Source organism: Mobula hypostoma, chromosome 1, assembly GCF_963921235.1.
Source record: "Mobula hypostoma chromosome 1, sMobHyp1.1, whole genome shotgun sequence".
NCBI classification, from domain to species: domain Eukaryota; kingdom Metazoa; phylum Chordata; class Chondrichthyes; order Myliobatiformes; family Myliobatidae; genus Mobula; species Mobula hypostoma.
The window spans coordinates 153,579,032-153,651,120 of NC_086097.1; positions in this window are offsets into that span (position 1 = coordinate 153,579,032).

A 72,089-nucleotide genomic window follows, 5' to 3' on the forward strand; every position below is an offset into this window, starting at 1 on the left:
ATTAACATCCCCCTACACTTTCCTCCAATCATCTTAAAATTAAGTCCCCTGGTATTAGCCATTTCCACCCTGGGAAAAAGTCTCTGGCTGTCCACTCAATTGATGCCTTTTATCATCATCTATACCTGTGGGTAAACCATATATATATATGTTGTAACCAGGTTACCTGTCTGGACATGCCTGGGCACGCCCCTCTGCTGACTGCCCCTGTGGCTCCTCCCACAGACCCCTGAATAAAGGCGATTGTGTCACTGCTCCTCCCTCAGTCCAGGACAGATACTCAGCATGGACGTTGGTCCAATTACTGTTAATAAAAGCCTTTCAGTAATTACTCTACTTCCAGTCTTTTGGAGTAATTGATAGTGCATCAATACCTCTATCGTTACCACTTTATCCTCCTTTACTCCAGAGACAAAAGTCCGAGCTCACTCAAATTATCCTCATAAGACGTGATCTCTAGTACAGGCAGCATCCTGATAAATCTCTTCCTCACATTCTCTAAAGCTTCCACATCTTTCCTATAATGCGGTAACCAGAACTCAACACAATATTCCAAAGTAATGGAAAGCAGCCCTTTGATCTGCAGCAGTCCTTGAGGTATACCCAATCAGCTGTTAGGGAGAGATTGACCAATATTCAGCGAAAGAATAGTCGCATGTAAGGATGATATGTGTCCTGGAGGACAACTTCAAGGTGGTAATATTCCCAAGCTTTTTCTGTTCTTGTCCTTCTAAAGGAAAGGAACTGTGGTCTGAATGTTACTGTTTAATGTGTCTTGGTGAGTTGCCACAGTGCATCCTGTAGATGGTACAGGTTGATGCTACTTAGGATGGAGGTGGAGTGAGTGAATGGCTGTAGATGGGGTGACATTTAGTGTGTTGCTATGTCCTGTACGGTGTCAAATCTCTTGAATGTTGTTGAAGCTGCACACTAACAAGAGTCTAAAGTGGAGGGGCATAGCTTTAAGAGAGAAGGAAGAAGTTTAAAGGAGATCTGAGGGGTAGATACTTGACTTATAGAATGATTGGTATTTAGAGTAAGCTGTCACAGGAAACAGTGGAGGCAGGAACAATTACAACACTTAAGAGGCATCTGGATGGTTATTTCAATGAGCAGGGCACAAAAGGATATGGAATTAGTGGTATTGGTAATGGTCACAAACAAGAGGAAATCTGCAGATGCTGGAAATCCAAACAGCCCACACAAACTGCTGAAGGAACTCAGTAGGCCAGGCAGCATCTATGGAAAAAAAGTACAGTCAATATTTCGGCCGAGGCCCTTTGACAGGACTGGAGAAACAAAGATGGGGAGTAGATTTGAAGGTGGCGGGAGGGGAGAGAGAAGCACAAAGTGGTAGGTGAAGCAGGGAGCGGGAGGGATGAAGTAAAGAGCTGAGAAGTTGATTGGTGAAAGAGAAGGGGGTCTAAAGGAGAGGACAGAAGGCCATGGAAGAAAGAAGAGGGGAGAGGAGCACCAGAGGAGGTGAAGGGCAGACAAGGAGATAAGGTGGGAGAGGAAGGGGCCGGGGAATGGTGGTGGGGTTGGGGCATTACCAGAGGTTTGAAAAATCGATGTTCATGCCTTTAGGTTGGAGGCTACCCAGACAGAATATACCTGAGTGTGGCCTCATTCCAACAGTAAAGGAGACCATGGATTGACATATCGGAATGGGAATGGGAAGTGGAATTAAAAAGGGTGGCTACTGGGAGATCCCAGTTTTTCAGGCGGACGGAGCGTAGGTGCTCAGCGAAGCGGTCTCCCAATCTACATTGAGTCCCAGCGACATACCGGAGGCTACACCGGGAGCACTGGACACAGTATGTGACCCCAACAGACTCACAGGTGAAGTGTCACCTCATCTGGAAGGACTGTTTGGGACCCTGAATGGTAGTGAGGGAGGAGGAGGTGTAGGGGCATGTTCAGCTTGCTAAGAGGGAGATCAGTGGGAGGGATGAACGGACAAGAGAGTCAGGTAGGGAGTGATCCCAATGGAAACAGAAAGTGAGGGGGAGGAAAGATGTGCTTGGTGGTGGGATCCAATTGAAGATGGCAAAAATTATGGAGAATTATGTGCTGGATGTGGAGGCTGGAGGGGTGGTAGATGAGGACGAGGAACCCTATCCTAGTAGGGTGGCAGGAGGGTGGAGTGAGAGCAGACATGTGTGAAATGGAAGAGATTCAGTTGAGGGCAGCGTTGATGGTGGAGCAAGGGAAGCCACTTCCTTTGATAAAGGAAGACATCTCCTTCAATCTGGAATGAAAAGCCTTATCCTGAGAGCAGTTGTGGAGGAGATGGAGGGACTAAGTGAAGGGGATGGCATTTTTACACAGGGTGGGAAGAGGTTATAGTCAAGGTAGCTGTGAGAGTCCGTGCGTTTATAATAGACATCTGTGGATAAGCTATCTCCAGAGCTAGAGATTGAGAAAAGGGAGTGAGATGTTGGAAATGGACCAGGTAAATTTGAGGGCAGGGTGGAAGTTGGAGGGAAAGTGGATGAAGTCAACGAGTTCAGCATGGGTGCAGGAAGCAGCACCAATTCAGTCATCGATGCAGCGTAGGAAAATTGCGGGATGTATACCAGTGTAGGTTTGAAGCATAGATCGTTCCACGTAGCCAACTAAAAGGCAGGCATAGCTGGGACCCATGCAAGTACCCATGGCTATGCATTTTGTTTGAAGGAACTGGGAGGAGCCAATAGAAAAATCATTGAGAGTGAGGACAAGTTCCACTAGATGGAGGAGAGTGGTGGTGGAGTGGAACTGGTTGGGTCTGGTGTCCAAATAGAAATGGAGATCTTTGAGGCCTTCCTGGTGGGGGATAGAGGTGTATAGGGATTGAGCATCCATAGTGAAAATAAGATAATGGGGGCCAGGAAACTTGAAATTATTGAAAAAATCCAGAGCGTGTGAAGTGTCACAGATGTAGGTAGGAAGGGATTGAACCAGTGGGGGATAAAACAGAGTTGAGGTATGCAGATATGAGTTCAGTGGGGCAGGAACAAGCTGAAACAACTGGTCTACCTGGACAAGCAGTTTTGTAGATCTTGAATAAGAGGTAGAAATGGGAGGTCCGGGGCATGGGAACTATAAGGTTGCTGGCAGTAGAAAGGAGATCCCAAGAGCTAATAAAGTCGGTGGCAACATTTAAGAGCCATCTGGATGGTTCCTTCAATGAGTAAGGCACAAAAGTAAATGGAAATAGTGGTATTCATCTTGGTATTGGTTTAGTGTTGTTGCACATACAAGTGAAAAGCCTGTCTTACATGCTGTTCATACTGATCACTGAGGCAGAACAATAATAAATGCAGAATAAAATGTAAAAGCTGCTGAAAGAATGTAATGTGGGTAAACGATAAAGTGCAAAATGGTAACAAGGTAGATTGTGAGGCCAGAGTCCATCTTAAAGTACCAGAGGTCTGATAACAGTGGGATAGAAACTGTCGTTGAGCCTGCTGGTATGTACTTTCATGCTTTTGTATCTTCTCTCCAATAAGGAAATGGAGAAGAGAGAATGTCAGGGTTGGATGAGGCCATTGATTTATTCTGGCCGTTTTACTGAGGTAGTGGATGCAGGTGTGGGATTAATATAAATAGGCAGAATGCTTGGCTTTGACTTAGTGAGCCAAAGGGCCTGTTTCTCTATAGAACTCTATGATTTTTGTCAGTGACTTAGTTCAGAGTGATTGAAATTTTTTTAGTGTAATTTGCACATATAACAATGTCAGCAGATGTATATGATGCTTATTTTTAGTTTACTAATAAAATTGAAATAATAATATACAACCTGTCCTCTTTCATTTTAGCTGTCTGGAAAACAGGCAGCAAATTCTATAGTAAATTTCTTAAATGTGAATTAAATAGTTCCCAATGGGACATCAATATCTAGCTGTCTGCATCTATCTATCTGACTTTAATGTTCTATATACAGTTCCGGTTATCTGGGCCATCGGTTAACTAGAGAAACTATAAAAGAACAAAAACTCATGGAGAAAATAACTAGGGTTCTCTTAGTTTACTTGGGAAGCTATGGTGTTTAATTGGGATAGGAGACTGTGCCTAACAGTTTCGAACTAGCGTCATTTGCGTGCATGAATGCGGCTGTAAGACACTACACCGTGCTCAGAGTGAGCAGTTTTTAAATAGGCCAGGCAGCATCTAGGAAAAGAAGTAAAGAGCTGGGAAGAGCTTCCATGGCCTTCTGTCTCTTTTACCAATTCAGTTCCTAGATTTTTTACTTCAACCCCTCTCCTGTCAGTTTTCACCTATCACCTTATGTTTCTCTCCACCCACCTTTTTAATCTACTCCTCAGCAAATTTTCTCTAGTCCTGCCAAAGGGTTTCAGCCCAAAACGTTGTCTGTACCCTTTTCCTAGATGCTGCCTGGCCTGCCAAGTTGCTCTAGCATTTTGTGTGTGTTGCTCACATTTGCAGCATTTGCAGATTTTCTCTTGTTTGAGTTTTTAAATAGCATCAATTGTGAGTGTTTGTGTTCAAAAAACAGCTTTTTTTTGTCACTTTTAGTTGGCGAGAATTAAACAGTAAGACAATTCAGAACTGTTTTGCACACTGCGGTTTCAAGCATTTGGGTTTGGAGATGCCAGAAAATAAGACACTTCCACTCCTTCAACAAGTTAGAATCTATGACGAATTTAAAGACATCAACAATCATCTTGAATGTTATAATGAAAATGAAGATTTAGAATTTGCAGTCGTCAAAAGGCTCATCAGAAGCCAGTCCATTATCTACACTAATTTTGTTAATTTATAGTCAATCAAAAGAACTCGGCAGCATACACCACATTAGTTCCTCCATTGATGACTATTAGGAACTAATACACAGTTTTATGGTACTGTAGTAGTATTGAAAGTGTTTTGATTTGTTTTGTTTTTCATTTAAATAGATAATTTGTCACTCATTCAAACGGTAGCCTAATGTTTTTATACCTTATTCTTTGTTTATGCCTATCTATTTCCGTGAAACTTTGGCTAATTGACACAGCCGCTTAATTTGGCCAAAACGTACTGGCCTCAATGTGTCCTAATTAACTGGAATATATCATTATAGGGTCTCATATTACAACTGCACATTGTCAAGGCAACCTTTTTACAGCAGTGAGCCCAATCCTCCGAGTGTCTTAGGCATAGGTATTAAACACAGAGATATGGTAATTGTCTTTACACACTGAAGCTGCATTTTCCTCCTCATTTTCCTCACTTCCATAGCAGCCTTTTGTAAGGATCAACACAAATCAAAGTTGCTGGTGAACGCAGCAGGCCAGGCAGCATCTCTAGGAAGAGGTACAGTCGACGTTTTGGGCCAAGATCTCTTACTAGCTCTTCCTTCAGTTAGTCCTGACGAAGGGTCTCGGCCCAAAACGTTGACTGTACCTCTTCCTAGAGATGCTGCCTGACCTGCTGCGTTCACCAGCAACTTTGATGTGTGTCGCTTGAATTTCCAGCATCTGCAGAATTCCTAGTGTTTACATTTTGTAAGGATCATCTCTGCTTCCCAATTATTTCTCTGCAGGCCACAGTTATAAGCATTAAAGACAGCAAGAGTAAGTTTTCTCTCCCATCTTTTTCCACAATTTCTCTTAATAGAGAAAGAGGATATTCAAGCCATCAAAACTACAGTATAGCTGCCTGTCACCCCAAAAGGATATCCACACTAGAACCTGACAAGAAATGAACACACATCAAAATGGTGAATCTCGATTTCTGGGCAGCAAAGCAGTTTTGCAGTCAAGGGGGGGAGACTTGATAGAAGTTTATACAATTATAAGAGACATGGAGTAGACGGCTGCTATCTTTCTCTCAGGCTCAAAATGTCTGGTTCTAGAGGACATACACTTAAGGTATGAGTAGGAAAATTCAAAGGAGATGTGTGGGGCAAATTTTTACACGGAGAGTGATGAATGCCCAGAGTGGACAGCCAGGAATGGCAGTGAAGGGAAACACGATAGATGCATATAAAAGACTCTTAGAGAGGTACGTAAATATTGAGAGAATGGAGGGATATGGACTACATGCAGTCAGAACAGATTAGAATTCATTAGCTTAATTAATTCTGCACATCATGGGCTGAAGGGCTTGTTCCTAATGCTATGTTGTGCTGTTCTATGTTCTATGCTCTGATTGTTGTGGAAAAAAGACTTACTGGTGAAATGTAGAAAGCTGATTAGGGTAATAAAATATTTTTAATTAGTTTGGCTGTTGGTTGATGAATAAATGTTTGCAGAACATTGGGGATATCTTCTGTGTTCTGTGCTGGAACCATGTCAGGTGACCACCGTCATTCACCTGAGAGAGTAAATGGAACGTTGGTTTAACCTGTCTGCTGAGAGATGGCAATTTCAGCATGTCATTCTCCTGTATTGCACTGGAGAACTAACCTAGAATTTTTATGCTCAAGTCTCCAGGAATAGATAACTTGAATAATTTTAAGTGTCAAGTTTTAGCACTTTTATCCACTCACTGAGACTCCACTGATTTTACAGTTTTAACGAAAGCCTTGTTTTATGGTGAATTTAAGCACAATCAAAACTGTTGTTGCTAACACACCCAAGCTCATTTTAAACTATGGTGCAATGATCAACCAATAAGATGATCCATTAACTGCCACAACTATACCCCCTTATCAAGAAGGGTTTATCTTTAAATATTTCACGGTGACATCTGTCAGCTCAGCTGTAGGGAAACATGCTTCTCTTGGGTTTTATTGTTATTGATTGTTACTGCTGGAGATCAAAAGGATACAATATCTATTAGCTTGTACAAATAACCAGAGCAAACCTCCCCTTGTTAGAGGGGAAGGTAAAAAGTGCTTTGGAGTATAAATAAAGAGACTTGATAGTTTGGCAAAGGTATCATTGAAATTCAGGATGCTTTTCATCTAAACAGTATAGTTTTGAAGAATTGTGATAGAGGGCACAGTGAAAAATGACCTAGATCTTTAACCCTTGAAAACAACATAGAATACCAAACTGTGCCTGACAGAGACAGAAAGATCCATTTACAAATTGTAGAGTTCCACCGCATTATTAGTTTTAGTTGTTTTTATTAAATTTGTAGCTACAAAGAAACAAAATTAGTTGATATAAAATTGATATTCTAAGCAAGATTTAGGTCAACATACTTGTGTTTCTTCTGTAACTTGGTGTCAAACTTTGCCTAATTATCTTCCTAAGAAACAGCTTGGATTGCCTTGCTGTGTTATAAATCTTACTTATTGCATTTGGTTTTGATTGTCCCCTGTAGCAGGTCTCCCAACAGACGAGTGCTGACCTATGAGATCACAAACTAATTGTAATGAAGGAGGCCATTTATCTTAACAGTTCATCCATTATAGATGCTCAAATGTAGTTTTGTAACTGATCCCAGTATTTTCAATTTCATTGCACAATCTGGAAATCCAGATAAATGAGCATGCATCTTGCTCTAGGACAGCTGCACAACTCTGAAGATCAGTTCATAACATCCACTAGTCCATTCAAAACCAAATGATAGATACTCTGTGACGCTCTGGGGGGAATGTGGTCGACAGCCCGCCCCTGCATTTCTAATGACCAGTACTGTTTATTGTCCTTGTGTTAAAATGCATTTGTGTAATTATGGTGAGAAGTTCCAGTTCATTTATTGTCACATTTTAGCTTGGGTTATGCAGTTATTTGCTTGTGTATTTGTGGGTCACCCTAACTGTAACTGTGGTGTTGATGGTCACTTCCCCATCTGTTTGAGACTGGTTGGGTTCACTCTCTGGATCATGGTGCCCAGTCTGTTTTGTGTTTATCACAATAAAACGGTTATTGAATTCAACGAGCTTCTTTGTCTGTCATTATGGACCAAATGCTTGCCACAAAATTGAATATAGGAGTGGGAGTAGGTCACTCGCACTCCTATGAGAAAGTTATACAATGTTCTGCAGTAATGACTGATCATCTAAATTCAGTTCTCTCTGCTAACTTTTTTGCTATATTGTTATCAGAATCAGTAATATCACTAGCATATGTCATAAAATTTGTTGTTTTGCAGTAGCATTACATTGCAATGCATAATAAAAAAAGAGTATACATTGCAATAAAAAGTATAAATAAAAAAGGAAAATTACATTTTAAAAAGTAATGCAAAAAGGGTGGAAAAATACTGAGGTAGTTTTTATGGGTTCATTGTCCATTCAGAAATCTGATTGCAGAGGGGAAGAAGCTGTTCTGAAATGTTAAGTGTGTGTCTTCAGGCTCTTGTACCTCCTCCTAAATAGTAGCAAGGAGAAGAGGGCATGTGTTGGGGGTCCATAATGGTAGATATCATCTTTTTGAGGCATCACATTTTGAAGGTATCCTGGACGCTACGGAGGATAGTGCACATGATGGAGCTGGCAGAGTTTGCAACTTCCTGTGGCTATTTCTGACGCCCAGTTAGAATGCTCTCCACAGTACATCTGTAGAAATTTGTGAGTCTATTTGGTGACACACCAATTCTCATCAAACTCCTAATGAAATATAGCTGTTATTGTGCCTTCTTTGTAATTGCATCAATATGTTGTTCCCAAGATAGATCCTCAGAAATGTTCACTCCCAAAACAAAAACTGCTCACCCTCTCTATATCTGATCCCTTGACATGGTCTGGAGTTCTCCCTCAACCTCTTCTTCCTGAAGTTCACAATCAATTCCTTGGTCTTACTGACATTGTGTGCAAGGTCATTGTTTCATCGCCACTCAACGGAACTACTTTATCTTGCTCCTGTAAGTCTTCTCATGACCGTATGAAATTCTACCAACAACAGTGTCAATAGCAAATTTACAGATGGCCTCGCCACACAATTGTTGGTGTAGAGGAAGCAGATCAGCAGGCTAAGCATGCATCCATGAGGTGCACCAGTGTGGATTGTCAATGAGGAGGTAATGTTATTTCAATCCACACAAACTGTGGTCTCCCAGTGAGGAAGTCAAGGATCCAGTTGCGGAAGGAGGTACAGAGACCCAGATTTTGGAGCTTGTTAATTGGAACTGAAGGTATAATTGTGTTGAAAGTTGAACTATAGCCAGTAACAGCAGGCTAGTGTAGGTATTGCTATTGTCCGGGTAACTCGAGGCCGGGTGGAGAATCGATGAGATGGCATTCACTGTAGACCTATTGTGGCACTAGGCAAATTTCAGCAGGTTCAGGTCCTTGTTAAGATTGAAGTTGATTCTAACCATAGCCAACCTATCAAATCATTTCATCACAGTAGATGTGAGTGCTACTGGGCGAAAGTAGTTGATGCAGCTCACCCTGCTCTTCTTGAGTTCTAGTATGATTGTCATCCTTTTGAAGCAGTTTGGAACCTCCAACTGCAGCAGTGAGAGACTCATGATGTGCTTGAACACTCAGTTAGCACAGGTTTTCAGAGATCCACCACGTGCATCAACAAGGCCTGACACCTTGCCTCTCGAAAGAGGTTCTGACATTGGCTTCTGAGACAGCGACTGAAGGATCACCAGATGCTGCAGGAATTTCCATGGGCATTGCTTTATCCTCCCTCTCAAAATGTGTGTAAAAGGCACTAAGTTTATCTGGGAGTGAAGCATCACAGCCATTTTCGGTTTCACTTTGCAGGAATTAATGGCCTGTTAAACCCTGCCAGAGCTGATGTGCATCCTATTCCATCTCTAACATCAATTGGAGTTAAAGTAGCCTTCTGTAGGTTGTTCCTTGACTTGTATATTTCTGGATCACTGGTCTTGAATGCCACACATCTAGCCAACAGTAGACTATGAATCTTCTGGTTCGGCTACGGCTTTTGGGTTGCCCTTCTCTCTAGTCCTAAGAATACATAGAATGTAGAAATCTACAGCACATTACAGGCCTTTTGGTCCACAATGTTGTGCCGGCCATGTAACCCACTCTAGAAACTCCCTAGAATTTCCCTAGCGCATAGCCCTCTATTTTTCTAAGTTCTGTGTACCTAGCTAAGAGGCTCTTAAAAGACCAATTCCACCACCACTGCCGGCAGTGCATTCAACACACTCACCACTCTCTGTGTGGGAAAAACTTACCCCTGACATCCCCTCAGTACCTATTTCTGAGCACCTTAAAACTATGCCCCCTCGTATTAGCCATTTCAGCCCTTGGAAAAAGCCACTGTCTATCCACACATTCAATGGCCCTCATCATCTTATACACCTCTATCAGGTTACCTCCCATCCTCTGTTGCTTCAAGGAGAAAAGGTCAAGATCACTCAACCTATTCTCATAAGGTACGCCCTCCAACCCAGGCAACATCCTTGTAAATCCTGCACGCTCTCTACAGTATACTCTCTCTCTAGTATGATATTCAAATCCTTGTTGAACGTACATCATAAGACATACAGGGGAGCGTTTGGTCCATCAATTCTGCACCGCCATTCCATCATGGCTAAAAATTTCAGTGATATATTAATTTAATCATGGAAGCAGATGGAACAGTGACATTCATGGAAGAATTGAATATATAAATCAAAAATGAAAAGGTGAAGACAATGGAGATATGACTGGAGAGTGTGCTTGCACATATGGCTATTTTAACAAATTAACAAGGAATGATGAGCCAAGTTGACTCCTCTGTGTCATGATTCTGGTTTTCTTGTATTATTATGACCAATGATGGTTTGAAATATTGCTGGGGAACACTCTGGATTTATGCGAGAGTCACAGTACTTTATCAAAATTATTAAATCCAATGTATAGCTGAACTTAAGTCTATCTGACATTATTCCAGCAATTCATATGCATGCACCTGATATTAATGGCCATATGAACAATAAATGAAGACATAGCCAGTATAAACCATTGGTCTAAAGAAGTGTTTCCTTTTCCAGGCTTCTGGTTCTCAGAGAAGGCTCTGTCGATTCTTATAATCTGGTCATGTAGAAACACGAGGCAATGAGCACCCTTATGCAATAAGGGGCAAAACTTGACTAAATGCAAAATTGTTAACCTGGTATTATCAAAATTTAGGCAGTCGTCTGACACTCCCATTTAAACATTTCCACCAACAGGAGAGCGAACTAAAGGGATTTGAAGTGCAGGTGAAGACTTCAGCTATGTAAAAAGAGGAATTGCTGGAGATAATTAAAAGGTCAGAGAGAAAAACTGAATTATCATTTCAAGACAATGATTCTTGACTAATAATATCTATTGACAGTTCATTTAGCAAAAAAATAGCATGTGAGCATTTAGCAGAAGAATGAGATTCTAAATTGGAGAAAGGCTAATTTTGATGGTATCAGGAAGAATCTGGCCAGTGTGAATTGTGACAAGATGTTTTTGGCAAAGATGTACTTGGTAAATAGGAGCAACACACACAACACGCTGAAGGAACTCAGCAGGCCAGGCAACATCTATAGAAAAGGGTAAACAGTTGATGTTTCGGGCTGATGAAAGGTCTTATCATTTTGACTGTGTTGATTTGATTTCCAGCATCTGCAGATTTTCTCGTGGTAAGGGGGAGTCCTTCAAACAGGAATTTTTTTGAAAGTGCAAAGCTTATATTTTCCTGGAAGAATAAAAGGCAAGGATAACAGGTTTAGGGAACCATGGTTTTCCAGAGATATTGAGACCCTGGTTAAAAAAAAACAAAAGGAAGTGCATAGAAAGTAGAACAAATGAGGTACTTGAGAAGTATAGGAAATGGAAGAGAATGCTTAAGAAAGAAAGGGTTAAAAGGAGACATGAGGTTTCTCCAGCAGACATGGTGAAGGAGAACCCTAAGGACTTTACAGATATGTTAAGAGGAAAAGGATTGCAAAGAAAAATAATGGTCCTCTAGAAGATCAGAATTGTGATTTGTGTGGAGCCAAAATAGATAGGGGAGATCTTAAATGGAGTTTTTTTTTTGCATCTGTATTTACTGGGGAGGTGGACACAGCCTCTATAGAATTAAGGCAAAGCAGCAGCGAGTTCATAGACCCTATGCCAATTACAGCGGAGGTGGTGTTTGCTGTCTTAAGGCAAGTCAGCAGGGCCCTTTTTTCACGCCTGTTTTCGTAAATGTTCTGAATCATGGGAAGTTCACAATTATAGATGCGCTGGGCTGTCTGCACCATTCTCTGCAGAATCCTGCGATTAAGGGAGGTACAGTTCCCATACCATGCAGTGATGCACCCAGTCAGGATGCTCTCAATTGTGCCCCTGTAGAATGTTCTTGGTATTTAGGGGCCCAAACCAAACTCCCTCAACCGTCTGAGATGAAAGAGGCGCTGTTGTGACTTTTTCACCACACAGCTGATGTGTATAGACCACGTGAGATCCTCGGTGATGTGGATGCCGAGGAACTTGAAACTGTTTACCCTCTCAACCCCAGATCCTTTGATGGCAATAGGGATTAGCCCATCTCCATCTCTCCTGTAATGCACAACCAGCTCCTTTGTTTTTATGACATTGAGGGAGTGGTTGTTTTCTTGACACCACTGTCAGAGAGATAACTTCTTCCCTGTAGGTCACTTTGTTATTGTTTGAGATTAGGCCAATCAATGTAGTGCTGTTGGCAAATTTAATTAGCAGATTAGAGCTGTGAGTGGCGACACAATCATGGGTATACAGGGAGTAAAGGAGTGGACTTAGTACACAGCCTTGAGGGGCTCCTGTGTTGAGAGTCAGAGGGGTGGAGGTGAGGGAGCCCACTCTTACCGCCTGCTGGCGACCTGACAGGAAGTCCAGGATCCAGCTGAACAAGGCAGGGTCAAGGCCGAGGTCTCTGAGCTTCCTGTTGAGCCTGGATGGAATTATGGTGTTGAGTGCTGAACTGTAGTTTAAGAACAGCGTTCTCACATAAGCATCCTTCTTCTCCAGATGTGTAAGGACGGTATGTAGAGCAATGACTATTGCATCGTCTGTCAATTGTTTGTGTCAGTAGGTGAATTATAGGGGGTCCAGTTTGGGTGGCAGCATGCTGCAGATGTGATCCTTGACCAGCCTCTCAAAACATTTGCTTATTATTGAGGTGAGTGCGACAGGACGCCAGTCGTTCAGACATGTTACCTTGGTCTTTTTTTGGCACAGGGACAATGGTGGATGATTTGAAGCAGGAGGGCACTCTACACTGGGAGAGGAACAGATTAAAAATGTCGATAAATATACCTGCTAGTTGTGTTGCGTACATCCTGGGTACTCGCCCTGGGACGCCATCCGGCCCCGCAGCCTTGCGACTGTCCACTCATTGGAAACATCTGCGTACTTCAGCTTCAGAGATGACCAGGCTGCAGGTTGTAGTCACGAGGAAATCTGCAGATGCTAGAAATTCAAGCAACACACACACAAATTGCTGGTGGAGTGCAGCAGGCCAGGCAGCATCTATAGGAAGAGGTACAGTCGATGTTTCGGGCTGAGACCCTTTGTCAGGACTAACTGAAAGAAGAGATAGTAAGAGAATTGAAAGTAGGAGGGGGAGATATGAAATGATAGGAGAAAACAGGAAGGGAGCGGTGGATCTAAGAGCTGGAAAGTTGATTAGCAAAAGGGATACCAGACTGGAGAAGGGAGAGGATCATGGGATGGGAAGCCTGGGGAGAGAGAGAAGGTAGGAGGGGAGCCTGGACGATGGAGAGCAGGCAAGGAGTTATAGTGAGAGGGACAGAATGAGAAAAAAAGAGAGAAAAAAACAGGGGGGAGGGGAAAGAAAAAATATATTTATTAAATAAATAAGGGATGGGGTGTGAAGGGGAAGAGGGGCATTAACAGAAGTTAGAGAAGTCAATACTCATGCCATCAGGTTGGAGGCTAAAGCCACACTCGGGTTGGAGGAACAACACCTTATATTCCTCTTCCTATAGATGCAGCCTGGCCTGCTGCCTTCCAACAGCATTTTTTGTGGTGTTGCAAGTTGTAGTGGTGGCTTTCCACGGAGGCTCAGAGTTAACGACATCGAACTGAGCATAAGACCCAAGCAACCCCAACCACAATCTATTCCAGCTGCCACCATCCAGGAAACTGTACAGCAGCATAAAAGCCAGGACCAACAGGCTCTGGGACAGCTTCTTCCACCAGGCCATCAGACTGGTTAACTCACACTGATTTGTGTGTATTTTTATGTTACATTGACTGTTCTATTTATTATAAATTGTTATAAATTACTATGATTGCTCATTTAGACAGAGACGTAAAATAAAGGTTATTATTGCTCATGTATGTGAAGGATGTAAGAAATAAAGTCAATTCAGTTCAATTCATTTCAAATCCCCAGGGCCTGACAAGATGTTTCCTCGGGCCCTGTGGGTGGAAACAGCAGGAATTGCCGGAGACTTGGCAGAGATATTTAAATCATCCTTAGCGACAGGTAAGGTATTGGAGGATTGGAGAATATTATTCTGATGGTCCTAAGAATTAAACCAAGCAATCATAGGGCAGTGAGCCTGATATTAGTAGTGAGAAAGCTATTGGCAAGTATCCTATGAGACTGGATATATGAGTATTTGCATTGATAGGGATTGATTAGGAATAGACAGCATGGCTAACCACTCTTACGGAATTTTTCAAAGATGGTATAAGAAAAGTCAAAGTTAAGGCAAGGTTGATGTCTACCTGGACTTCAACAAGGCATTTGACAAGGTCCTGCATGGGAGATTGGTCAGGAAGGTTTGGTTGCTGGGCAGTTGAGATTTGCATGGGATTAGATATTGGCTCTGTGGGGAAAGCCAGAGAAAGCAGTAGTTGCCTGCCTCTCTGACTGGAGATCTGTGACGAGTGGAGTGCTGCAGGGATCAGAGCTGGGTCTATTGTTATCTGTCATCGATACCAACAATCTGGATGATAATGTGGTTAACTCGATCAGCAAATGTGCAGATGACCCTAAGATTGGGGGTGTAGTGGACAGCAAGAAAGACTCTCAGAGATTGCAGCAGGATCTGGATCAGCTGTAAAGAAAAGGGCTGAAAATGGCAGGTAAAATTTAATGCAGACAAGTGTGAGGTATTGCACTTTAGGAGGGTCTATCAGGGTAGGTGTCACAGGTAGATAGGGTTGTAAAGAAAGCAATTGACACACTGGCTTTCATAAATCAAAGTATTAAGCACAGGGGTAGGGATGCTATGTTAAAGTTGCATAAAAACTTGGTGAACAACAGGAATTCTGCAGATGCTGGAAATTCAAGCAACACACATCAAAGTTGCTGGTGAACACAGCAGGCCAAGCAGCATCTGTAGGAAGAGGTGCAGTCGACGTTTCAGGCCGAGACCCTTCGTCAGGACTAACTGAAGGAAGAGTGAGTAAGGGATTTGAAAGTTGGAGGGGGAGGGGGAGATCCAAAATGATAGGAGAAGACAGGAGGGGGAGGGATAGAGCCAAGAGCTGGACAGGTGATAGGCAAAAGGGGATACGAGAGGATCATGGGACAGGAGGTCCGGGAAGAAAGACAAGGGGGGGGGGACCCAGAGGATGGGCAAGAGGTATATTCAGAGGGACAGAGGGAGAAAAAGGAGAGTGAGAGAAAGAATGTGTGCATAAAAATGAGTAACAGATGGGGTACGAGGGGGAGGTGGGGCCTTAGCGGAAGTTAGAGAAGTCGATGTTCATGCCATCAGGTTGGAGGCTACCCAGACAGAATATAAGGTGTTGTTCCTCCAACCTGAGTGTGGCTTCATCTTTACAGTAGAGGAGGCCGTGGATGGACATGTCAGAATGGGAATGGGATGTGGAATTAAAATGTGTGGCCACTGGGAGATCCTGCTTTCTCTGGCGGACAGAGCGTAGATGTTCAGCAAAGCAGTCTCCCAGTCTGCGTCGGGTCTCGCCAATATATAAAAGGCCACATCGGGAGCACCAGACGCAGTATATCACTCCAGTCGACTCACAGGTGAAGTGATGCCTCACCTGGAAGGACTGTTTGGGGCCCTGAATGGTGGTAAGGGAGGAAGTGTAAGGGCATGTGTAGCACTTGTTCCGCTTACACGGATAAGTGCCAGGAGGGATGGGGGGGACGAATGGACAAGGGAGTTGTGTAGGGAGCGATCCCTGCGGAATGCAGAGAGAGGGGAGGAGGGAAAGATGTGCTTAGTGGTGGGATCCCGTTGGAGGTGGCGGAAGTTACAGAGAATAATATGTTGGACCCGGAGGCTGGTGGGGTGGTAGGTGAGGACCAGGGGAACCCTATTCCTAGTGGGGTGGTGGGAGGATGGAGTGAGAGCAGATGTACGTGAAATGGGGGAGATGTGTTTAAGAGCAGAGTTGATAGTGGAGGAAGGAAAGCCCCTTTCTTTAAAAAAGGAAGACATCTCCCTCGTCCTAGAATGAAAAGCCTCATCCTGAGAGCAGATACGGCGGAGACGGAGGAATTGCGAGAAGGGGATGGCGTTTTTGCAAGAGACCGGGTGAGAAGAGGAATAGTCTAGATAGCTGTGAGAGTCAGTAGGCTTATAGTAGACATCAGTGGATAAGCTGTTTCCAGAGACAGAGACAGAAAGATCTAGAAAGGGGAGGGAGGTGTCGGAAATGGACCAGGTAAACTTGAGGGCAGGGTGAAAGTTGGAGGCAAAGTTAATAAAGTCAACGAGTTCTGCATGCGTGCAGGAAGCAGTGCCAATGCAGTCATCGATGTAGCGAAGGAAAAGTGGGGGACAGATACCAGAATAGGCACGGAACATAGATTGTTCCACAAACCCAACAAAAAGGCAGGCATAGCTAGGACCCATACGGGTGCCCATAGCTACATCTTTAGTTTGGAGGAAGTGGGAGGAGCCAAAGGAGAAATTATTAAGAGTAAGGACTAATTCCGCTAGACGGAGCAGAGTGGTGGTAGAGGGGAACTGATTAGGTCTGGAATCCAAAAAGAAGCATAGAGCTTTAAGACCTTCCTGATGGGGGATGGAAGTATATAAGGACTGGACATCCATGGTGAAAATAAAGCGGTGGGGGCCAGGGAACTTAAAATCATCGAAAAGTTTAAGAGTGTGAGAAGTGTCACGAACATAGGTCGGAAGGGATTGAACAAACTTGGTGAGGCCTGATTTGGAATATTGTCTGCAGTTTTGCTCACCTATCTACAAGAAAAATGTAAATAAGATTGAAAGAGAACAGAGAAAATTTACAAGGATGTTGCCAGGATTGGAGTACCTGAGTTATAAGGAAAGATTGAATAAGTTACAACTTTATCAAAGTTCAAAGTACATTTATTATCAAAGTATGTATACATTATACAATCTCAAGATTCCTCTCCTTGCAGGCTGCCACAAAACAAAGAAACTCAATAAAACCAATGTTCCATCAAGGTGAGTGTGGGTGCACACTCATCTTTTGCTACTAGCACACAAAGGAAATTAAATTGTGTTCAAAAGGATGTTACCCTCTACCTCGTTGGTGCATTAAGTATAGTTCACAATCGTACACAATCACATTTCCTTTTCCAGTTTCTGATGCAGACAGTGTTGATAGCGATGATTTGTCTGCAGATTTTAGAACTGGCTTTTTTTATTGATGAAATGATTGCGTCACTCTGTTGAATTCCTAAGAAGCAAAGGTTATGAAGCACAAAAGAACTGCTCGTTCATTCAAAGCAGAATGGCTTAATAAAACAGTAGAAACTTCTACACCAAAAGCTTATGAGGTCGGGAATCTGCAGCTATGAGAAATATTGACCTGCAATACAGAAGCTGGTGTTACCTGCATGGATTGTTGTAATGCAAAAGTTCTAACAATCAATTCCAGAGGAGATCAAACTTATTGACAGTGTTTTGCTAGTAGTTGAAATGAATATATAAAATTCATTACAGATATGTCACTGGGTAATAAATTGCACAGTGCAAGATTTTTGAGCACACTGGTCATTACAAATTAAAGAGAAAATTGAACAGAACCCATTATAAAAAAGAAAACTGTCAAGCACCCAATGTGAAGAAAGAAAAAAATAACAAATCATGCAAACAATAGAAGCAATCAAATTGTGAACACACTCCCCTCGGCCTTCCAGCTGGGTATAGATATCGAACTTAAGCTTCATGACGGAGGTTGTTATCGTAACATCGGTTAAAACTGAAACCTATACCCAGCTGGAAGCTCGGAGTTTATTCGTCATATACGGTGGGAAAGCACCAGATCCTTTTTCTAGCAAACTCGGGTCCCCAATGATCCTTTGGGTCCTTTTTAAACACCTGTCTTTGTACATGTCCTGAATAGTGGGAAGATGACATCTACAGATGCGCTGGGCTGTCCACACCACTCTCTGCAGAGTCCTGCAATTGAGGGAAGTACACCACAGAAGGTGTCAGGGGTAGCAGATGATGCAAACAAAGAGTTGATACAGTGACCTGCTGTGTCTGGAGGAAGAAACCAGCTTGGATAAACTGATGTCAGGGTGCTGACGAAGGATAAAAATTGTAAGGCCAGACCTGATGAAGAGTCTTTGCCCGTAATGTTGATTTTTTTATTCCCCTCCTCAGATGCTGACTGACTTCTAGGGTTCCTCTAGTATTTTGTGTGTGTTTCTCCAAAATGTCCTTTGACAAGATCTGTTGCATTGAGTTAAGTCACCAATTTTGCTTTGCAGACTGTCAGGAAATTTGACTTAGTGACTCCAAAACCATGCTGTGGAATGATGGCCAGGGCAATTACTGTTTCAGTCACTGTAAATACAGCTGCTTCTTCAGTTGTTGGGAGAACCCTCATGCTGCTGGGAGGAACACGAGTTGTTTACACATGTTTTCTTACTCCACTAAGATCTCTACAATTTGGATACCTCTCTTAAAACATGATTTAAAACACTGTTCCACATGTCTTCCAGTTCAGTTTCCAGACCTCCTTGTTTGAATCTACTGAGGATTCCAGGTACCTGTGTTCAATTAGTATGGTCTTCCCTTTATCTGACTTACTCACCCAACCACCTTCTAAATCCACCACCCATTTGTGACCTATGTTCAGGTCGTAATTATGGAATAATACTCAGTTCAAGTTGCCATAATACGGTGGATTTATAAAGTCATATACTAGCATGAGATCTATTGTCTTCTTTACCAGTATAGGATGGAGATTGAAAATCTAGCGGAGTGCTGCCACTACAGCTAGCTCTCAATCAGTGTCTGCAGGACCAAGGAGATGATTATTGAGTTCAGGAGGAGGAAACCGAAGGTCCATGAAACAGCCCTCATTGGGAGATCGGAGGTGGAGAAGGACTGCAATTTTAAATTCCTTTTTTGTTATCATTTCAGAGGACTTGTCTTGAGCTCAACACGTAAGTGCAATTATGAAGAAAGCATCACAGCACCTCTACTTCCTTAGAAGTTAGCGAAGATTCAGCATGACAGTTAAAACTTTGACAAAAGTTCTATAGATGTGTGGTGGAGAGTATATTGACTGTTTGTATTAAAACCTCGTATGGAAACACCAATATCCCTGAACAGAAGTAATGGACACAGCCCAGTCTGTCACATGTAAAGCCCTCCCTGCCACTGAGAATATCTACACACAGCGCTATCAAAGGGCCATCATTAAGGCCTCCACCAGCCAGGCCATGTCCTCTTCTCACTGCTGCCAGCAAGAAGAAGTTACAGGAGCCTCAGGACCCACGCCACCAGTTAGTACCTTTCTCTCAATGCCGCAAAAACAAAGGAGCTGGTTGTGGACTACAGGAGGAATGGAGACAGGCTCACCCCTATTGACATCAGTGGATCTGGGGTTGAGGGGATGAACAGCTTTAAGTTTCTCGGCATAAACGTCACCGAGGATCTCAGCTGGTCTGTAAATACTGGCTGTGTGGTGATAAAAACACAACAGCGCCTCTTTCAGCTCAGACGGTTGAAGAAGTTTGGTGTGGGCCCCCATATCCTAATAAGTTCCTATAGGGGGATAATTGAGAGCATCCTGACTGGCTGCATCACTGCCTAGAATGGGAACTGTACTTCCCTCAATTGCAGGACTCTGCAGCGAGTTGTGTGGACAACCCAACGCATCTGTAGATGTAAACTTGCCACTACTCAGGACGTGCACAAAGACAGGTGTTTAAAAAGGACCCGAAGGATCACTGGGGACCTGAGTCACCCCAACCACAAACTGTTCCAGCCTCTACCATCTGAAAAGCGGTACCGCAGCACAAAAGCCAAGACCAATAGACTCTGGGACAACTTCTTCCAGGCCATCAGACTGCTTAACTCATGCTGACACAACTGTATCTCCTATGTTATATTGACTATCCTGTTGTACATACTATTTGTTATAAATTACTATAAATTTCCCATTGCACATTTAGATGGAGATGTAACGTAAAGATTTTTACTGCTCATGTATATGAAGAATGTAATTAATACGGTCAATTCAATTCAATACCTCTCAACCATCAGGCTTTTGAACCAAAAGGGATAACTTCACTTGCCCCATCGTTGAACTTTTCCCATAACCTACAGACCCACTCTCAAGGGCTCGTCATCTCATGTTTGTGATATTTGTAGCTTATTTATTTATTTATTTATTTGCTCTTTTTGTATTTGAACAGGTTGTTGCCCTTTGCACATCGGTTGCCCACCCTGCTGGGTTTTGCCTTTCATGGATTCTGTTGTGTTTCTTGTATTTACGGTGTAGCCCGCAGGAAAACAAATCTTAGCGTTGTATATAGTGACATGTATGTACTTTGATGATGAATTTACTTTGAACTTTAAACTTTACTTTGATGATTCAATGGTGTGTCCAGGTACTTCATCATTGTTGTGAGAGTGTCTGCTTCCACCAGCCTCTCAGGCAGTGCATTACAAACTCCAGTTGTCTTCTAGAAGAAAAAAGATCATCACAATTTGCATTTGAAACATCTTACCTCCTACCTTAAATCGTTACCTTAGTTTTAAAATAGCTCTGCTATGTGGAAAAATACTATTCATTATTGGGTTAAAATAAATTTATTAAAGTTAGCTGAAGGCAGATGTACCTCTTATAATTGTTCACACTCTACTAGGCTCTCTCCAATGAAGACAAACTCAGCCTATCCAATTTCTCTTCAACCCTCTACCCCATAAAGTTCAGGGGTTGCTAAAGCATTGACAGAAGAAAGAGAGCAGGTGGTGACCTTTAATATAGAATAAATATGTATAAGAAGTGGAATGAGGCAAGGATTCCTTTTCAATTGTTGCTATCTTGTCAAAACACACCATCTGAACATTCATGCACTGATTGATCCCCTGGGCTTCCTGCATCTGAATAAATGGGGAATAATACTTCAGTAAAGTATCAACCACTTCAGGAAAGGCCTTATAGTTGCCTTGGAATTGTCAGCTTGATCATAGTAATTATGTTGCTGTCCTATGGGAAAACTATATGACAGCAGTTATAAAAAGCAATAAAATTTATGTTTCAAGCTGATGCAGTGGTCACAAAAGAATTCAGCTGGATATATTAAGGAATGTATTTTTAATTCTCTTTGATCTTGAATCTCTTATTGCAGTAAACAAACACCAAATATGACAAAAATAAAGGTAAAGCAAAATCTTAAATAATTGGTTGTATAAAACCACATTTACAAAGAAGAAAAAAAAATGAATTTACAAAGGACTTCTGCCTTTGCCTCAGTTGAGTCTAAGTGCCTTTAGTGAATAAGGAATTTATCACAACAGACTTCAGTAGATGTTTAATTCCACCATTAATAATGTTAAACATACCTTAAACCTTACAACATCCTACCGACTCTTGGAGCCACTGATAAGTACTATTGCTTCACAGAATGCTTTCCACATTTGTCACCTTGAAACAAATCATATCTTGACATATTCGGGTTAGTCTTTACCTTCTGAACTTGTTGCTGAAGAACGGTTCAGAAATGTCAAAACATAATGTGGGAAACAACTATTTCTTTCACATAAGCCAGGGGAGTTAAGAGCTGACAAATAATATTGGAAAACAGTCTCAAGCTCAGTATGTTTTAAGAGTCAAATTAGTTATAAATTAGAAAAGAAACATTAAATTAATTGTGCTTATTTCTTTAAATGAAGATGACAAATGCTTTAAAAAGAAATATAATGAAACAAAAATTAGTACTTTTTACATATTATTTTAATCTGAGCTGAGGTAAATGTCAACTACATTTAGCTTTTTTTGTTTTTATGTTATTAATGTTTGAGTTAACATCTCAGTGTGTAAACAGATCATTTTAAGCACATCTGATCTGGGTAGAGAGAATATAAGTTAAATGTTTTTTGGCTTCAGTGGAAACTCTACATAGAGCCAAATATTCTCAAACAGGCAAGGATAACAACTCCTCTCAGTTTCTAATCATATTTAACACATATCCATTGTTTGTGCTGCAACAGTTTTTTTTTCCTAAAAGTATTCACATTCTGGATAGGTACATGGAGCTTAGAAAAATAGAGGGCTATAGGTAAGCCTAGTAATTTCTAAGGTAGGGACAAGTTTTCGGCACAACTTTGTGGGCCGAAGGGCCTGTATTGTGCTGTAGGTTTTCTATGTTTCTATGACTGAATATACTAAAATCAATAATCTAAAATAAAGGGCAAACAGGAGATCAACAGGTTAGGCAGCATCTGTGGAGGAAAAGAGATACTTAACATATTGGGTTGATTCGCTCTATCAAGACTGCAAGTATGTAGGGGAATATAACCAGTATAAAGAAGTGAGGGGGAGGGGCAAGCAGCAAATTATAAGTGAAACAGGGATCAAGGTGAAGATGGGTTGGTAAACAGATGGGATATGGAGGAGTAGCATCAGCGAAAGGAGTTGGGGAGTGATCGGTGGAAATAACTAAAGGCTGCAGATTGTGTAGTCTGAGAAGTGAGGGAATTAGTGAAAATAGATAAACAATGGATGCTGGGTGGATGGAAACAACGGAGGGAAGAGAGGAGATATGGGACGAGATGAGTAGAGTATGTGGATGGCAGACAGGTAGTGTTGCAATGAACGAGGCTAACCCAAGCGCAGGACACAGGCACGGAGGTAGCGTTAGGATGTAGACGCAGGCGTGAGCGTAGAACGGCAAACAGGAGAGCGTGCAGGAAGGCAGGAGACAGGCAGAACTGACCTTGACATGAAGCGTAGAAAGGCAAGCGGCAGACAAAACTTTTCTTAGCATGGAGAGACAGGGTTACATAGGTAAACCTCAGAACTGGAGTAGAACTTAGAAAACTTATCTTGACACGAAGAGACTGAGTTTCACAGGTAGTTCTCGGTACTGAAGCAAAACTTAGAACACACAGTCCTAAGCGGTCGGGAAATGTTAACTATCACACAGGCAAAAACAACGATCTGGCAACTAGAGGGTGCAAAGCCCGGGTTCTTATACTGCATGTCTTGATGAAAACCAGGTGTGCCGCCATCAAAGGGAATTAGGAGAAAATGGGGAATTAACGGTCGGGACCGTGACAGATAGAACCATGTATGGAAAGGAAAAGGAACTTGATGATAGGATATGCAGAAAGAATGGGGTGTGCAAGAGAACTTGAATGAATTAGGTCAGAGAAAGGAACAGAGGGAGTCTAGGTTACCTGAAAGTGGAGAATTCAATGTTCATGCTGTTGGCTTATAGACTACACAAGTAGAATATGAGCTGTTGTTCATTTGGTTTGCCTTGGCTGCATCCTGGCAGTGAAGGAGGCTGAGTTCGGAATAGTTAGTGTGGAAATGGTGAGGGTTGTTGAAGTGTCTTGAAACTGGGAACTCAAGATGCTGATGTCAACTCCCCTCCCATATCTGTCCATACACCCAAGAAATCCCCTTACTTTTCCCTCTCAAGTATGACAGCATGTATTGCCCAATAGCCTTGAAATTGGTTTGGGAACTATTGCCTCACAATGTGTTCACAATGACTGGAACAAAAGAGGGGAAAAGCCAGAAGAGTGGAAGAGCCAAAGGACTGAGAAAAGTGAAAAGATTCAGAATTTTTATCACTTGTAGCTTCCTTGTCACCCTAATTCCATCCTTTGTCACCTTTATTCCCTCTCTCACAGCTTTCCATCAATTACCTTAACTTATAGAATGTACAGCACATTACAGGCCCTTTGGCCCACAATGTTGTGCCAACCCTCAAACCCTGCCTCCCATATAACTCCCCACCTTAAATTCCTCCATATACCTGTCTAGTAGTCTCTTAAGTTTCACAAGTGTATCTGCCTCCACCACTGCCTCAGGCAGTGCATTCCACGCACCAACCACTCTCTGAGTAAAAAACCCTCCTCTAATATCCCCCTTGAACTTCCCACCCCTTACCTTAAAGCCATGTCCTCTTGTATTGAGCAGTGGTGCCCTGGGGACAAGGCGCTGGCTATCCACTCTATCTATTCCTCTTATTATCTTGTACACCTCTATCATGTCTCCTCTCATCCTCCTTCTCTCCAAAGAGTAAAGCCCAAGCTCCCTTAATCTCTGATCATAATGCATACTCTCTAAACCAGGCAGCATCCTGATAAATCTCCTTTGTATCCTTTCCAATGCTTCCACATCCTTCCTATAGTGAGGTGACCAGAACTGGACACAGTACTCCAAGTGTGGCCTAACCGGAGTTTTATAGAGCTGCATCATTACATCACAACTCTTAAACTCTATCCCTCGACTTATGAAAGCTAACCCACCAGAAGCTTTCTTCACTACCCTATCTACCTGTGAGGCAACTTTCAGGGATCTGTGGACATGTACCCCCAGATCCCTCTGCTCCTCCACACTACCAAGTATCCTGCAATTGACTTTGTACTCTGACTTGGAGTTTTCCTTCCAAAGTGTACCACCTCACGCTTCTCTGGGTTGAACTCCATCTGCCACTTCTCAGCCCACTTCTGCATCCTATCAATATCTCTCTGCAATCTTCAATAAGGCTCTACACTATCTACAACACCACCAACCTTTGTGTCGTCTGCAAACTTGCCTACCCACCCTTCTACCCCTACATCCAGGTCGTTATGGACATTGATAACACTGTTCATTTTAATAGCAGCATCTTGCAAGCCTTTTCCCCAATTGTTCTGAAAACAGTCTTAATGCATTCATGTCCCTACCTTTATAATCTCACAAAGATCATTGCAAGGTTTATTCCCTCATTACTGTACTTTATTCCAAGCATTCCCTTCTATTTCCTAGAATCCCTCTCTTTCTTCCGGCAATCGTTTGCATAATCCTTCAAACGATGACTCTGTCTCCTAGGGCTTGTACATCCTGGAACATGCTTATGAGAGCTATAAAACTCTGCTTGACATTGTTCACGTAATCAATCTATACCCATTTTCCACAGCATGCTGCATTTTAAAGAAAAATTGTAATAACCACATGGCAACTTAGTTAATTTTGATAACAATACCAATATTTTATAGTTTCCAAACAAAATTTCACAGATCACAATTATGAACGGTCCTGCATTAATCTATAACAAATCCAGATCATGGAACCTACTCAATCATTTATTTCTACTCACAAATGAAGCAGCCCATGCCTGCACTTAGCAAGATTTAGACAACCTCCAGACGAACACTGATATTCATTGTCGTTGAGTATAGCTCCTAAAACTGGCTTGCCAGCTGTGAGTTTCTGAGAGAACTGCTGGTCAGTTTTGGTGTACAGAGAAATTTTTTTCTGACATTTACGTCTGTGTATTGCCAGGAATATGGAAGATTTTAGATTTTTGGACTGGATTCAGCACTGAGTGGTGGGGGTGGCGGGGTTTGCAGAGCTCAGAGACGGTGGATGCACATCACTGAATTCCACTGAAAACAGATTTGCTGTTTTTATTTTCATTTCTCAATGTTTTATTTAATTGGTGTGCACAGAGAAAATTCCAGAAACATATGGATGAGAAGAGAAGACTGAGCGGTGTCTTTATAGATGGCTTTAGAATTATGAAGGGCTTCGAGAAACTTTCTGCTTATTGGGGAGCCTAACTAAAGGCCAAGGAATCCAGCAAGAAATTCAGAAGAAAATTTTTTTGTCCAAAGACCATTAAGAATGTGGAACTCACTACCACAGTGACTGGTTGAGGTAAGTAGCAGAGATATATTCCTGGGGAGGATGACAAGGATGTGAGGGGAAAAGGAAGTGAGGGATATAGATACAGGAAGATGGGAGGAATGTATTGACAAGCTGGGTCAAATAGCCTGCTTCTGTGCTACTTATCTGAAAATAAACTCCCACCACAACAGCAGTGTGTCAAGGTACCTTTACCAGAAGGACTGCAGCAGTGAAAAAGGTAATTTTTCTCTATCTTTTGAAGGACATTTGGGGATAGCCTTCCCAGTGATAGCTCTATTCCAAAACTGAATTTAAAAAATTGAAAACTAATGTCTTTGATCATATAAATTACAAGGCAATCTGAATCGCGTAGTATACTGCCATGGAAACTCTCATTATTTTGAAACATTTTCTAGTGATGCTTCCTACTCTTTTGCAGCATGGATTGATTCTTCTGTTCATTTGATCTTTTCCTCACCTATGTAAGATGTTTGTATTCATCAAGACATGTTGGAAATATTGGCCAGGTCCAGTCATTAGTGTCTAGACTCCCTGCAGGCTGAACTTGGCGAACTCAGATTGGTTGACGATTAATTCAGATGGAAGTTACTAATCCCACAGGAGACCCATAAACCGGATCCAAGCACATCGTTATCATCAGCACTTATGAAGGGATCACCTCTTGGGTGAGGTGTTAAAGTGAGGTCCCATCTGCTCTATCATGCAGAAAATTCTGGGACAATACTTTTAATGAAGAAGAGAAAAGATACTTCCAGCATGCAGACTGATTATTATAACACAACCATGATAATTAAAGCAGGTTGCCCTATAGCTAAGATGTTTCTATGAACAGCATCCTGCTGCTTTTCCCTACATTAGAACATTGACCAAGTTTCTTAAATTTACTATGTACTGCAGAGTGCTTAGAAATGTTCTGAGGTCATGAAAACTGCTTAACAAATAGACATTATGTTGCTCATAGTTAATTTACATCTCACAGACCATGAAACTATAAAATATAGGAGTAGGATTAAGCCTGTCAAGTCCACTTTGCCATTTAATTATGGATAATTTTTTCAATCCCATTCTCTGAATTCTGTACAAAGCCCTTAACCTCTTATGAATTAAGGATCTATGGTTCTCTGCTTCAAGTACAGCAAATGACTTGACCACCATAGGCCTCGAGGGAGCAATGAATTCCACAGATTCAACACCCTTTGGATGAAGAAATACCTCTCCTCATCTCAGTGTTAAAGGGACATCCCGTTATTCTGAGGCTGTGATCTGAGATCCTGGACTCTACTACTAATCAAATCTTAATTTCCTAATACCCATAAGTAGTATTACAATACTTAAGCATTACACAGTTTAATCAAACAGCTATGGAGTGAAAAAGGATCTAGTGCTTTCCCAGCGTATATGACGAATAAACTCTTCTCAGCCTTCAAGCTGCGTGTATGTATTGATTATAACCAATGTTTTGATGACAAACTCTGCCATCTTCTTTAGGGATTATGCCTGGGTAAATAGGACCTTTAAAACGGCTGACAAAGGAAACAGGAAACCTAACAATGAGGAGGAACCCATGACTACTGCCTGTCTTCCCTATACTTCCACGGTTTCTGAAAGGATCGGCAGGTTCCTGAAAAAATAACAGATTAATACCATCCACAAACCCATAAGGAAGCTCAAGTCACAGCTTAAGGGGGTCAAAGTTGACCTGGCACTCAGGTCAGCTGGTATTTACAGGATTCCCTGTGAATGTAGAGTAGCATATATTGGCCGGCCGCATCAAGGAGCACAGGAGGTGTATCCATTTGGGGTACCTCGAAAAATCAGTGGTTGCAGAACACTGCATTCGCAATGGCCATAGGATTAACTTTGACAGCACAAAACCACTGTGCTAGGCCAGTGGCTTTTGGGACCACCTGGTGAAGGAAGCCATTGAAATAAAACTAGAGGAAAAAATTTTTTAACCAAGCTGAAGGTCTCACTCTAAGTAAGAACTGGAATTCAGAAGAATGAGAGGGGATCTTATAGAAACATACAAAATTTTGAAAGTGATAGATAAGATAGAAGTAGGAAAGTTGTTTCCATTGGTAGGTGAGACTAGAACTCGGGGACATTGCCTCAAGATTCAGGGGAGAAGATTTAGGACAGAGATGAGGAGAAATTGTTTTTCCCAGAGAGTGGTGAATCTGTGGAATTCGCTGCCCAGGGTAGCAGTTGGGGCTTCTTCACTAAATATATTTAAGAAACAGTTAGATAGGTTTTTACATAGTAATGGAATTAAGGGTTATGGGGAAAAAGATGGAGCTGAGTTTAAGGACAGATCAGCCATGATCTTATTGAATGGCCGAGCAGGCTCGTTGGGCCAGTTGGCCTACTCCTGCTCCTATTTCTTATGTTCTTATGTTATTATGAAATTGATTGTAAACAAAGTGAGAGAGCAGAAACCTGATTGGATGAGGACTAACCAGTCAGCAGGGATGGGCTAAAGAGGACTAGCCTTACCCAGGCATCATCCCTGAAGAAAATAGCAGAGTTTGTCATCGAATCATCAATTATAATCGATACCTATACCCAATTTGAAGCCCAAGAAGAGTTTATTACCTATGAGGTGATTTAAGAATGCTGCTGGCCACAGCTCCAAAATAAATTCCCAGCAGGTGGACTCCATCCTGAAGTACACATTTAGAAAATTGGCCTTTCACTGTCACCTTTCTGAAGATTGTATTCTGGTTGCCAAGGTTGCTAACAACCTCATGGTCTCATTCTGGCAAATGATTGTAGGGTAAATGCACAAGAAGTGGTTATTGGCCATTGACAGCATTTCATAAGGTGGGTGTTCTGCTCATGTTGCTTGTACCGAAAGTGTATTATGTTAACTGGAAGGTAGAGTGAAGTTTTATCAAGGCATACACCACTGGTCCATATGTCCACCAGTATAACACCATAAGACCATAAGATATGGGAGAAGAATTAGGCCATTCAGCCCGTTGAGTCTGCTTCACCATTACATCATGGCTAATCCAATTTGCCTCTCAGCCTCAGTTTCCTGCTTTCTCCCCATATCCCTTCATGCCCTGACCAATCTAGAATCTATCAATCTCTGCCTTAAATATGCATAAAAACGTGGTCTTCACAGCTGCCTGTGGGAAAGAATTCCACTGTTTCACCACTGTCTGGCTGAAGAAATTCCTCCTTATCTCCATTCTAAAAGGATTCTGATGCTGTGTCCTCTGGTCTTAGACTCTTCTACCATCAGAAACATCCTCTCCACATCCACTAATTCAAGGCCTTTCACTATTTCATTGGTTTCAATGAGGTCACCCCTCATTCTTCTGACTTCTTGTGAATAGAGGCCCAGAGCCATCAAATCCACGCTGGAACAATCCACTCAATCCTGCAATCATTTTTGTAAATTTCCTTTGAACCCTCTCCAGTTTCAGCACAGTATCTAAGTGATGTTTATTGTAAGATCAATCCTATTGGAATACAACCGAAAAACCGCTAACCAAGGAATGTGCAAGTATTTTATCTTTTGGAAATGAGGAAATGAAGATTTTAATGTGCGATTAATCTCAGGTGCACCTCATTGTAATCTTACTTTCTTCATAAACTTATCTAGTTACTACTTTCCCTCGTAAAATCTTCTGTAAATTTGCTGTTGTTTTTGATTTATTTTTCAATGAAAAGCTTTGTAATTTGGGTGCTATTCAAGCAGACCATGTAAAGCATAAGTTCATGGAGGTAGTAATTACAAACCAGAATGTAATATGCAATGTTACAGTTACAGAGAAGGTCCTGTGAGATAGATAAATAAATAAACTGAAAAGATTACAACAAGATAGTTTGGGAGACCAAGTTCATTTTTAGAGTGGTCTGTTCAAGTGCCTGATAAAAGTGGGATTGAAGCTGTCTTTGAGTCTGGTGGTAGCTGATTTCAAGCTTTTGTGTCGTCTGCCCAATGGGAAAGGAGAGAAGAGGGAATGATGAGGTGGAAGGCTTTCGTAATTATGTCGATAGCTTTCTTGAAGCAGCAGAACATGTTGACAGAGTCAATAGAGGAGAGGCTGGTTTGTGTGTGACTTGTGCTGTGTTTACAACTCTGCAATTTCTTGAAGTCTTAAGCAAAATAGTTGCCATACCATTCTGTGATGTATCAAAATAGGTTTTTATTTTATGGTGCCCCTATAAAAATGGTAAGAGTCCATGGCGTTATGCTGAATTTCTTTACCATTCTGAGGAAATAGAGGAACTAAATCACTTTCTTGGCCATAGCATCAATATGGCTGGACAGGAAAATTTGTTATTGATTTTTTACATAGAAATTTGAAGATCTTAGACACTTCAATATTAATACAGACAGCAGTATATACTCTACCTTGCTTCCTGAGCTCAGTCAACAATTCATTTTGCTGACATTGAGAGAGAAGTTGTGAACTTGACACTGTGCCATTAGGCTCTCAATTTCCTTCTGGTCCTCAATCCAAACCACTGTGATTGGATTATCATCAAACTTGCAAATGGGTTTAGAGTAGAATCTGGGCACACAGTCATAAATATATCGGGACTGAATAAGGGGCTGAGGATGCAGTCTTGTGAGACACTATAGTTGAGGATAATTGTGGCAGAACCTTTGAGCCTTTCCTTATTCATTGAGGTCTTTTGCTCAGGATCCACTTTCAGAGTGTGCTTTATGTAGAGTCATAGGTTGAGGACATTGGGGATGATTTCAGTTGGAACTAGAAGCATGAAAATAAATAAATATTAATAGATGAATATTTCATAGATTTTGTATATCCCTCATCTTGGGAATTTACTCAGAATGTTAGCCATGAATATCCTTCAGTTCTCTGCTGTGACAAACGATGGTTAGAGCAAAGTTACACAAATTATTTCTCTATTGACAGCTTTCCTTTGTGCACAAGGCAATGAAGTGGTTATTACTGAAATAAACATACTTAGGATATTACTCACTAGAATAAATTAGCATCTGAGAAGTTTGAAATAAAACATTCCATAGTTTCAATATTCTCCCAATGGAACAATTTAATCTTCTAAATTTTCCCATTAGGCTTAATGGTCCAAAATTTCCTGGAGATTTGTGCTATTGAACCAATGTACAATAGATGCATGACACACAGTTATTAGAAACAATGATATTCATCATTACTTATTTCACTATTTTAAGGTGCTGCTCTTGTTGATGGCTATAATTTAAAATAAATCATATCAGATAAAATCAATGCTGCTCTATTTTTCTCGACTAATGATGGGGTCCATGCCAAAGCCTATAAAATAATATCTAGCAAAAACCTCATTTATTGCTCCAAACTTGGTTTTCAAATTTAAAATGCTTCCCAGTTATGCTGAGATCATTTGCTTAGATTCCAGTAACTTCAATCCCATTGAAAATAGAGTGATCTAATATCCTGCTGATTCACTATCACTTAAATTACACTGTTGCACAAATTCAAAACATGCTCCATGGCTCTGATTTATTTCTAAAATATGAAGTCCTATCTTGAATCTCACCAAGATTTATTAAACAATGTAAAATGCAACTTTTTAAACACTCAAGTGATTTTCCAATCATTGCATAATTTGATACGTCCCAAATAGTCACCAACCAGACTAGTCAGCATCTGTGTTTGGAACTCTATTACCATCTTCAACTCTTCCTACAAAATGTAACTAATTGTTGATCCAACAAGCCTGGGATCATTTACCTGCAGTCAAAGTACCCATGAGGCATTTGATGCTGATAAAGGGCTTCGGCCCAAAATATCGACTGTTTATTCCTCTCCAAAGGTACTCTCTGACTTGCTGAGTTCCTCCAGCATTTTGTGTGTGTTACTTAATATTTCTAGGATCTGCAGAAACTCTTGTATCTAGAAGAAACTGTTCCATTTTTATGTTGCCTAAGAGCAATGGAACCAGAGACTATCCGCAAGTCTTTGGCAAACAAGGATCCACAGATGTCCAGATGGAAGGAATGGCAAATTAATAAAGATGAAGACTGAAAAAAGATGACACAAAGGTTGGGGGTGTTGTGGATCATCTGGAAGGCTGTCAGAGGTTACAGTGGGACATCTATAGGATGCAGAACTGGGCTGAGACGTGGCAGATGGACTTCAACCCAGATAAGTGTGAAGTGGTTCATTTTGGTGGGTCCAATTTGAGGACAGAATATAATATAAATGGTAAGACTCTTGGCAGTGTGGAGGATCTAAGAGTTCTTGGGGACCATGACGACAGGACACTCAAAGCTGCTGTGGAGTTTGACAGTGTTGTTAAGAAGACGTATGATGTGTTGGCATTCATCAACCGTGGGATTGAGTTCGAGAGCCATGAGGTTATGTTACAGTTATATAAGACCTTAGTTAGACCCCACTTGGAGTACTGTGTTCAGTTCTGGTCACCTAACTACAGGAAAGATGTGGATACTATAGAGAGAGTGCAGAGAAGATTTACAAGTATGTTGCCTGGATTGGAGGGTGTACCTTATGAATAGATTGAGTGAACTTCGCCTTTTCTCCTTGAAGTGACAGAGGATGAAAGGTGACCTGATAGAGGTGTATAAGATAATGAAGGGCATTGATTGTGTGGATAGTCAGAGGCTTTTTCCCAGAGCTGAAAGGGCTAACATGAGGAGGCATAGCTTTAAGGTGCTTAGAAATAGGTACTGAGGGAATGCCAGAGGTAAGTTTTTCACACAGGGAGTGGTAGGTGTGTAGAATGTATTGTTGGCTTTGGTGGTGGAAGCAGATACAATAGGATCTTTTAAGAGCCTCTTAGATAGGTACATGGAGCTTAGAAAAATAGAGGGCTATGTGCTGGAGAAATTCTAGGAAGTCTTTAGAGTAGGTTATATGGTCGCAACAACATTGTGGGCCTAAGGGCCTGTAATGTGTTGTAAATTTCTATGTTCTATGTTCTATGTTTTAAGGTGAACTTGCTGTTTGCAAGGCCTGCTCTGATTCTTCTGAACATTTCAGAACAATGGGTCCCTCTAAGTATCAGTTATTGAAATAAGACAAGTAGGATAGCTTGTTCTGGAGCTGGGGGACACAGACAGAACAAATTGGATGCATAACCTCTCTTGTATGCCTGGCACCTCTTTATTGCCTGACCATTTGCTGCCTAATAATCTGGACTTTCTGCCACAGTTCCAGCTCTCATCAAATGCCTTATATTTCTGCCAATTGGCTCATGTTCATATACATTTGAATGCAATTCAAATTTCTTTTGTCCTTTTACTTCCCAATGGCAATTGTTTTCCTGATTTGAAGTATGGATCAACAAAATTACAGCAGCCTGTTTCAAAATGCTGGCACATCTTAAAAGATGCAAATTCCTTCAATTAATACCTGAATAATTTACTGTTTCTTCCTTCAGGTCTCCTTTACTTGGTTCCCATCCACTATTCTATATTCAGTGTGTCTCATCCTTGCTTGAACTGGCTCATTGACTCAACCTTGTGCTGATTCTTAAACTTCACATTTGTTGTCCCACCTGATCGAACCCCTGATCTTTATTTTTCGGCTTTCAATTCAACTTGATGACTCCATAAGGAGCCTTCTTCTGGAGCCCCTGTGTCAAGTGTATAAATTCTATCCAATTTATTGAGTGCCACCAAGACTAATAATTTGTGTTTGCTTTTCACCTCTAAAACCAGTGCTTTGCAGACCTGCCATATTGCTTTAATTTCCACTTTACACTATGTTCACTACAGGAATTTAGCAAGTCATGAATTTAACACATAGGAATTTCTTTTTCACAGAGTTGAATCTCTGTAATTCCCTATTCCAGAGATTTGTGGAGACTAAATCATTAAAATTATTCAAGGTGCAGGAGGTATATTTTTGAATGATTGGGGAGTTGAGGACTTGAGCAACTGGCACAAAAAGAGAAGCTAAAGCTAGTCTAGATCACACATGATCATATTGAATAACTGTTCAAACTTGAGGGGACAAGTGTCCCTCTGCTATTCATATTTTCTTGTATTTGCATTTAGGGTAAGATGGAACAAAATGTCCTCGGTTGAGTCTCAGCTCAGATTAGTAATTTTTTAATTGTTTTTGTTTAATTTTAAAATTTTGTTTACATTTATACACATGGGTACAGAGAGGGGAGCTAGCGGTTAGGTTAGGGCTTAGAAAAATGTATGTGGGGAACTAGACATCAGGACAGAATCTAAATCTCCGCTCTGCGTTCGAAGGCCAGTGAGATAGATCTAGAACATCTTTGGTTGGATGTCAGATGTCAGACTGGCAGTTCCAAGGTCTGTGAGTTGTTAGTGGGTTCCAGAGTTGAAGTTCCACATGGGCAGGAGGAACAAGTTCCAACGACTTCCTGGGTTCATGAATCGGTGAGACTGGAGCTCAAGGCCTAGTGTTCAGTGTCTTGTTATTCGTAATACCAGAGTTTAAGGCCGAGTATTCAGTGTTTGGTGCGTCCTGGAATCAATGCCACAGATCAAGGCCTGTTGACTGGATTTGTGTCTGTGAATCTCTGCAAGTTCCCTGGGGAGGTCAAAGCCCAGTGTCTGCAGGCCCAAGTCTATGTCCGACAAAGGCCTATTCTGGAATTAGAGGACTGTGTATATGCATGGGTGTGAGAGAGAAACAGGGCTTGTTTTTGCTGTTGTTGTTTGTTGCTTACTGTGTTCTGTGTTGTTCTGCCAAGCATTATGGGCACACTATGTTGGCACAGGAATGTGTGGTGACACTTGCGTCTGTCGCCAGCACACCCTCGGGTACATTGGCTGTTAATGCAAATGATGTATTTCACTGTATGTTTCGATGTACACATGACAAATAAACTTCAATCTTAAATCCTGAATGTCCTAAGTCAATGCCATCTTCTGAACCTCATAAAAATAGACAGGAAAGTTTGTGACAACCTTCTGAAAGAACATTACGTTGGGCAAACAGAACAGGCAACAGGAAGAAAAGAAACAACCTCTCTTAAATGAGTTTGACCAGTCTCAATCCTTTCTCCAGGAAGCGTGAAATTATATTGTAAAGCATGAAATTACAGCATGTAACCAGAGTTTCAGCTCTAACTGATACCATATGACTCACTTGCTCAGGGCAATGACTTGCGTACATTGTTAGACTGCAAAAGGAGCTGTCAATTTCGCCTTACAGTCTTCAGCTGATTGTACAAGCCATTTTATACCAATGCAAAATGTTTTTGATTTTACATCAATGCAGGCTATAAGGTATGATGCGGCTTCATAATCACACCATCTAATTTTAAAATGCCAGTGATTGTCAGTGCATTGAATTGCCCCAAGTAACAGTGACTTGGAGTCAAAGGGAGGTGAATGTCCTACAGAAGAGTCACAGAAAGCCTTGGGAGAGAACTATTAAACATTATTTTCCTGAAATTGTTTGTCTTTGAAATGGTTTAATAAATCTTTCAGAAACGTCTTAAGTACTTCATTTTAAATGAATCACTTTGACATTTTGTGACCCTTCTAATGTAGGTGAATTGACAGTTTTTTTGTACATAAGCCATTTTTCTTACACTGCATTAAGATTGTTAACTTAATGCCAAGAGCCCCCTTCTACTGAATAGATGTCACAGGATCTTGAACAAAGCCTAAATAACTGGAATAGTATTTTATGTGTCAACCAAAGCACATATGAATGTTTGTAATGCCTGTCAATTTAAATATTTAGATTTCCTAATCAGTATTAGCCCCACAGGGAATTGCAGATGCGGGAATATGGAGCAAATTTAAACAGCTAGAATAACTCAGTGGGTCAATCAGTATATTTGGAGACAAAAGGATGATCAAAGTGTCAGTTCAAGACCCCGTATCAGGACTGAGAGTGTAGAGGGAGGTGAGATAGAGATTGGTAAGGGTGATAGGTGGAACTAGGTATAGGGAGGATGGGGGAGTGATCAGCAGATGGAGACAGCTAGGGGAGGGAGAGAAGCAATTGCTGAGACAGAGAGTAATCGCTGGAAATAAAAAGGCAGATGAAGCAGAGGAGACAAAGGCTGGTAAGTGATTGCTGAAAGAAGATAAGGGATGTTTTTTGGGCAATTGCAACCAGTTGGTGGATGAGACAGGAAAAGTGAACCAAGGGGAGAAGAATGTTTCATAGCTACATGAGTGATAGACAGATGGATCCAGGTGGGGGGAAGCGATGATTTTAACAATTAACAATTAATTATCTAGATTTAGGACCCAATGCATTCATTTCCACTTAATATATTGATAATAGAAACATAGAAACATAGAAAAGAAGTGCAGAAGTAGGCCATTCGGCCCTTCGAGCCTGCACCACCATTTATTATGATCATGGCTGATCATCCAACTCAGAACCCCGCCCCAGCCTTCCCTCCATACCCCCTGACCCCTGTAGCCACAAGGACCATATCTAACTCCCTCTTAAACATAGCCAATGAACTGGCCTCAACAGTAATATGTAATCAAACCCTACAAAAATGGACGTTATGCCTTCTCTATTCATAGAACGATATCTAGTCACATCTCTTTGGACTTACAATACTGCCTGCATGTAAAGAGAGAACATGATCTTAATTTTATTACATTGATCATGCTTCTGAAAATCACTATTTGAACAGCTCCTCTGTCATAAATTATGCAGGATGAAGTTCAAAGTTCAAAGTAAATTTATAGAAATGTACATGTATGTCACCATGTTCAGTCCTGAGATTCATTTACTTGCGGGCATACTCAATAAATCTATAGAACAATAACCATTACAGAATCATTGAAATATTGCCCAACGTGGGCATTCAACCGGAGTGCAGAAGACAGCAAACTGTGCAAACATGAAAATAAAGAAATAATAATAATAAATAAGTAAGCAACGAATGTTGAGAACATGAGATGAAGAGTCCTTAAAAATGAGTCCATTGGTTGTGAAAGCATTTCAGTGATGAGGAAAGTGAAGTTATCTCCTTTGGTTCTAGAGGATGAAGGCTGATGGATAGTAACTTCCTGAAGCTGGTGGTGTGAATCCTGAGGATCCTGTACCTTTTTCCTGATGCAATGAGAAGACAGCATGTCCAGGGTGGTGGGGTTCCCTGATGATGGATGTTATTTTCCTGTGACAATGTTTCATGTAGATGTGCTCAATGGTGGGGAGGGCTTTACCTATGATGGACTGGGCCGTGTACATTATTTTTGTAGGATTTTCCGTTCAAGTGATTGGTGTTTCCATACTGAGCTGTGAGGTAGCCAGTAAATTTACTTTCCTCTCCACATCTTTAGAAGTTTGTCAAATTTTTAGATGTCATGCATAATCTTTGCAAACTCCGAAGGAGGTAGAGGCACTGCTTTCTTTGCTTGGAAAAGTCAGAACATACTAGCCAAAAGGCTTAGAATACAATTCAGTATATATTGTAATTTAACTACAAGGTGTTCAGTTTTGATTCACCAGAGAACAAGAAGGCAATCAGATGTAGCACAAGAGAAAGATGTGAAGAATAATGGGAACATTAGGATGAGGAATAGCCCATTCAGCCCCTCAGCTCTGCCTTATCATTCAATTAGATCTCTATTACTATTTACTCTTCATCCTTTGTTAGAAATTGCTTTTATCTAATGTAAACCTATTGATCACAGTTCTGAAATCATCCAATTTTCCTGTTCTATACAGCTTTTCACAGACAGATTTGCAAGTTTTTACAACCTTTTGTGTGAAATTGATTGGACTCTTTAATTTTACATTCTAATTTTAAGCTTATGTAATTAAATCTTTATGGACTTAGTGGGAAGCACCATGCAAGGTACTTAAAGATAGATCTATTCATTTAAAATTACTGATCAAAAGCATGCAGTTTTAAATAAGTAAAAGACAATTTTAATACAAATATCAGAAATAACTTGTTACAAAGTTCCTACATAAAGGGATCTTGAATAATGTGGAGTAAAGTTGTCGAGAGGATTTTTTCTTAAATTAAAAATTTCAGATCTTTCTGGAAAGAAACAAGGAAGTGAAAGAAACCTTCTTCCACAATAGCAATCTAATTTCAATATAACCTCATTGCCTAATGGCTCAATGAATAAAATTAATCCTTGAGATGGACCAAAATTATGAAGGCCACTAAGCTCATAGTGTGATTCGTCTTCAATTAGCTGAATTTGGCTGGAGCTTCCTTAATTACCTTCTGATACTGTTGTCATCCCTTCAGACTGTTCCTCTGTGCAGGTGGCAAAGGCACCTGAAAGTAGTAAGAAGGGCCAATTCTTTAGTTCCTATATCGGGATATGATAATGTCATCAAATCTTGAGTGCAATGTTAACTCTGCCTGAGTTAGGAAGCAATGACATCTTTCCCACCTTACAGGATTATGAAGGGGATGGATAGGGCAGCTGTCCATTATGTAACACCAGCTACCAGAGACAATACAATTACAATAGTTAAAATACTTTTGTACAAATAATTAGATAGGTAAGGCATATAGGGACATGGACCTAATGCGAGCAAATAGGATTAATGTAGATAAGCATCACATTCAAGATTGGCCAGAATAGCCATTATCAGTATTGTACGTTTGTGTGATTCTAAAACTCTGATTTTATAGGATTAATAAGCAACACACATAAAAGTTGCTGGTGAACGCAGCAGGCCAGGCAGCATCTCTAGGAAGAGGTACAGTCGACGTTTCAGGCCGAGACCCTTCGTCAGGATTAATAAGAATGCTTTTCCCTATGGTGGAGGTGTCTAAGACAAAAGGGCATAATTTAAGTGAGAGGCAAGAGATTCAGAGAGGATCTGAAAGGATTTTTTTTCAGAGTGATTGGATCTGTAACTGTCTGGGAAGGTGGAGGAGACAGATATTCTCACGACATTTAAAGAAGCATGTAGACAGCACCTGAACTGCCAAGGTTTAGAAGACCATAAACCTAATCCAAGTAGCTGGGATCCATATAAATACATGCAGCAGTGATGTGGAGATGGTGGGCCAAATGGCCTGCTTCTGTGCTATATGATCTGACGATTCGGTGTCCCCTCATGACTCACCTGGATGCAGCTAAGTCTTTCTTCTATATTCTCCTGCAGCCCTCTGCTGTTAAAATGTCCCCTGTATTACACTTTGCCAATAATGTCAATAACATTCAGGCAACAAAAGCACCAGGTTCCGTTCTGCTGTCCTTAGAGAGCTTGGAGCTTGCTTTTCTACCTTCTCACTTTCTTAGCTGGCCAGATCTTCTCAGTTAAAATTTGTGCTCCTGCCTTGCATTATAAAGGAATGATTTCCACAAAACCATATGAACCTTTAATTCTTTCACTTCTAGCATCAGAATGTCCACCTACTATAAATCAAAGGACCTAATGTCTTAGTCAAAGATGAAGTCAAGTTTGTCATCGAATGTGCATGTACATATACGCACAGGTGAATTGAAAATCTTGCTTGCAACATTATCGCAGGAGCACAGCATTCTATAAGCAGCAGTCACAAGATAAACAAATTAAACATAACTTTTACACAATTTTTATAAGAAAGGGCATAATTAGAATAAAAATAGAGCATTGTAGTGCTAAGTGATAAAATTGTCAAAGTGTTGATGAATTGTGCTGATTACTGCAATGCTGGTTGTTTCAAGAACTAAATGGTTGAAGGGAAGTAGATGATCTTGAGCCTGGTGGTATGAGACTTCAGGCTTCTGTACCTCCTGCCTTATGGTAGCAGCAAAAATATGGCATGGCTAGAATAGCAGAGGCCTTTAATGATGGTTGTTGCCTTCCTGAGGCAGCACCTCCTGTCGATAATATCAATGGTGGGGAAACATATGCCTGTGATGTATTGCACTGAGCCCACGGTTCCCTGCAGTTTCTTACAGTCCTAAGCATTTAAGTTGCTATACTAGACCATGATGCATCCGCTGAGGATGCTTCCTACAGAACATCTGTAGAAGTTCATTAGAGTGTCTGGTGACGAGCTGAACCGCTTTAACCAACTAAGAATGTCAATTGTTGGGGCACCTCCGTTGTGATTGCATCTATGTGCTAGACACAGGGCAGGTCAAGTGATGTGTTTATACCCAGGAATTTAAAATTGCTGACTCTCTCCACTTCTAATCTCCGCAATATAGACTGGCACATGTTAAGATAAGGTCAGATGAACTTTATTTGTCACATTTACATCGAAATATTGAAACACAGTGAAGTGTCCCATTTGCATCAAACACTAACACTGTCCAAAAATGTGATGAGAGCAGCCCACAAGTGATAGCATGCCTATTTTAGCTCCATTAATTAAAGGTTATTCCACAGGGTTAAGTTAGCTTTTAAAAAAGGGCATCCATTGACTTTTGGAACAGATCGGTATTCGACATGTGCCCTACATCTACATCTACAAGATATAGCCATGTATTCTACATTAAGGATTTAATGAAAGTCATTAGCTTAGCTGTCCAATGTTAAGATAAATATAAAATGCAGTAACTGAAGCTCAGAAAGCTAGTACATGAGCAAATCCTCTGGTCTGCTATATGTTTGTCCTCTTTCCCCTTCTAAAATGCTGCATTTAATCAAGTGATAGGATAAGAGAACCAATATCAGGCCCCCTCCCACTGTAAAATCCTAGCCACATTGTTCACTTTGTTCCAAACCAGCAGAATCTCAAAACAGGAACTCTTTTTTTAAGCTATATCAGGGAATATATTATTAGCCAGTCAGGGGAAAGGTTCAAAGATATCTTCAAAACATTCTTGAGAAGATGCAGCATTCACTGGCCTCAGTCCATTTCTAGCCTTCGATCACAGATGCACAAAATGCCATTCAGTTTACCATCGGAAGCCTGGAGTTCATACATAGAAAGAGTGCACCATTGACAAGTTACTTCCACATCCTCCTGTCAAATAACCCCTGCCCCAGCCATGTCTGAGTCTGCAGGTACCACATCTCTCTCATCAACATCATAGAACCCATAGGATCAAGTCTTCTTCAATCCTAAGAGATCATCACCTGAGAAGAGCAATGAATGAGAGTAACAAGTAATTCCCAAGCAATGATCTGAATACTGAGGATGTAAAGTTCATACTCCTTTTTTGCTTACATGAGGGCTACATGACTGGCTCAAACTGTACTCTTCATTGGCCATATGATTCAGCAAGGTGACTAATATCATGAATGGTTAGCACCATTTGAAGTTGGATATGTTGGAAATGAAATTGGAAATAGAAATAGAAAAGTTCATGTGGAGCCCAATAAACTGTGGAACAATGAACTTCAGCTTCAGTTTAGCTCCTAATGAGCATCAGTGGGGGCAGAAGTGATTCAACAGCAAGTTCGGGCTCTAATTTTTTAAAAAGGATTATTTTTCTAGCTGATTTTATTATTTCTCATTTTTCTATTTAGTTGGTGACTCACAAGAATGAGTAATGTAAAACATGGCTGGATGACATGCAGAGCTATCTTTGCAAGCTTGTCACCAAGGCATTGAGAGAGCATACAACATAGCTTTATGCACTATCTAAGCCTTACTGTAATAGCTCCTGGAATGCCTGATATAGCCTCTGGTTGACAAGTCCTTTCAGTAGCACTGACATCACTCACGTCAATGAGATTTCACTCATGAAATAAAAGAATGAAAAATAATAAAATCAGCCAGCAAATATATCTTGTTGTTAAGCCTATCTTTTTATTTCAAATCAGAGTCCAGATACGAGCCTTCTAACTTACAAGACCCAATGGATTCTCCATTTTACCAAACATGTTATGTCATTTAGAAAATTTGCAGATTATGTAAGCATACTTGGTACAAATTATGCCATTCAATTTGCATCATGACAATATTACATTAATTTTGCTTCTTTGAGCAGTCAGTTTTGTTTCTCATAAGTCTCAGCTTCTCCGTCAAAATGACAAAAAGACTTACCTGAAAGACTGTGACAGCTACATCCAGCTTCAGCACATTCCTTTCACATTACATAGCCTTCATGTATTCCAAAGAACAACGTTCAGTGACAGATAGCTCCTTATTTTGGGCAGTCCTAATATAGTGACGCCAAAAAAAGCATTGATCAAAGATAATTTTTCTGCTGCAAAGGTGCAGCTGCACATAATCTTCTTCAAACTATTAATCCAGTAAGATCTGATTGGTGTACATTCTTGTGGCTTATAAAACACAGCAAGAAATAGACAACTTTCCATTAGTTTTTTGGCAAGTATGATATGGAAACACATATATATACCACATATACCCACTGATGAATGATGACTTCCATTTAAAATCAAGGTAAGTATTCAATTCATCCTTAAAAACACACAGAGGCTTCCTTCTGTCAACCTCAAATACCTTTGATGTTTGGCTTGCTGCATAGTCACCCCAAACTGGCCAGTCCACATTCGCTCCAACCTGGCCTGCCCTACATTCACTCCCACCTTGACAACTGCTGGCCTCGATTCACACAATAAATTTGAAGTATGGGTGGAAGTCAGGAACAGGAAGGGAGCAGTTACTCTACTGGTGGTATTCTATAGGCCCACGGTAGCAGCAGAGATACAGAGGAGCAGATTGGGAGGCAGATTTTGGAAAGGTGCAAAAATAACAAGGTTGTTATCATGGGTGACTTTAACTTCCCTAATATTGATTGGCACCTGATTAGTTCCAAGGGTTTAGATGGGGCAGAGTTTGTTAAGTGTGTCCAGGACGGATTCCTGTCACAGTATGTGGACAGGCCGACTAGGAGGAATGTCATACTAGATCTAGTACAAGGTAATGAATCAGGTCAGGTCACAGATCTCTCAGTGGGTGAGCATCTGGGGGACAGTGACCACTGCTCCCTGGCCTTTAGCATTATCATGGAAAAGGATAGAATCAGAGAGAACAGGAAAAATTTTAATTGGGGAAGGACAAATTATGAGGCTATAAGGCTAGAACTTATGGGCGTGAATTCGGATGATGTTTTTGCAGGGAAATGTACTATGGACATGTGGTCGATGTTTAGAGATCTCTTGTAGGATGTTAGGGATAAATTTGTCCTGGTGAGGAAGATAAAGAATGGTAGGGTGAAGGAACCATGGGTGACAAGTGAGGTGGAAAATCTAGTCAGGTGGAAGAAGACAGCATACATGAGGTTTAGGAAGCAAGGATCAGATGGGTCTATTGAGGAATATAGGGAAGCAAGAAAGGAGCTTAAGAAGGGGGCATGAGAAGGCCTTGGCGAGTAGGGTAAAGGAAAACCCCAAGGCATTCTTCAATTATGTGAAGAAAAAAGGGATGGCAGGAGTGAAGGTAGGACAGATTAGAGATAAAGGTGGGAAGATGTACCTGGAGGCTGTGGAAGTGAGCGAGGTCATCAATGAATACTACTCTTCGGTATTCACCAATGAGAGGGAACTTGATGATGGTGAGGACAATATGAGTGAGGTTGATGTTCCGGAGCATGTGATATTAAGGGAGAGGAGGTGTTAGAGTTGTTAATATACATTAGGACAGATAAGTCCCCGGGGTCTGACGGAATATTCCCCAGCTGCTCCATGAGGCGAGCGAAGAGATTGCTGACCCTCTGGCTAGGATCTTTATGTCCTCGTTGTCCACTGGAATGGTACCTGAGGATTGGAAGGAGGCGAATGTTGTCCCCTTGTTCAAAAAAGTTTGTAGGGATAGTCCGGGTAATTATAGACCAGTGAGCCTTACATCTGTGGTCGGAAAGCTGCTGGAAAAGATTCTTAGAGATAAGATTTCTGGGCATTTAGAGAATCATGGTCTGATTAGGGACAGTCAGCATGGCTTTGTGAAGGGCAGATCATGTCTAACAAGCCTGATAGAGTTCTTTGAGGAGGTGACCAGGCATATAGATGAGGGTAGTGCAGTGGATGTGATCTATATGGATTTTAGTACGGCATTTGACAAGATTCCACATGGTAGGTTTATTCAGAAAGTCAGAAGGCATGGGATCCAGGGAAATTTGGCCAGGTGGATTCAGAATTGGCTTGCCTGCAGAAGGCATAGGGTCATGGTGGAGGGAGTGCATTCAGATTGGAGGATTGTGACTAGTGGTGTCCCACAAGGATCTGTTCTGGGACCTCTACTTTTGTGATTTTTATTAACGACCTGGATGTGGGGGTAGAAGGGTGGGTTGGCAAATTTGCAGACGACACAAAGGTTGGTGGTGTTGTAGATAGTGTAGAGGATTGTCGAAGATTGCAGAGAGACATTGATAGGATGCAGAAGTGGGCTGAGAAGTGGCAGATGGAGTTCAACCCAGAGAAGTGTGAGGTGGTACACTTTGGAAGGACAAACTCCAAGGCAGAGTACAAAGTAAATGGCAGGATGCTTGGTAGTGTGGAGGAGCAGAGGGATCTCGGGGTACATGTCCACAGATCCCTGAAAGTTGCCTCACAGGTAAATAGGGTAGTTAAGAAAGCTTATGGGGTGTTAGCTTTCATAAGTCGAGGGACAGAGTTTAAGAGTCGCGATGTAATGATGCAGCTCTATAAAACTCTGGTTAGGCCACACTTGGAGTACTGTGTCCAGTTCTGGTCACCTCACTATAGGAAGGATGTGGAAGCATTGGAAAGGATACAAAGGAGATTTACCAGGATGCTGCCTGGTTTAGAGAGTATGCATTATGATCAGAGATTAAGGGAGCTAGGGCTTTACTCTTTGGAGAGAAGGAGAATGAGAGGAGACATGATAGAGGTGTACAAGATAATAAGAGGAATAGATCGAGTGGATAGCCAGTGTCTCTTCCCCAAGGCACCACTGCTCAATACAAGAGGACATGGCTTTAAGGTAAGGGGTGGGAAGTTCAAGGGGGATATTAGAGGAAGGTTTTTTTACTCAGAGAGTGGTTGGTGCGTGGAATGCACTGCCTGAGTCAGTGGTGGAGGCAGATACATTCATGAAGTTTAAGAGACTACTGGACAGGTATATGGAGGAATTTAAGGTGGGGGGTTATATGGGGGGGGGGGTTGAGGGTCAGCACAACATTGTGAGCCGAAGGGCCTGTACTGTGCTGTACTATTCTATGTTCTATGTTCTATAATAGAATTGCATTACATAGGCAGAGTCGTATGGACATTGTGTTGAAGGGCCTCTTTTTTACCCTGTACAACACTATAACTTTGTACCATTCATTCCTGCGTCATAGTGTGCCTGGGTGCCATCCAAACTCTGGAAATGTATGTCCTTGAATGTCATTGGAGCTTTTCACCTTACGTAAAGGATTCCATAATGGATAGATAGATACTTTATTGACCCCAAAGGAAATTACAGTGTCACAGTAGCATTACAAGTGCATAGATATACAAATATACAAATATTAAAAGAGAAGTAAGTAAGAATAAAAAATAACTTACCTCAAGCAGTCTATCAGGAGAGGGTTATCACTTCCCCGGCTATAGGTTGACTCATTATAGAGCCTAATGGCTGAGGGTAAGAATGACCTCATATAGAGTTCTTTGGAGCAGCACAGTTGTCTTAGTCTATTACTAAAAGTGCTCCTCTGCTCAGCCAAGGTGGCGTACAGAGAGTGAGAACGATTATCTAGAACTGCCAGGATTTTCCGTAGGCTCCTTTGTTCTATCACAGCCTCCAGTGTGTCCAGTTTAACTCCTGTAACAGAGCCAGCCTTTCTAATCAGTTTATTGAGCGTGTTGGCAACACCCGTGTGGATGCACACCAATGCATAGAAGATTGCACTGGTGACAACAAACTAGTAGAACATGTGAAGGACAGGGCTGCACACTCCAAAGGTCCTCAGTCTCCTCAGGAAGTAGAGGTGACTCTGGCTCTTCTTGTACACAGCACATGTGTTGGCGCTCCACTCAAGTTTGTCATGCAGCTGTACTCCCAGATACTTGTAGGTCCTCACCATACCCACATCCTCATGTCAATGGTAACAGGAAGCAGTGGAAGCTATATCTTCCTAAAGTCCATCACCATCTCCTTTGTCTTACTGATGTTGAGCTGCAGATGATTCAGCTTGCACGATTTGACAGAGCCCTCCACCAGGGCCCTGTATTCATCCTCCCATGCTCCCTTTATATACCCAACTATTGCTGAATCATCAGAGAATTTTTGCTGATGACATGACTGTGTTGTATCTAAAGATTTATTTACTTATAGAGAATCAGGTACTCAGGAATCAGCACTTGCATGATAGGAGAAAATGCATATGAGAATAAACTGAATAGTCATGTTGTTCATATGGCATCTGATAGACGAGTCAGACTCTTTTTTTCCACAGTCCATGCTGTTTTGACAGATTTCTCTGTTTGGTGATACAATAGCCCATATCAGCATATTTGTTCAAAATTCTCCTGTCGAAAAGCTCTTGAGTTGTCATATGGGTGAGTGAGCTGTTGGAAGAAATAGCACCTAAAACAAAATACTTTTCCTCAGAGGATTCTTGATTCTGGCTCAGTGAGGAGGAATATATCTGTCCCTATCAGAAAGAGAAAAATAGCAAGTCAGCATTCCTGAATCATTGGCTGTAATGTGCAGCATTGATACCTATGAAATGAAAAATGTACAGGGGCAGAATATCTTGTTTCTTGAAAAAGATATTCAGAATAATAGTTAAGACTAAAATTCAGGTGACTGGTAGATGTATTAAAGTAAAATTGAAGAATGTCATTCACATTTTTTTCTTTCTGAAAAACTGTGCAAACAGCATGAAGACCAATCTCTCCTCTGCAGAGCGGATGGTCGTTTCTCAATATTGCTCAATCTTTTCCGTGGTAAAGGTCACAGGATAAAGAAGTTCAACTGAAGACTTATGTCCAATTGATGCCCTTATTGGGGTATAAATGCATCCTCCATTTGTTAAGTCCCAAACATACAAAGTTATATTGCATGTACATTGAAGTACTTCTGAAATTCAGTTCCAATAACTTCACAGGAATTTCAGAGCCAAATTTATACACATATTTATTAGTGCACTGCACTTTTAAATTTATTAGTATACTCCACATTTCCCATATACTATGAGCCACAGTTCTACGTCTCTACCTTTTTGCTGTGAACAAAAGAACTAACTCCTTGGTTGATAAACTAAATCCTTAAGACCCCTTGTTCTAACCCTGATACATTGACCAGAAAAGCCTTCCAGAATAAACTGTAAAGACTCTTCTCGTGCCATTGTAATAGTGACTAAAGGTATTATTGCACAAAACTATGTTTTATTTATTGGTAATAAGTATGGGGTCACCCTCCAGATCTATTTAATTTTATTTTGTCAATTTTCAGTGTTGAAATATTAATTACATTTGAGAGGAAAGGTGGTTGCATAATTTAACAGGACTAAAATTACACTTGGTCAATATTACACACTGTGAAAAGATTAATAAAACTCATTGGCAACGTCAGCCTCATAAAACGATTTATTCACTATGCTTCAGCTCTAGAATAATTGTTAAAATCTCAAAACAATGTTACCATATTCTGTGATTGGTTATTATTCAATTGCCCTTTGTCAAAGTGAAGCCTCTGGATTTCTCACATCTATTTGGAGAGAACAGGCGGGCATTGTTTTAATAAGGGGCATGATTACCAATAGCTGAGCACTCCATTCTCACTGCACTGGAGTGTTGACTTGTGGCTTTGTGCCCATTTGCTGGAGCAGGAATTAAACGCAGAAAGCATTGACTCTGCAGCAGAATAATGAGCCATAGCTGAGACAGGGTTACTGGCATGGCCGCATACTATCTTGGTTAATCTGACTATCTGATTAAATTCCGAACAATCAATGCAAAAGCAACAAACCAACAAAACTTTTAATTTTATTTGTTCAAAAATAATGCCGTTTTCCACCCAAAATGCATAAAATACTGTTACAGGATTCTCGATTCTCGATCAGAATTTGATACAAATAATTCTGATGCAAAGCAAATGTATGCCTTTAAATGTGTGCACTTTTAAAATGACAGATTATTAACAGTAAAACAGAGCAACTAAATTGCTTCAGGCAGCTGGTCATTTTCTCTGCTAAAAGCTCTTCAGTCCTATTTACAGAAAATGAGCATCAGGAGATTAAAGATGATGTGAGATTCAGATGTGAGAAGTGTCATTTAAGAAACAGCGTTGTGTCATTAATGGCATTCATAGACCATGAATTAAGTGGACAACTGAAGTGTAAACGATATTTTAAAAAGCAAGATCATGGCTGTGCGTCAAATATAAACAAGACATTTTTCTATGTGTTTCATACGGAGGGTCACACTCATTGGTAATGTATGAATTTTTGACTTACCAATGCACTCACAATGAACAACCTATTCTCCAGTAAACTACCAGCAAAGGTAAAACCGGGTAAAGAATATATTGCCACAAATGCAGTGAAAGTTTTACTTTATATTGTACAAAGAAATATTTCACAGTATCGCTATACCTTGCTTTCCAACATAAGTGTTTGCACAATTTAGCTTTTCTAGCAACTGGCCATTATTCCTTCCTCTGGCCATTACATAGACCAGAACTTTGATAGCCCGCTTAATCATGAATGGAGCCACTGACTAGTTAGCAATTCATACCTTGGCACTCATATGATTCTTAGGGCTGGATTTAGATCACATCAGCCTGATATAGGATTTCATTTGGGTGGAATGCAAATAGATTTCTCTGACTGAGAGAACAGCATACCAAGTATTGACCCTTCTTTGCATTGAATTTCCAGATCTTTGTAGGAATTTCCAACATATACTGCCAGACGCTTGTGATCTATTGTACCTTTACCTTCAGTCCACAAAAAAGCTTAGTAAAAGGTGCCACTAAAAGCAGATCTATTAAACAAACACGGCTTTTCATTCCAGGATGAGGGAGATGTCCTCCTTTTTTAAAGAAAGGGGCTTCCCTTCCTCCACCATCCACTCTGCTCTCAAACGCACCTCCACTATTTCACACACGTCTGCTCTCACTCCATCCTCCCGCCACCCCACTAGGAACAGGGTTTCCCTTGTCCTCACCTACCACCCCACCAGCCTCCGGGTCCAACATATTATTCTCCATAACTTCTGCCACCTCCAATGGGATCCCACCACCAAGCACATCATTCCCTGCCCCCACCTCTGCTTTCCGCAGGGATCGCTCCCTACACGTTTCCCTTGTCCATTCGTGCCCCCCATCCCTCCCCACCGATCTCCCTCCTGGCACTTATCCTTGTAAGCGGAACAAGTGCTACATGTGCCCTTACACTTCCTCCCTTACCACCATTCAGGGTCCTAGACAGTCCTCCCAGGTGAGGCGACACTTCACCTGTGAGTCGGCTGGGGTGATATACTGCATCCGGTGCTCCCGATGTGGCCTTCCATATATTGGCGAGACCCAACGCAGACTGGGAGATCATTTCGCTGAACACCTATGCTCTGTCCGCCAGAGAAAGCAGGATCTCCCAGTGGCCACACATTTTAATTCCACGTCCCATTCCCATTCTGATATGGGATCTACGGCCTCCTCTACTGTAAAGATGAAGCCACACTCAGGTTGGAAGAACAACACCTTATATTCCGTCTGGGTAGCCTCCAACCTGATGGCATGAACATTGACTTCTCAAACTTCCGCTAATGCCCCACCTCCCCCTCGTATCCCATCCATTATTTATTTATATACACACATTCTTTTTCTCTCTCTCCTTTTTCTCCCTCTGTCCCTCTCACTATATCCCTTGCCCATCCTCTGGGCTTCCCACCCCCTTTTCTTTCTCCATGGGCCTCCTGTCCCATGATCCTCTCATATCCCTTTTGCCAATCAACTGTCCAGCTCTTGGCTCCATCGCTCCCCCTCCTGTCTTCTCCTATCATTTTGGATCTCCCCCTCCCTGTCCCACTTTCAAATCTCTTACTAGCTCTTCTTTCAGTTAGTCCTGATAAAGGGTCTCGGCCCGAAACGTCGACTGTACCTCTTCCTAGAGATGCTGCCTGGCCTGCTGCGTTCACCCAGCAACTTTGATGTGTGTTGCTTCTATTAAACAACAAATGCTTGAAAATTCAGGTCGATCATTGTGTCCTTGTACCTCCAAATAACAAACCCTCTGTTGCAGGTAGATGTCTATCCTACTTGTTCATCGAAAGCCATTCCTTCATGCAAGTTACAGATTGGCCCATTGAAGGAGCATTGCAACTCTCCCACTGGCTGCTATTTTGTGCCTGTACTGGTTAAATGGTTTACTGTATGTTTAGTGTTTGTCTTGTCTTGTAAGTTAATGGGTAACCTACTTACCGGTAATGAATGTCTTCTGTCCACACTCTCAAACCCGTGAAGCTGATTTCACACAACGTACTTTTAAGTTATTTTGTTTGAGCAAAGTGTGTCTGCTTTTTTTTCTTTGCTTTTGAGTGTGTGTTTACTTTCTTAGGGTATCACTTTGCCTATTTGCTTCCAATTAATCATTGCTGGGAGTTAGTCTGTTTTGAACACTGATCTGCTTATCCTCTCTACTTCCGGGCTTTAGTGTCACATGTTCTAATGTCCTCACCAATACATAAGCTATGTATCATTGTCATACAAACTGGAATGGCCATATTAAACTGACTCAGTCCCGATTGGGGCCACATCATGGAACTGCTCTGGGCTTTTGTGTACGACTCATAGGATTTTTAACGCGAATTTGGGAATGTTTAAAATATCACGTGGATCATCTAGAGATGCTAGAAGCTGAGGAATTCAGGTTAATTCTTTGACTTTTCAGCTTGAGGAAAAGGAATCACAATATTTTACTTCACAATAAAAAAAACTAATAGTTGATGATCTGTTTTTCATCTGCAGTTTCTACTAAATGCGCATTATGCAGACATCAGAGGTGAAAGGTTACTGCACAGAGACGATGTTGTCTTAGAGCAGTTCCCTTTGGAGCTTCCAAGTATTTCAATAAGGTTATCCTCTGTTTCTGTAATGAAAGAAGTAAACAGATGGGATAAGATTATTTTTTCATCCATATTGTGAATTAAGGTTAATTTGTCCAAGAAATTTCATGTCTTTTGTTCATCTTCTCTGAAGCAGATTAATAGCAGCTTAGCGTGCTAGTGGTATGGTTTACATGCTAGCAATCAGGAATCAATTCCTGCTGCTGTCTGTAAGGAGGGGTTTTCCTCTGCGTGTGCTGGTTTCCTCCCATATTCCAAAGGCATACAGGTTAGTAAGGGTAGTAAATTGTGGACATGCTACGATACCACCAGAAGCAAGGTGACATTTGTGGGCTGTCTCAGTACATCCATGGATTGCGTTGGTCCTTGATGCACAGGACACATTTCATTCTATGTTTCGATGTACATGTGACAAATAAAGCTAATCCTTAATATTTAAGTGAGGAGACCACCCTGACAAACTGAAAATCGTCAGCTTTGCATTTATGAAAAAAATAATTAAAATTTGCAGAAAGCCAAAGCCATATAGGTGCCTAAATACAAAAAATATACAAGGCTATTGGATAGCTACAAAAAGCAATTAAGAAAGCTAATGGAATATTGGGCTTATTTTTTAAAGTGCTGGAGCACAAATTGGCGAGTTTGGTTACAATTGTAGAGAACCTTGAAAAGCAAAAAAACCGCACATGCTCTACATCTCGAATAAACAAGATACGGAAAATGCCGGAAGTACCAAACAGGCTTGCCGACATTGTCTGTGAGAGAAGAAGTGTTATTGTTTCAGTTCCATAACTTTCCACCAAAGTTGACTTTTTCAAGCATTTCCTATCAGTTTCTGGAATTATTTTAAATTCAGTTTATTGTCTTTCAACCTTACACATGGATACCACCAACTGAAACAATGTTCCTCCAGACCAAGGGGCACAACAGGGTACATACAACTCACACACGTAACATATAAAATAATATTACCACAAGTAAATTATCAAATAATAAGGTGCACTTACAACACAAGTTAAAAGCTAAACAGTATAACGCTACTGGAACTTCATGCATGATTAGACCTAGGTGGTGGCAGGGTGCTCAGTTATCTTAAAACCTGGGGGAAGAAATTGTTTCCTATCTTATCAGTCTTACGGTACATCCTGCCTGATGGTGGGGTTGGGGGGGGGAGAGGTTCAAAGGGTGTGTTGGATGGACGGAAGGGATCATTGACAATGCCATGACCCCTGCATATGCAGCACTCCTGATAAATATCTCTGACAGCTGGAAGAAAGACCCTAATGGTTCTCTCAGCAGTCCTCACAACCCTTTGTAGGGATTTGTGGTCAGATGCCTTGCAATTCCTGTACCAGTTGGTGATGCAGCTGGTCAATGTTATGTTTGTTCTTGATAAAAGACACACCTGGCATGGTTAAAACTAACAGATTTTATTTACCAAATGCCTCTATCTCCATTTGAATGCGTGCAACCAGCTTATGGCTTCAGCTCGACCTGAGTGTGTGTGACCAGCTCACCAACTCTGCTTCCAGGTGAAACACCTGCATTGCAAGCTGGGAACTGAAGTTCTTCATTAACACAGTCAGGACACTCTTGATGGTGCTCCTGCAAAAATTGTTTATAATGGGGAGGGAGGAGACTCATTCTCCTCAGTAAGTAGAGATGTTGTTGCGCTTTCTTGACCAAAAAGATGATGTTGAGGGACCAGGTGAGGTCATCCGATATGTGCACTCATAGAAACTTGGTGCTTCAAACTCTCTCTACGGAGAAGCCATGTATGTGCGGTGAGTAGTGACCAGCCTGCATCTTCCAAAGTCCACAATCAGCTCTTTGGTCTTGTCCACATTGTTCAGTTAAAATTTTGAGCAATTTTCTTTACATCTAAGCATGCAACAGAATGAATGAACAAAAACCCAGGTTACCAGCACTTCTAGAACAAATAGCCATCAGTCTATCACTAATATTTGAAATATACAGTTGAGCTTTTTGTTTCAAGTTGTGCAATAATCTTATACATACACTTGCTTAATGAATATCAGTCTTATTAGTGGTCCAAACCAGCGATGGATTCAAACCCCATTTTGTAGTTTACATACTAAATCTGAGCTGACAGTCTCTTGCAGAACTGGGAGAATGCTGAATGACTGTGACTTCATTGAGTGGAAATAATGACATAACAGTGAATCAAAGCAACATATTAAACATTCAGGTGCTTCTAAATGAAGTAAGCAATATACAAAAGAAGTTCTTTTTTTAAATGCTTTATTTGATTTCATATTATCAGCCTTCACGTCTCCCATACTATCCCACCAGAGACGATTCAAATAAAAGAACTCCATTGTACTTGCCCTAAATTTTCAGTCCTATGAAATGTTGAATGGATAATTTTAATAAAGAAAATAGGAACTATTTCAGTCAAAAATATAATTGAAAAAGATAGAAAGTCTAAAACTTGCACAAATTTATATGGACCATAATAAATTACGATTGTTATAGAGAGAAAGAATACAGCAGGGTATTGAAAATATAAAACAACACATTTCAACTTGATTTGCCCTTATATTTTCATATGTTTACTCCTGTTTATTACTGGATATTAAAAAACCTATTTAATCCAATATGACAGTTATTTGGATATAATTATTATGTCATGAAACTTGAAAAGTAGATGAAAGAAAATCCTCTGAATTATGGCTTCCTCTCTACCAGAACCCCTGACTGTATCCCATATATTTCCCACAGCACAGCTCTCACTCCATCTCCTTCCAGAAAGAAGCAGCACAGTTTTCCTCTGGTCCTCATTCTCTATCCCACAAGCTTTCACATTCAATGGAATGTGTTTTTGTAATTGCTGACCTCTTCAATGATATTCCACACATTGAGATCAGACACATCTTCCTCTCCCTCCTGCTTTCAGCCCTCAGGACTTACTGGTCCACTTTTCTGCTTCCATCAACCATTCCCCTCCTTACAACAGTTCTAAGAAACCACTGTAGACATTACACATACCTGCAACAGTAACCTGGCCTGTTACCCACTGCTTTAATTCCCCATCCAATTCCTCCTCTGACCTAATTCTCTGCTGTCTAATTGTGTCAAAGCTTATTACGAGGCTTAATGTAACCTTGGTTCATTTTCTGCCTTGGTTCATGACAGAATCAATATCTTATTCAACAATTTCAAGAAAATTCCTTTCTCTGTCTAAATGAGAAAGAGAAGTTCTATTTGTATCTATCCAGAATGTCATTTTTCTCCCCCACCACCAACTTGGTTTAACTTGTTGGGAATTTCCTATATCTCTGCATTTCACAGCTTTTACTTTCTCATGTTCTCAGAATATTTTGCACATCCTCAAATCTGTCTACCAGCAATGTCCTCTCTTGGCAGATCTCAGAGTGGTGTATCTGCTTTGGTATCACACTTCTGAATGTCATGGCCAGCTATTTGCAACTGATTGAGATTAACTATTGTCACCTTATAGGCCTGGGAATGGATAATGGCATTGGTTTCATGGGTCATCCACTGAGTGCTTTTTTAACTGGAACTTTAGTCAAACACATACAATACTCAGAGAATGATTGTACAAGCAACTGAACAAATGGAATTTGTGTGATTCAATGCATAATAGTGTCTAAATGTGGATCCTGATATATCAGAGTACCTCATCTGGAGAAGGCAGATTCACTGAAGGTTAAGGATGGAAACTCTTAAAAGCAAAAATAAAATAGGATAGGAGTCTGCTGTGAAGTACACAACAGTTACACAACAAATATATTTGTATTACTGACTGTAATAGCGAATAATGATGACAAATACTGTACTTAGCAAAATAATAAATACTGGTGTATTTGCTATATTGATTCTGCATTCTATATAAGCCATTTCCTTACACTTTGGGCGGCTCTACCATCTCACATCAGGAAGAGCTGAAACAACATGAATAGACTATGAGCATTTATTTGCAAAGAAATTTTAGTCTTGTTCAATCTCAAAATTAATTATTTTAATAATTTATGCTGAAGAGCAGAAACAGTCTATTAAAATCTCAGCGAGTGTCTTCATAACCTCATTTAACTTCACAGCAAGAGACACTACTGCGATAGTTATGGTGATGTTCACAGGTAATTGAATTATTTACTAACAGATCACAAAGAGAATCCTTCACTTTCAGATTCAGGTTTTACTCTTTTGTAGTTCCCCATGCTTCAGGGGTAATTAAGAAACTATGCACTACTTCATTAGAAAGTAGAATGTGTATGATTTCTTCCTGGAGCAGATGGCTATGGTATTATGCCATCCCTATGTGAGTTGAATTTGCATTTAACAGGGCATTCAATGCTTGAACCAATGGGTAAATGCTGGCCAAGAAGTTTAATGACATAGCTGATACACTTTGCATGTCAATTAATAGACTTGAAGTTGAAAATTGATCAATTAGAACACTGATTCACACAGAGCATTTAATGGGTAATTGTATCCCGAAATTTGCTCCTCATGATGTGCCTATGTGAAGAAATGTAGGTACACAACTGTGAGGTAAATTGACGTATAAACCCATATATTACTATGTCCATTTCTAAGGAATTGTATGCAATTCAGGTAGTACAGAGATCTTGAATTCATGAGCTTTTGCTCGAATAAGGCGGCTTGTTTTAACATTTAGTTGAATAACCCCTCCTTATCTGATCCAGAAACAAAGAGATCATTGAAACTCCAAGGATTGACTAGATATTAATGAAGCTATCATTCAAACCTTCTTAATTTTGGATGGTAGAGTGGAGGAAGGGACACTAGACCACACTGGTCCTTTCTCTGTCAGCATTATTATCCATCAGAAGTATGCAGAGCCCTTTCCTTTCTCCCAAACACCACTCCAGATGAGACCTACATTAAATCTATCCAGTAGCTTCTTGGAGTTTCCCACTGGGAATCACCATTTTAACAAATGCTGCCATGGCAGAAGATCAAAATGTTAAGTTTGCGGTTATTGTGCAGCTTTTAAATTTACGCTGGATACTACTTAAAATTATATAGATGCTTCAGCATTCACAATGCATATGCACTTGATACAGTGCTGGTCATGCTCAAAAATAAATTATTTATCTTCAGTCCAAGATGAAAATGACATCACTCTCATGCTCAACACCATTTAGTGTGGAGTGCAGCATGTTAGATTCTCTAGGACAATGTGTTCACTAGATAAGTTGTCTCACTGTCAAGAATTGCAGGATGGGGCAACAAAACTGTCATCCTTTCCCAGCAGCAAATACTTTGATTTTGTTATTAGACACATTGCTGGGGCAAGGTAGCAGTCCACTTGGAAATGTGTTTCATTAATGGAAAAATAAAGTAAAAGGTTAAGATCGGTGATGTAATGCACCACTGTAGTCAAGTTAAAAAAAGGTAAATCAGTATTTAATGACTGAATCATTGAGAAAAATTACTTTCTGAGCTCATAAATTGAATAATGATTTTAGATATAATAACTGGAGAAGGATAAAGTTAAAAAAACTATTAGACCAACAACTAGATTTGTTTCTAGTTTAGGAATGGAGAAGGAGCAAATTCACAATATAGCAAAATATATTGGGTTAATTATGGGAATATATTCACCAAGTATATCAGTCTGATTTTGAATTTTGGTCCAATATTAAGTTTTGTGTTAGAAAATGCAAAGACTAGATGATTAATAATTTTGACTTGCAGACGTTTGTGTTCTTATCCATGAAAAGCCAAAGGATAATTTACTTTGGAAAGTTTACTTTCTTTGCTTTTTTGGTGAGACTGTTGATACTATATTTCACAGTGGAAACTAATATTATTTTAATTATATATAAATTTTCACCCCAATTTGAATTCTCTTTCTATTCTCTATATTGTTTGTTTACAATAAACATTTCATTGAATAAATTTTGAATGGATCCAGAATGGAATTCTCACAAAGGCCATGTATAATTCTAGATAATTTTGTGGCATTTGAGATCTTTAGTTCTGGATGTGATTGGATGTCTTCAATATGTCTTTGATAGCAGTGCAGCATAGACACAGTAGAAGTGTTCCAGTGCAAGTCTGGCAAAGAGCTTTAAAAACCCAATCTCCATAAAAGAGGTGTAAGCATCTAGTGGAGCGGTCATTGTCAGAGTGGTCTGAGTCAGAGTGGTAAAGCTTTGGCTCAACGGGGCTTCAGTGAGAACAGGCAGAAGCAAGGTAAATAGGTAAGTTCATTCCTTATTTCTTATTTCTTATTTTCTTATTTAACTGTTGGGAAAATAGGTGGTATGTCTTCAGGGCCAGTGTTCTGTTCTGCGTATAAGATGAGGGAATTCTGGGAGACTACCAGCCTCCCTGATGGCCACATCTGCACCAGGTGTATCTAGATGCAGCTCCTTAGATAACATGTTAAGGAACTGGAGCTGCAGCTTGTTGACCTTTGGCTTGTTAGGGAAAGTGGAGAGGTGATAGACAGGAGCTGCAGGGAGGTAGTTATTCCAAGGCTACTGGAGACAGATAAAAAGGTGACTGTCAGGGAAGGAAAGGGAAAATGTCAGATAGTGGAGAGCACTCCTGTCATCTCTGTGGCCATCCCCCTCAACAATATGTACTCTATTTTGAGTACTGATGGGGGTGGAAGGGTTTTCTACCTGGGTGAAGCAGCAGAGGCCAATTCTCTGGCACTGAGTCTGGCCCTGTGGCACAGATTTTTAGGGAACTGAAGAGGATGGCACTAGAAGTAAGAGATTTTATAGTTTGGGGGACAAATAGGCAATTCTGTAGGTGTGAAAAAGAAACACAAATGGTAGATTGCCTCCCAGGAGCCAGGGTCCACGATGTTTTCTACATGTCCACAATATCCTGAAAAGGGAGAGTGAGCAGCCAGAAGTTGTACAAGTTGGTACCAACGACAAAGGTAGAAAAACAGAGGAGGTCCTGAAAACAGAATACAAGAAGTTAGGAAGGAAGTTGAGAAACAGGACCTCAAGTTAGCTTAACCTAAAGGAACTCTTAGGAGGCAGTGATCATAATATGATTGAATTCATACTGCAGTTTGAGAGGGAGAAGCATAAGTCACATGTATCAGTATCGCAATGGAATGAAGGGAATTACAGAGGCATGAGAGAAGAGTTTGTACAGGTGGATTGGAGGAGGATACTGGTGGGGATGATGGAAGAGCATAAATGGATGAAATTTCTGGGTATAGTTTACAAGGCGCAAGGTAGATATGTCCCACAGAAGAAGTTATTCACAAATGGCAAAGGAAGTTAAGGACTGCATAAGAACGAAGAGAAGGGCATATAAGGTAGCAAAAGTGAGTGGCAAGTTGGATGATTGGAAAGTTGTTAAAATCCAACAAAAGGGAACTAAAAAAGCTATAAGAGGGAAAAAATTGAAATATAAGGGCAAACTAGCCAATGATATAAAGCAGGATACCAAAAGTTTTTTCAGTTATATGAAGAGTAAAAGGGAGGTGAGTGTTGTTATTGGACCACTGGAAAATGATACTGGTGAGGTAATAATTTGGGACAAAGAAATGACAGATGAACTTAATGGGTACTTAGCATCTGTCTTCACTGTGGAAGACACTAGAGGTCTGTGAGTGTCAGGGAGCAGGAGTTGATGTCATTGCTATTACAAAGGGAAAAGTGCTAGGAAAAGTCAAAGGTGTTAAGGTGAATAAGTCACCTGGACCAGATGGACTACATCCCAGAGTCCAGAGAGAGGGTGCTGAAGAGATAACAAATGCATTGGTTATGATCTTTCAAGATTAACTTGATTCTGGCATTGTCCCGATAGACTGGAAAATTGCAAATGCCACTCCACTCTTCAAGAAGGGAGGAAGGCAAAAGATAGGACATTATAGGCCAGTAAATCTAACCTTAGTGCTTGGGAAAGTGTTGGAGTCTTTTATTAAGTACAAGGTTTCGGGGTGTTTGGAGACTATTGATAAAATCAGTTAAAGTCAATATGGTTTCCGTCAGGGAAATCTTGCTTGACGATTCTGAAATCTGTTAGAGTTCTTCAAGGAAGTAACAAGCAGGATGGACAAAGGAGAGGCAGTGGATGTCATTTACTTGGATTTTCAGAAGGAATTTGATAAGATGCCACTCATGAAGTTGCTTAACAAGATACACCCTATCCTCATTATATGCGTCTTCAGACAATGCGGATTCACGGTTATGCGAGGAACCTATTTCTACCAACGTCTCCTTTAATGTGTCCAAAACTCACAGTTATGCAAGAAGCACTGCTTTCCCGCCTATACAAGTCAGGTGTGCGCGCGCCTCACAATCACACTCCTGCCAGTCTCGCATTGGTTTTGGCAGGGTGTGGGTGTGCGGTCTTGTGTTCTTAAACTTCTGTTTGTTTTACCTACGATGCAGTGATTTCGTGCTTGAAATATTTAACTAAGCCTCCAAACCGTCCGATGTCAAGTCCTGGGCCATCAGCCGAGCGGCAGAGATCCGCTTTAACACTTGAAAAAAAGTTGGAAATTATAAACAGCGCGGCATCAGCTGAAGGTAACACAGCTGTGGGACGCTACTGCCAGGAACAGAATCTTGCCTTTAAACTTCTTTTGTTGCTTGACAATGCACCAGTCCATCCTAAATATTTGGATAGCATTCATCCTAACATAACAGTGCGTTTCCTGCCGCCTAACACAACATTGCTGATTTAACCACTCGACCAAGGTGTGATCCACATTCAAGGCGTACGTTTTTTTTTATAGCGAACTATCTCTCAGATGCTGCAAGCAACAGACGATTTTGAAAATCCCAGGAGTTTACCAGCGGTGAGGGAATGGTGGAAGTCGGAACACTTGGCACAAATGACGATGGACATTGACCCAAGTTTAGAACGGAGTCAGCATTTCAGTCGTTCTCTGCCATCAACCCTTCTTCCCTACAAGCAAATTTATGCTGAAAAACAGAATGCTGCCAAGCAAACAACCCTCACCACTTTCTTTAAATCGGTGTCATCTCCTGCTGCCTGCAGTTCTAAGAGTTCTGTGAGTCTTCCTTCACCCCTCGCTGTGCTTGATAAAACCCTGACGACCACAACCATCCACCTCATCCATGTAAAGCTGCCTGGCACCACAACAGCCACTCATCTCCCGGAGCGAACACACCTGCCACTGTTGTTGAGTACTGTACACCCTCGGATGTTAACTTTCTGTGATTTATTACATTGAATATTACCTTAAATTGAGTAAATATAATACAAACGTTGTCTTGTGGTACTGCTTTTGTGTTGTATTGGTATGAAAATGTGAATAAATTACAGATAAAACATACTTAGGAAGCCCTCTGGACCACATCCCTATTTCCTCCATTTAAATAATTATTTACATTATGCGATTTCACATTATGCATCAACTGTGAGGAATGTATACCTCGCATATAACGAGGATAGGGTGTAAGCACCATTACAGGAAAGATACTGGCATGGGTAGCAGAATGGCTGAAAGGCAGGAGGCAGCAAGTGGGGATAAAAGGGGCCTTTTCTGGTTGGCTGCCAGTGACTAGTGGTGTTCCTCAGGGGTCAGTATAGGGACTGCTACTTTTCAGATTATTTGTCAGTGCCTTAGATAATGGAATTAATGGCCTTGTGGCAATGCATGCAGATGATATGAAGGTAGGTGGAGTGGTAGGTAGTGATGAGGAAGCAATGCAATTGCAGCTGGACTTAGACAAATTGGAAGAATGGGCAAAAAAGTGGCAGGTGGAATACAGTGTTGGGAAATGTATGATACTGCCTTTTGATAAAAGGAACAATAGTGCAGACTATTATCTCAACGGGGAGAAGATTCAAATATCAGAGGTCCGGAGGGACTTAGGAGTCCTCATACAAGACTCCCAGAAGGTTAATTTACAGGTTGAATCTGTGGTAAAGAAGACAAATACGGTGTTGATATTTATTTCCAAGGGAATAGAATATGAAAGCAAAGAGGTAATGCTAGGGCTTGATAAAATACTAGTCAGGCCACACTTGGAGTATTGTCAACAGTTTTGGGACTTGTATCTCAGAAATGATGTGTTGTCATTGGGAAGCGTTCAGGGAAGATTCACAAGGATGATTCTGGGAATGAAGGGATTAACATATGAATAACATGAGGAGCATTTGACAGCTTTGGACCTGTACTCACTGGAATTTAGAAGAATGCAGGTGGAGGGGGGAGATCTCATTGAAATCTACCGAATGTTGAAAGGACTAGATAAGGTGGATGTGGAGAGGATGTTTCCTGTGGTGGGTGTATCCAGTACTAGAGAGCATGGCCTCAAACTTGAGGGGCAACCTTTTAGAAGGAATTTTTTTTTTAGCCAGTGACTAGTGATTCTGTGCAATACTCTGCCACAGACTGTGCTGGAGGCCAAGTCTGAAGTTGATAGTTTCCTGATTGATCAGGGTATGAAAGGACATGGCGCGAAGGCAGTTGTATGGGTTTGAATGGGATCCAGGATCAGCCATAACGGAATGACGGAACAGACTTGATGGACTGAATGGCCTTATTCTGCTCTTATGGTCTTATATAATTCAAATATGATAAAATATGGAAAACATTGAATTATTATTTTGGGAAATATTTTAAGGGATAATTTCAAATTTTGATTACCTTAACAAGAATGTTTTGTTTTGCCAATGTCTAGTGCTGGGAATAGCCCTTCATTTTTTATTTTGCACAGCCAACTCATATTTAGACTGAGTAAGAACTCAAATGCCTGCTCTGGGGCAGCCCAGATTTATGATGTTTGCTAACTGATTGATAGAACAAACCTACCATAATCACTCCAAGTGCACAAAGATATTTCTTGTTGGAGAATGAAAAGTAGTGTCTTGGGGAGATGCATTTTTTAACTTGCACTCTGTATAAAGGATGAGAATTATTAATTTACTCTGTAAGGGGAATGATATGTAGAGAATAAGCATAATATAATTTTTGGGTACAGCGATATAGAGAATAGTGCTTTGTACAGTGCAGCACAGGAACCAGCCTTTCAGCCTCCCGTGTTTGTGTTGCCCATGATGCCGATCTAAACTAATCCATTTTGTTTTATTCATATGTCTGTCTAAATGCCTCTTAAGTAACGTTTCCCCTGATAGTTAATTCCATGCATCTCCTAGTCTCTGCTTAAAAATCTTGCTATACAAGTCACCTTTAAACTTTGACCCCCCCTCCCACACCCACATTAAACATATACCTCTAGTATTTGACATTTCCACCCTGAGAGGAAGGTTGACCACCCACCATATTCACACCCCTCACAACATCTATCATTTGCTCTCATTCTTCAACACTCCAGAGAAAACAATTCAACTGTTTAATCTTTCTTTATTGGTAATACTCTCTAATCCAAGCAACATCCTGGTTAATTTCTGTACACTTTCCAAATTCTTGACAATCTACCTATAGTGTGGTGACCAGAAATGCGCAGTAAAATCCAAATGTGTCTTAACCAAAATTTTATACATAACTTCCTAACATTTATACTTAAGACCTTGACTAGTGGAAGTAATTATGCCATACACTTCTTTATTACCTGTCATTTACTGCATATTGCCACATTTCAGAAGTCATGGACTTGCACCACAAGATCCCTCAGTACATTGGTGCTGGCCAAGGACCACCGGAGACTTTCCTCTTGCACCTGCTCCCAAAATGCATCACCTCACCATGTCCAAAATGAATTCTGTTTCCTGTTACTACTTTTCTTTGCTGATTACCTTTCCTCACTATTCATGATTCCAGCTTTAAGCATACTAATAAACAGTATATATTTTAATCTGAATCCATTTTATCCATCAATATATATCATCAATAATAGTGGTCCAAACACGAATCCATGTGGAAAACCATTTGTCACAGATTTCCAGTCAGTAAATATGCCTACACCTCTACTCTCTATCTTCTATGGCCAAGATAATTTTGGATCCAGTTTACCAGCTCACTGAAAATCCCAAGTGACTTAATCCTTTGAACCAGCCTTCCATGAGAGACCTTGTAAAATACTTTACTCATATCCATGTACACAACATTCATTACTGCTACCCTTATTAATCATCATTACTTCCTCAGAAAATGCAATCTATTTGTAAGATGTGATCTACCCCACACAAAACCATGCTCAAAAATACTGAATAAGAACATGTTTTTCCAGATGTGAGTAAATGCTTGGAATCTTATCCAATAATTTCCCTACCTTTTCGATAAAGCTCAAAGGCCTAAAATTTCCTGGTTTGTCCCTGTGGCTGTTCTTAAACAAAGGAATCACATACCAGTCTTCTGTCATCTTGGCTGTGCCCAAAGAAGATACAAAGAATTCTTCCAAGGCCTCAGCAATACCCTCTTTGCTTCCTTAGTTATCCTGAGCAAGGTCACATTAGGTCCTGGGGACTTAACAACCTTAAAGTTCTCTAAAAACCCTTATACCTCCGCCTTAATATCAATATGACTCAGCACGCCCCTCCCTGATCTCACTACCCCCCACGTCTTTCTCTTTGGTGAATACCAGTGCAAAGTCATCATTTAGTTTCTCCCATTTCTCTGGATCCATGCATATGAGTTCTAATCAAATAACCCTGATAAATGAGCCCTTCTAGCTGTCCTCTTACAGTGCAGCCATGACATTTTCCCTAATCAGTAATGCTAATCTCTGATCTCCTTTATCTACCTTTCCTCGGAAATATCCATGTCTGGGAATGTTGAGATGCCAGTACTGCCCTTCTCTCAATCTACCAGTATTGCAGTATTCCATGTACTAATCCAGGCTCTAAGCTCATCCACCTTACCCATTAAACTGCTGGCATTAAAATAAAAGCACTTCTGATTACCACCCTTACTATATTCATTATCCAATCAGACAATTTTTACTATTTTTATCCAATTAGGCATACTTGACTTCTCTACCCCTATATTCCCTTCAATCATTCCATCTGCTGATGTACTGTTCTGGATCCACCGCCACCCCCTCCACAGCAACTAAAACCCTCCCAAGTAGCACTAGCAATTACCTGGCAATATTGATTGTACCTATTTTGAGTGCATCGATTCTACAAATCCTACAGGTCTTTACCAAATAAAGGAATGAATATCCGATTAATTATTTAATCTAAATGGAAGAACACCTCAGAAACTTGCTTGAAGCTCTTCAGAGTAAAATAATCATGAACCCCTTATTTAAAGTAGCAGGCTGTGAGATGAAGAAGCTGTCAAGAACATGTATTTTCAGTTCAGAAACAAGCCTTACCCACGTACACAGAGTACGTTATCTATCTTCCCCACAGTGTTGCTATCAGTAAAATTTCAATTTAAAAAAATATTTTTTCAAAGTGTTGATAAAATTCAGAACTTTTCCCCATCAAAACAACCCTTCAGTGAAAACGGAAAATATTAGACTAATTGGGCCAATTAGATTAAAAAGTGAGCCTCATGAGGAATAAACTCAATGCCTACTTGTCACAGGTGTGATTCCTTTGTACTACAAAAGGGTTTTCAGTAATAATCTGGACTGTTTTCAAATAGGGCTATTTAAGAGAGGAAATCATGTAATGTTTCATAACAGACACATGTGTATTATAATTACAGCGCCAAATGGGTGTAATTTGACAAAAACTACTGAAGTGTGCACTCACGCTATCTATAACACAAAAGAGGTATTGTTGGTTTCACTTCAACAATTAACAGCACTATTGAAAACACACTTACACAATTTATACGGTCATCAAGAGTTAGACAAGGAAAATATTGTGTGACTATTTTAAGCAATACATTCAAGTATGGTGGAACACTATGTTCTCTGGGTATAAGGAAAATACGTTCAACTCTATTACTTCTTTCTGGGAGAGAACAAATAGAGTTGGAGGACTTCAGAAGTTCAACGTTCAAAGTAGTCAACCCTTTCCAAAATAGATCAGACAAAGAAGATTCTGCAAATGCTGGGAATCCAGAGTTGAAGGGTCTCAACCTGAAATACCGACTCTTTACTCTTTTCCATAGATGCTGTCTGACCTGCTGAGTTCCTCCGGCATTTTGTGTGTCTTACTCAGGTAATATTAGGGCTATGTTTAAGTTCTATTTTGTTATCTCTACATTCACTTCAGCTCCTCCCAGATCCTACCCTGGTCACCCACAAGTCAGGGCCAATTCACCTGTCAACCTATAGACTTTGGGAAGTATGAGCGCCCATGAAAAACACACATTGTCACAGGAAAACAGCAAACTCTGCTCAAACAGAATCAGATTTCAAGACTGAATGTGGATCACTGAAGTTATGAAGTTGCAGCTCTAGCAGATGCACGACTGTGCCACCTCAAGAAAGGATCATGAACCGAAATTGTGGGAAGAAGCCTGCGGAAGAATTAAACCCTACTAATTGAAGTGCACATTCTGGACCAATTCCTATCTTTAGACACCAGAGGCCAGGGCCACTCAGGATGGTCCACTGTCGATAGTGATACAGTCCTCTTCACTAACAATGTGAAGGCTGCTTTTTCTCTATGAAAATGTTGTATCTGGCATGGGCTGCACATGTGCAGACGGAAATTCTGGAAGTGACATCTGGGGCTACACTAAAGCATATTTAAACATGATGATTTTCTTCTATATGTTTGTGCTAATATCTTGTAAAAATATTTTCAATGCAAGTCAGAGAACATAGAACGTTACAGCACTGTACGTGCCCTTTGACCCACAATGTTGCACTGAATTTTTAACCTACTTTGACATTTTTAGTTGCTTAAGAGGAATCTAAGATGTAAGATCTTCCCTATATGAATCACAAAAGTTTGGTTTGCAGGTACAGCAGGTTGTCAAGAAGGTAAATGGGATGTTGGCCTTCATTGCTAGAGGGATTGAATTTAAGAGAAGGGAGGTAATGCTAAACTGTACAGGGTACTGGTAAGGCTGCTCCTGGAGTACTGTGTGCATTTCTGGACTCATTACTTGTAGAAGTATATTCTGGCTTTGGAGGCAGTGCAGAGGAGGTTCACCAGTTGATTCCAGAGATGAGGGGGTTAGTCAATGAGGAGAGGTTGAATCACCTGGGACTGTACTCGCTGGAATTCAGAAAAATGAGAGGAGATCTTATAGAAAGATATAAAATTATGGAAGGGATAGAGGCAGGAAGGTTGTTTCCACCAGTAGATGAGAATAGAACTAGTGGACATAGCCTCAGGATTCAGGGGAGTACATTTAGCTCGGAGATGAGGAGGAACTGCTTTTCCCAGAGAGAGGTGAATCTGTGGAATTCTCTGCCCAATGAAGCAGTGGAGGCTACCTCAGTAAATATATTTAAGACAAGGTTGGATAGATTTTTTCATAGTAGGGGAATTAAGAGTAATGGGGAAAAGGCAGGTAGGTAGAAATGAGTCTATGGCCAAATCAGCAATGAACTTCTTGAATGGTGGAGCAGGCTCAATGGGCCAGATGGTCTACTCCTGCTCCTGTTTCTTATGTTCTTATGTATGCAGCAAATCAGCAGAATAAGTATATATGAAATATAACTGAGAATGTTGGCAATAACAAATAGATTACAGAGAGAGATGTAAATAGTTAACATTTAAAATATCATCAACCTGAACAATGGCTTTGTTTCTCTTTGTACAGGTGTTGCCTTACCTGCTGATTATCTCCAGCATTTCAGTTTTATTTTCTACCATCTGGCAACTTCGGTGTTTTACTCTCAAAGTTGGTTGATTTGGGTAAAATGGCAGTTTTATACAAATACATTAGATGATGTTGAATATCACTGAATCAATTTAGAGTAAATGACTGGCAGGCGTGCATTTTCCATGTCATCTATTTGACTGCCCCAATCTTTTTGCCTCAGGTCTACAGTTAGGAATTTCTTCTTTGGTTCAATAGTCTGCTATATTCTTTCTGCTGCTTTGCCTTTAATTCTGCATATTTCATGGTAGGCAGCAACCTACGAACCCACTCCAATCTCCATAGTTCAGTTTCAATGACACACATCATCAATTAAGAGTGTCCCGAATAACCTAGGGGTTTGTTGTCTCTCTACAAGATGGCATTAACAGATGTTGCCTTTGTATTCTACCTGCTATCATAAAACTTCAAGAACTCTTCCAATAAACAGTATTTCATAAATGTCTCCTGTTATCTCTCAGCAACTTAGTTTTATGATTCTTTTGACTTGTACATTCAGAATATACAGCAAGTTTCGTGTTTGGACTCAAAATATTGCCTCTCTCTCATGTCGATTGTTTCCCATTTGATTTTTCACGCAGTTGTTTACCCTTTTGCTCAGGCATGTGTGCACATTTATTTAATGACGTGAGATGCAATGTACATATTGTAGGTCATGCTGTCTCTTGCAAACAGTGGCACTGCTTCTTTCCCAAGCTGCAGTGTAATTTAATGATCCTTAGCTTTTTGTTAATGGATAAAAATGCCGATGCTACCCTTATTTCATGTACAGACTTTTCATTCATCATTCCTTTGTTTTCTATTTTAACACTGTTCTGTCATCTAAATTCATATTCCTTCAACTGAACATATGCTTTACCAAACTGTTTTCTTAAGCAATAGATTGCTATCTTTTCGTATTCAATCATTTCATTACTGTAGAATTACAGGTGCTGGCCATACTTTAACTCTAACTTTAAAAATAAAATTTATTTTCTACCCATTATATCTAATATCTTATTGTCAGCAGGACAACCCAAAAAAGCATTAAGTAACAGCATGTCAGATGCATGGAAAAACCTGTCAAAAAATAGTGCACCTCCTGCCACTCACAAAATGTCTCCAATTTTCCTTTGCATTTTATCTTTCATTGAAGCTGAATCGTATGGTGCACAAAAACATGGTATCATACAATCCAATCTCAAAACAATGTTTTCTCCTTCAATCTACATTTCTAGTGTACCTATTTCTCTGCCATTGTCCTCTGATTGTCATTTCAGAAGTAGGGTTGTGATCCACTGACATCACTGCAAAAATTGATCGGGGAATATGTCATTCGAAAAGAATGGAGCATTTCGTCAGGTGGCAACTATTTGAGATTCAGGAAAGATAGGGGAGTGAAATTCACTGAGTATTTGGCTGATCACCCAGGTGCAGACTTCTGATATTGTCTGGAATAAAAATAGATAAAGCCGGGCACACACTGCAATCAACATATGAATGAGAAGTGCAAGGATGCCAGCTGCAGGCTCCTGTCAGAAACTGATCATTTCCGTTAAAGATCTCAGTAGAAACAACAATCTTTCATTTATCTTCGGATGGGGATCAATCTGCTTTATACTTCCAAATTTTCTGTCTTTATTTTGGATTTCTAAAGCATTGGTTTTCTTTACTTTGAAATGACTTGATACATATTAAACAGCAAATGTACAAACACTCAGTGGGTAATTTATTAAGTACACCTGTAAACCTGTTCATTAATGCCAATCCTGTAGCAGCAACTCAATGCATAAAAGCATGCAGATATGATCAGGAGGTTCAGTTGTTGTTCGGATCAAACATCAGAATGGGGAAGTTTGCCTTGCTAATGAGAGTGGTGAGAGGAGACTGGCCAGACTGATTCAAGCTGACAAGAAGGTGACTGTAACTCAAATAACCATGTGCTACAACAGTGGTGTGCAGAAGAGCATCTCAGAATGAACAACACGTCGAACCTTAAAATGAATGGGCTACAACAGCAGAAGATTGTGAACTTATGGGTACCTAATAAAGTGGCCACTGACTGTATATACAACACATGTAGGTGTACAAACCCTGACAACCCAAAGAATAGGGACAGCAGTTATATGCTAAAGCACTTTGATGGGAAATTGGTGTGCTGGATGCAATGCATACTTCTCTCTTTGGCATATCATTGCTCCACTACTGGACTGAGCAATGAAATGGAAGGTGGCAACGTGCCAACATCTGACTTTCAGTATGCTTGGCCTTGTCATTGTAGCAGACACATATAGTATGTATAAGGCAGGCCCATCTTGAAGTGGAATGGAATTGTGAGATAAGCCGCACTTTACAAAAGATAATGCAGGTTAAATTAGTTATTATCAGAAATTATTTTAACAGGTCATTTCTTTGTGCCTGGAAAAAATGAGGGGCAGTTCATATTGAAAAGGTTTGATCAAATTTTTAGTGGATTAGATAGAAGCTACCTCACAAAATATATGGATCAGAAAGATAAGCATTCTGAATCTTATTTCATGCACCCCCCCCACCTGTCTCTGTGATTGCAGGTGAAATACAGATTTGAGGAGACCAGGATGATGGGGAAAATATTAGTAATATAAAAATATACCAGCCGCAAACTGCAATCAAATAGAAGTGCCTCAAGAAATGATGATACCAGCCCAGTACTTTTATAGCGATTTAGAAAATGTCAGTCGTGTCGAAGACCAGCAGGAAACAATGAGCAGGAACAGTCAAGTGTTTGCATCAGAGGCTGGGTGATTGCTGTGTTGAGTGGTTGGGTCACTGTTAGGGCATAGCACTGGAGCAGAATATGAAACAATGATTTATCAAAGCAAAACATTGTGAAGAGTTTTGTTCTTGAGGAACAAGAAAGAGACACTTTGATAAAATACTGTGTTGATTCTTTTATATTTTGGTGACATATAACAGGCAGCACAGTGGCAGAGCTAGTTGAGTCACTGTCTCACAGTACCAGGTAACCCAATTCAGCCCTGAACTTGAGTGCTGTTTGGAATTCGCACATTTTCCTTGTGATCACATGAGATTAATTTAGATTCTCTGCTGATGGGTGAAGCCAGGTGAGGGTGAAGAGGGATGGGCGTGGGAGGGGTGAAGTGAGAAGGAAGTATCTGGAGGGGGGGTGACAGGTGGAAGAAGTAGATGGCTGAGGAAGAAAGATTATGATGGGAAAGAGCAGTGGACCATGGGAGAAATGGAAGGTAGAGGAGAACCAGAGCTGTGGAGAAGAGAAGGGTACAATCTTGCCAGAATAGTGAATGGAAAAGAGAGTAGGGAGAGGGAGGTGAATTAACTGGGTTAGAGAAGATCAGTTTCCTCATAACGGGTCCCAATTTGAACTACTCTACCTCAAGTTATTTACAGAGGATGGTGTAAATACGGACTTTCTCTTTCCCTGTTTCTGCAGTCTTTAACTTTATTGTATCTTTTCTAGAGAAGCAAAAAAGAGTGTATCCAAATGCAAAAGATTCTGCAGTTGCTGGAAATACTGACATACACACAGAAAATGCTGGAGAAACTCAATAGGTCAGGCAGGTCTACGGAGGGGAATAATCAGTCAATGTTTCAGACCAAGACTCTTCATCAGGAAAGGGGGCAGAAGTCAGAATAAGCAGGTGGGGGAAGGGAGAGAACTTTATCTGAAACTAGAATCTGATCAGCCAGAATGGAGGAACAAGTTTAACAGGCTAGAAGGCCTGTTCATAGTCCGATCTTTTATACTTTTCTGTTCCATTATACTCAATCATTGAGATCTGAGTCACATTGGATCTGGAGGGGAAGTGGTAAAGGTTGATCTATTTCCCATTCATATTGCAGATTAGTTTGAATGAAACGATTATTGGATCCGATGTGTAGTACTATAGTGGAGATTAAGGAAATGGATGGAGTGATAAAACAGTCATATAACATAGAACATGGAACAGGCTATTCGGCTCACAATATTGTGCCAGCCTAATTACACTCCAAGATAACCACAACCTTGTTGTGGTCTGGGGGCTTGCATGCCTAAATGACCCAAAGACCAATGCTGGCTGGAGTCAGGGTATTATGCTTTGGCCTTTGGGAGGATTACCCATGCCAAACAGGTCAAAGCGTCAAGGTCAGACTAAGAGTGCTCCACCAGTCCTCCAGGTTCGTGGGTTCAGCTGAGGGCTAACATCCCTGAGTGGTAAAACAAAACTGTTACGGAACAGCAATGAAGAATCCTTCTATATCTAAGTGCTAAGGTATACCTGAGTCTCCACCTGGGACTTGCATGACTGAGTAGTGAAAACTGAGAGGAAGCTACTGGTATGACGAAGGAGGCCCAGAACTCCGCCAGAATGGAGAACCTTCATTGCTGCCCTAAATGCCAGTGGTGTAAGACTGTTTAAAAAAAATAATAAGTTAACCTAATCCCTTCTGCCTACACAAGTCCTTATTCCCACACCTCCATATTTGACTCCATTTCCAAATCTGGCAGTGTATTCCAGCCACCCTCCACTCCCTATGGCGGGGGGGGGGGGACGACTCACAGCACACATCTCCTTTTTTGAACATTTCCCCTCTCAGCTTATATGCATGCCCTCCAGTATTAGATATTTTGACCATGGGAAAAAAATACCAGCTGTCTATTCTATATTTGCCCCTCATAATCTTATAAACTTCTAATAAGTCCGCAACTTCAGAAAGAACAACCATAGTTTATCCAACCTCTCCTTATAGCACATGCCTTCTGATCCAGACAGCATCCTTTTAAACCCCTTCTGCAGCCAAAGCCTGTACATCCTTCCCACAATGGGTCAACAGAAATGAATGTGATACTCCAGATGAGGCCTAATCAGAGTTTTGTAAAGCTGCACCATAACATCTTGACTCTTGAATTTAGTATCTCATCTAATAAAGGCAAGCATGCCATATGCCTTCACCACTACACCATCAACTCGTGTAGCCACTTACAATGAGTCATGGACCTGGAGTCCAAGATCCTCTTGTATGTCAACACTGGTCAGGGTCCTGCATTACCTGTGTAATGTCCTTTATATTTGACCTACCAAAGTACAATATGATTAGGCAGCGCTTTGAGCAATACGAAGTCACAACTAGTTGAGCTGCTGCCTCAAGGCTCCAGGGATCCGGGTTTGATCCTGCCCTCCAGTGCTGTCTGTGTGGAGTTTCCCAGGGTAGGGAAGCCCAAAACTAGAGGGCATAGATTTAGGAGGAGAGGGGAAAGATGTAAAATGGACCCAAGAGGCTGCTTTTTCATGGAGTGGTTGGTGAATATATGGAACAAGTTGCCAGAGGAAGTGGTTGAGGTAGGTGTAACTGTATTACTTAGGAAACACTTGGATAGGAAGATAAGGGATGGGGCTTAGAGGGATATGGGCCAAATACAGGAAATTGGGACAAGCTTGGTGGGTATCTGGACTAGTTGGTCTGATGTGCCTCTATCCAGGCTGTACAGCTTTATGATGCTATGGCTTCCACTTGGCTGGATTAAACTCCATCTGCAGTTTTGTCCACCCATACTATATCTGTAGCTGATGTATATCCTGCTGTATCCTTTGGTAATCATCTACGCTATTTACAATGTGACCAATCTTTGTATCATCGGCAAACTAACCAACCCATTCATCCTTGTTGCCATCCAAGTGATTCATGTATATTAGAAAAAAGCAGAGGTCTGAGTACAGATCACCGGGGAATACTAGTAGTGAGGAATCTCCAGCCAGAGTAAATTTCATCAGCTGCTACA